Source organism: Somniosus microcephalus, chromosome 17 (genome assembly GCF_052327205.1).
Source record: "Somniosus microcephalus isolate GS21.2 chromosome 17, FLI_Smic_1.0, whole genome shotgun sequence".
NCBI classification, from domain to species: Eukaryota; Metazoa; Chordata; class Chondrichthyes; order Squaliformes; family Somniosidae; genus Somniosus; species Somniosus microcephalus.
This window is the reverse complement of record NC_141003.1, coordinates 48,547,568-48,608,515: the sequence shown is the minus strand read 5'-3', so window position 1 is coordinate 48,608,515 and position 60,948 is coordinate 48,547,568. Positions and strand designations below refer to the sequence as shown.

Here is a 60,948-nt window from a genome sequence, read left to right as displayed (position 1 = left end):
CTGCCTAAAGAGAGAGATGACATCGAGGAGGAAGCGGTTTAAAGAGCTCGATTGGCACAGTGCACACTTCCGCCACAACTGGTCTTTCTTGGGGGGGAGGGGCCCTTCGCGACCCGCTCTCATGGGGGGGAGGGGCCCTTCGCGACCCGCTCTCATGGTCATGGGCACCGCACGCCATATAAACCACGAATCGCCCCGCCGTCTTTTTTTTTTAAAAAAGGATGAAACGACACGTATGGAGGAACCCTCGCTCTGCTATTATTTAAAAACAAAGACTCTTTTCCCTCCTCCGCGGCTCGAGCTCCCAGTTACCAAGAAACCACGGGGTTTCCTTTCCCCCCTCTCGCGGAAACCCAGGGTTAACTGCGCGTGCGCGGGCGGTGGGGCCAGCAGGAGTTTGCGGCGACCCTTTTTTTTAACTCCTCCGCTGATTGGCGGTGACAGCTGCCGGCCGCTCAGCCAACGGCGATTGGCTGCCCAAGCCACGGGCGCGTGCTTGACGTCGACGCCTTGCGTCACCGAACACGGTGCATTGTTGTTGAAGAAGTGCAGAAAGGAAAATACACACACAGCAAAGACAGAGAGCGAGCGGGCGAGGGTGGGGATCGAATGTTGGCACGCTCCGTGGCAGTTGGCCACGAGCAGCAGCAGCAGCAGCAGCGAGGAGGGGCAGGCGGCGGCGCGCGAGCTCGAGGCTGAGCCGCCCCTCGAGCCGAGGCCGGGTTTGCAACGAAGTGTTTTTATTTGGATAATAAGTAGGGGAGGGGAAAAGAGAGAGAGGGGGGAAAAGAAAGCGTCTCGAGAGCGCGCGGACCGTTTCATGAACGTCTGGAGAAGCCGGAGCGGAGCCTGGGGCCTGCACGGAGAGGGCTCGCCGGTACAGCCCCGTGTTTGGTGACAACAGATTTTTAAAAAAAACACCCACTAGGCGGTAAGTTCGCCCGACGAGAGCAATCGGTGGCTGAGGCGACTGACTCGGAAGGAAGGTGTTTGGGTTTGTTGTGGGTGGTGGTTGGTTTGAGGGAGGGAAAGCCCCGCCAGTACCTTTTTTCGGCCCTTGTTTTGTTGGACGCCATTTTTTTTGTGAAGATTTATTTTACTTTGCCGGAGCCCTGTGGGTTCCGGGTGTGTGTGTGGGGCTTGCGCCGAGTTGAGGGCGGCTGCGGCTGCAGGCGCGCAGTTGGTGGGAGGAGCCGCGGCCGCTGCTATGGCTGGGCCTGTCGGTGGTGGTGGTGGCTGTTGAGGGAGGTCGGGCGAGCCGCCGCCGCTCATTCAAACAGGCCCGGGGAAATGCTGGGTGCAGTGACGTCACGGCCCCGGCCTCTGCACTCGGGCTGGGCTTGGGAGCCACTTCCGGGTTTGCAATCGCTCCCGCACAGGAGAGTAGTCGGCAGTCCTTTTTGGGGCCCAGTCACCCTCCCAAGTTCAAAAATTAAACTTCTGCGAGAATCCACGGCGGTGTGTGCGAGGCTGCACCCCCACCCATTTCCTACATCGTGTCGTGGAAATGAAATCGTTTGTGCTACTGACCGAATTCTGTTGCTGAAATGTGCGCTGGGAACTTGTTTCCTTAACTGGCCCATAAATCTTCAGGGCCTCTTTTTTTTCCCTTTACTAAGCAGAACTTTGTACTTGTATGCAAATGAAATTGTGCTGTGCAAAGCGTGTCAATTCCCCCCTGAATTATAGTCCTGTAATGGGAACAGGCCCCTTTCAAAAATCTCTCCACGTTAACAGCCACTGAATTTAACTTTTTAAAAAAAAAAAAAATTGTTGTCAGTTTGTGGAGGATATATATCCACGATTGTGGATGATTTCCTAATGTGAAATCATTCACAACCTTGGTATATGAATCATGTTCTATTTATGCTGCAGGCCTTTTTTTAATGAAGTGTTATTATGTTTTAGTCAGTACTGTAGATTATAACAACAATTTGTTGGCTAAACTTTTTTGAGGGAAGGCCGTTTGACTTCATCTATATGCACTTGATTTGGAAAGGAAACAGCATTTTTTCATATTTTTGGTCTGTTTCTGACAGTTGACATAATTTTTCTTCTTTGTTCTGATGCATAGATGAAATCAAATAAGTAAAATGTTGATTTCTGAAATCTTTAACAATGGTGTCACATTCCTTTTATTTGGCTTTATATATATGTTCTAGAATTTAAGACTGATCATAAGATTGTTCATTCTCATGTTACAGTTTCATAGAATGATAGAAATTTACAGCACAGAAGGAGGTCGGTGTAGGGACCGGGTGCTAGGGTTTGGATGATCAGCCATGATCTCGTTGAATGGCGGAGCAGGCTCGAATGGCCTACTCCTGCGCCTATCTTCTATGTCATTCGTCCCATCTTGTCCATGCCAGCCGGCAAAGAACTATCCACCCTAATCCTGCTTTACAACACTTGGTCCACAGCCTTGTAGGTTATGGCACTTCAAGAGCATATCCAAGTTCTTTTTAAATGTGATGAGGGTCTCTGCCTCTACCACCCTTTCAGGCAGTGAGTTCCTGACCCCCCCCCCCAGCACACTCCGTGTGAAAACATTTCTCCTCAAATCATTAGAAACATAGAAGATAGGAGCAGGAGTAGGCCATTTGGCCCCTCGAGCCTGCTCCGCCATTCAATGAGATCATGGCTGATCATCCAAACTCAGTACCCTGTCCCTGCTTTCTCCCCATATCCCTTGATCCCTTTAGCCTTAAGAAATATATCCAACTCCTTCTTGAATATATTTAATGAATTGGCTTCTACTGCTTTCTGTGGTAGAGAATTCCACAGGTTCACCACTCTCGGGGTGAAGAAATCCCTCCTCATTTCTGTCCTAAATGGCTTACCCCTTATCCTTAGACTATGACCCCTGGTTCTGGACTCTCCGGCCATTGGGAACATCCTTCCTGCATCTAGTCTGTCCAGGCCTGACAGAATTTTATAGGTTTCGATGAGATCCCCTCTCAATCTTCTAAACTCCAGTGAGTATAAGCCCAATCGACACAATCTCTCCTCATACGTCATTCCTGCCATCCCAGGTATCAGCCTGGTGAATCTTCGCTGCACTCCTTACATGGCAAGAACATCCTTCCTCAGATCCCCTCTCTTTGACCAATTACTTTAAATCTATGCCCCCTGGTTATTGACCCTTCTGCTAATGGAAATCGGTCCTTCCTATCAACTCTATCTAGGCCCCTCATAATTTTATACACCTCAATTAGGTCTCTCCTCGGCCTCCTTTGTTCCAAAGAAAACAACCCCAGCCTATCCAATCTTTCCACATAGCTAAAATTCCCCAGCCCAGGCAACGTCCTCGTAAGTATCGTCTGCACCCCATCTAGTGCAATCGCATCCTTCCTGTAATGTGACCAGAACTGCACGCAGTATTCTAGCTGTGGCCTAACTAGTGTTTTATACAGTTCAAGCATAACCTTCCTGCTCTTGTATTCCATGCCTCTGCTAATAAAGGCAAATATCCCGTATGCCTTAACCACCTGAACTACCTGTCCTGCTACCTTCAGGAATCTGTGGATATGCACTCCAAGGTCCCTCTGATCTTCTGCACTTCTCGGTGTCCTACCATTTATAGTGTATTCCCTTGCCTTGTTAGCCCTCCCCAAATGCATTACCTCACACTTCTCCAGATTGAATTCCATTTGCCACTGTTCTGCCCACCTGATCAGTCCATTGATATCTTCCTGCTGTAGCGGTTAATGTAGATCGCCACTAAATAAGAGAGTTTGACTTCGACGAACTATTAACAAGTTGTTTATTTACAGGAACAGACTAATTACATCAGGTAAGATGGCAGGTAAGATGGCTGACTAGGAGCACCGTGGTATAGGTCTTGTCCCAGCGGGGACTCCACGAGGAATGAGTTCGCAGTCCTGTGGAGAGTGTGACGACGTCATCACGCTCTGCTGTGTGTTCCCGCGCTTTGGGCGTCACGTGACCGCGTCGTGATGTCAGCACGTTCGCGTGCGCTTAGGCGGTCCCGTGACCTGCGCCGTTGCTTCGGTGCATCTCCCCGGTACGGAGGCTGGCCGTTGAGGCCGAGGTCGCGAAGCCAGGCTGTGCCGGTGCTTGCCGCGGGAGCGGGAGATCACGTCGCTCCCGTCGGCTGGCCGATGCGGCCGAAGTTGCGGCAGGCCGGGCTGTGCCAGCGGCCGTCATGGAAGGCCGAGTCGGGCCGGCTGCCGGCGCGCGTGCGTCACGTGATGCGTGACGTCAGCGCGTTAGGTCGCCTCTTAAAGGGGCAACGGCCCAACAGGTAAGTTATACATACATAAGTAAGTTAAGTACATACAGTTAGGTAAGTTAAAGGGAATTATGTGTCTCGATGTAAGGGACAACCAGTGGTACCACCACACTGCAGCTTTTGCAAACCATGTCCTGGACTCGGAAGCCCTTTATGTTGAGTAATGTCTGGAACATACACTTCTAACCAGGGTGTTGTGATGCCATGATAATTTGTTCGCTTCAGTTATATTTACAGTAACAGTTTCTAAAGTATAAAAAAATTAAAAAAATTCTTATTGCTTGACCTGTCCATCAGCATGGACTTACGGACTGTGAGGGAGAGCTTGGATCAGTTGTGTCCTAACAGGATAAAATTCACTATGTTGTCATTGCCACTAAAGATCCTCATTTTTTGTCTCTCTAATTCTGTTGTTTTTTCAAGTCCAAGCTCAATTGGAAAAATCCCTAGAGTTAGAGAAAGCATCTGTCTATCCATAAAAGGAACCTTGAATGTTTGATAACTCCAGCAGGTGCCCTTAGTTAGAGGGAACTACAAATGTGAAAGGCTTCCTACCAAATACATTGGGTGGAGTTTATTCACATCTGAAGATTCAGTGCAGTAGAACGGTGCTGAGCTAATGCAGGCAAACAACTGCAACCATTTTTAGGTGTCTTTAGTGCTGGCTTCTGCTGCTCAAAGTGTTCTAGTTCCAAATAAGCAGAGCTAAAAATCTGTGTTTCATGCAAATCTACAAAGTAAACTGCTGGAACTTTTGTAGAAACTGCCCTCTTTGGGGCCAGAGAATTAGATGCAAGCTTTTGGAACCATACGAGTCCAAATTGTAACCCAAACATGAGGGTTAAGATTCCTCTTCCTTTCCCCCACCCCCCAAAAAAAATCAAAAGCTCAGCATTCAATCTGCTGCTTTATTGTAGAAAGTACATCTCCTTTGAAGCTAAGGGAGGTTTGATACCAGAAATTAAAAACATCTAGGTGATGAGACAGAAGAAAAAGCTACCTGTCTCTCTCTTTCCTTCCCAGTAGTGACCATCTTCAAGTATTGTTGATGTCTGTGATGGGTAACTGTACTGGACAGTTTTTAGAGCTCTTTCTTTGTCAGATGCAGTAATATGGCAGACTGCCCCAAAAAATATCCTCCACAAAGCTTCAGTAGTAGTTAGAATCCTCATCAATGCTTTTGTCTTCTAGACCTGGCTGGCCTCCCATCCTCCACAAAATTTAGCTTATCCAAAACTCTGCTTTCCATACCCTATCCTGCTCGCTCATCAGCCCAGTGACCTAAACACATGGATGGTTTCAGCTGCAGATGGGCTAAGGTAGGGTGAATGCAGGCAATGTTAGAGGTGGAAGTAGGCAGTCTGTGTGGCGGAGCAGATACTGGGTTGGAAGGTTGACGAGGATGCCATGGTTGGATACGGTCTAATTCAGCCTGAGTCCGGGGGGGTGGTTGAGTCGGTGACAAGGGTACAAAGTTTGTAGCAGGAACTGAAGATGTTGGTTTCGGTTTTCCCATCGTGCAGTTGAGATTCACCCAAGTCTGGATGTCAGGCTTCAGTTTTACAGTACAGTAGTGGAGGGATTGAGAGGTGGGAGAGCTGGGTGCTATCAGTATACATGTGGAACTGACCCCATGTCTGTATGATATTGCTAAAGTTCCCACCTCTTATAGTGGGCACGTTGATATGTGATTTGCCCGCTATGAGAAGTGGGCAGTAAAACTGCATCTTTGCTACTGGTTATTACAATGACAACACTGCTAGCTGTAGGGCAGCACTGAGTGCTATGTATATTTTGGGAAGCAGGAGGGCTGCAAGAGAAAATTCATGCCTGCACGAGGGTTAAACAGCCCATCCTGTAGCATCTCTTAAGAATGGTCTAGTGACTTCTCCTCTGAGGTAAAGTGTCTGTGGGCTGCAAGGCTTTACTGCACCAAAGGGCTCAAGTGGTGTCATATGCAGCAGGATGTTATCCAAAACCTTTCATGGAATGATTGTTTTGATACTCACGGTCCAGGTATGTTATTTGGTATATGTCTGATCCATCGCTCCCTGAAATAGCCGGTCCTCTGCCTCCCCTCTGTATTCAACACTAACTACAAATAAAAGGTATACTAAAGTAACCAAAAATTAACATTGACTTATTTAACAGTGGGTATGATCTTCCCAAATTCTGTGAATATAGTTTGATTCCATGTACAAGGCTCTTTTGGCGATAGCATGGTTAGAACATCATTTGGTTTGAATTGATTTGTGCCTATCTTATCCTCATTGAATACGTGAGATTTCTATTGGCTCAGAACTGAGGAGGCAGTTCACGAAAGGTCTTAAGAGACAGGGATAGGAAAGTAATTGATTAAAGTCTACTAAAGATCTTAAAAACAATTTAAGTGGGTGGTCTTTTGTTCCCCCCCCCCCCCCCTATAGGATGATAGAAATATTTTATGTAGTTTTGAGCCTGGTCATTGAATGAGAAAAAGCATTTCTGTGTAAAATGCTGACTCTTCCTCCTCCCCGCGCCGCCCCCCCCCCCCCCCCCCCAAAGACCCTTTCCATGGCATTGCAAGTTGCTTGCAACTGAATTTGGGCAATCTTTGAAATTATTATTGAACCTCAGTCCTGGTGCAATAATTTAATAAATATGTTTAGTGTAATGTAACTTAGAAAAAATAACCTGGAACTTCCCTTGATGGCTCAGTTGGCAAAGTGAGTTATACTAGTCAGTAATTCCAATTTTGATTCTTGCTCTGTGGTGAGTTAGTCAATCTCATCTGGGGCAGTAATTGGGCACTATAGTGCGCCTATGTAAGAAGGGGGAAATTGATGAGTGTTCCCATTCCTAATCATCTTCCAGTGATCCCTGCTGGAAAGTCCGTATGTATTGGTTTGGTGAGGATAGAATCGAGCTTAACTGTGATGACGTTCTCAGTTGATGAATCTGCTGACGCCCACTGTCAGCTTGCATATGAAGACTTGGAAGTTACTACAGGCCTGTGGTACCACATTCTAGCACCAGTCAACTCTTCAGGAAAGGCACTGAGGCAAAATTGGCAAAAAAAACAATGTAATTTGAAAAGCTATCTATTAAGTATCACTTTCAAGTGATTAATGCAGAAATCAAGCAATCTTCATCCAAACTCTGAACATCTTTGGGTAGATACATTGTAAATTTTGGAAGAAACATTCATTCACACTAAGTACTTCTGTTGCCACAGTAATATTTTCACTGTAGTATAGATTGCTACAGGAATTAAATTATAAAATTTGTATAATACAATGCAAGAAAGAAAGCAACACTTCATCTTTGAGATTTGGAAACTTACTGAATATCATTTAAACAATTATTGATTAAAAATGATCTTCAAATATAATAAATGGTTGAACTTCAGAATCTGCAGGTAGTTAAAGCCATTAAAATAGCATTTTCAGTTTTATAAATAGGGACATAAAGTACAAGAGTTAATACAATGTAAGAATTTATATGAACCATTGGTTAGGCCAGTTATAGTACCTGTGCAGTTTTGGCCACATTATAGAAAGGACAGTAAAGCCATAGAGAGTGTACAGTGTAGATTCACCAGGATGATGTCTGGGCTGGGAAACTGTAGTGATGAGGAGGTACTGGGACTATATTCACAGAAGCAGAAAAGGCTAAGAGGAGACTTGAGTTTTTAAAATTATGAAAGGGTTTATGACAGACCTCTGGTTGGGGAGTCAGTGATGAGGGGTCATCAATTCAGAATTGCTACCAAGAGAATAAGGGGAGAGGTTAGAAGAAATTAATTTACTCAAGGGTTGTTGGAGCATTAAATGCTTTACCATAGAAGTAGTTGAGGCAGAGTTATTGCATCTTTTAAGGGAAAATTGGCTAAATAATTGAAGCTGCGGGCTTCTGGGAAGAGCATAGGGCAATGGGATTAGTTTTAGCTTGTTTTAGTAAAGAAGAAACAGAAAAAATGGGTTGTATGGCCGCCTTCTGTGCTGTATTGTTCTATGGGCTCACGTTTGATTCCTGATCTATGCAGTTAATGTGATTTCAGCTTGGCTTCAGTGCCCCTGGGATAGGAATGGCAAACACCAGTCCTGACCATGATCCAGTAACCCTTGCTGACGAGCACATTTGTAGACTTCAGTTGAGGGTAGATTTTAGCTGAGCTGCAATGTTCTCCAATTGGAAGCCTGTAACCACTTGCTATTTGGGCTTGCATATAAAGAATTGCCATGCTGTCAAGTTACTAGAGTTCCAAACACACATGGAGCTGTGTCACACCATGAGTGTCTACCTTTGGGAGAGGAGAAAAAGTGCAGAAAATTGGGGCTTGAGGAAGAATATGTCTCATTTGAACTGAAGTGGGAAAAGTTATGCAAAGGTGTTGGATTTGGTCTATTCTAACTTCTGAATAGTTCTTGCAATGTTTTGTAACTTTTTAACATCAATAACTGTTTTTGACTTTTTGATGAACTTTTTTTCAACAGACTTCCTTATTAACGATGAGAAGGAAAGGAAGGTGCCATCGAGGGACAGCAAGGCGTCCAGCTTCACCTTGCAAGCTGAAACATTCGCCAAGCCGTGAAATGCTGACGTATGCTCAAGCACAGCGAATGGTTGAAATGGAGATTGAGGGCCGGCTGCACAGGATCAGTATTCATGATCCTTTGGAGATCATTTCAGAAGATGACTTAACTGCCCAAGAAATTGTTGAATGTAACAGCAACAAGGAAAACAGTGAACGTCCACCTGTTTTCATAAAGACTAAAAGGTACAAATCTAATAAAGTGAAAAAGAAGGATATCACTATTCAGAGTACACACGGAGCTCCAATACAGGTGAATGCATTGCCAGAACCCAGGTTTAGAATAGTAGATTATGAACCACCTCCTGCTCCTCGTCGGCCTTCATCTTATTACAGGCTCATTGAGAAATCCCCAGAGGAGCTCAATAATGAAGTTGAGTACGATATGGATGAGGAAGATTATGCATGGTTGGAAATGATTAATGAAAGGCGTAAAAGTGATGGTTTGAGTGCAGTTTCACAGAATGTGTTTGAGTTCCTTATGGATAAACTAGAGAAGGAATCTTACTTTGAAAATTCTAATCAAGGTGATCCTCAGTCTATAATTGATGAAGATGCTGTTTGTTGTATTTGCATGGATGGAGAATGTCAAAACAGTAATGTAATATTGTTTTGCGACATGTGTAACTTAGCAGTGCATCAGGAATGCTATGGGGTTCCTTATATACCCGAAGGACAGTGGTTGTGCCGTCGTTGTTTGCAATCCCCTTCTCGAACTGTTGATTGTATCCTGTGCCCAAATAAGGGTGGCGCTTTCAAGAAGACAGATGATGGTCAGTGGGGACATGTTGTATGTGCACTGTGGGTTCCTGAAGTTGGATTTGCTAACACTGTATTCATAGAGCCTATTGATGGTGTCAAGAACATTCCAGCAGCCAGGTGGAAATTGACATGCTACCTCTGCAAACAGAAAGGGCTCGGTGCTTGCATCCAGTGCCATAAGGCAAATTGTTATACAGCATTCCATGTAACTTGTGCTCAACAAGCGGGTCTGTACATGAAAATGGAGCCTGTTAAAGAAACTGCATCCAATGGAACAACAACGTTCAATGTGAAAAAGACTGCTTTCTGTGCTGTGCACACTCCTCCAGGGTGCGTGAGAAGGCCACTAAACATTTACGAGCCAGCTGAAGTGAAAAATGGCATATGTAGAAAAGATTCACCTAACAAGGCAACTAAAACAAAGTGTAAGGCGAGGCAGAAGACAAAGAAGGCTAGGAAACTCTTAGTTGAAAAATGTACTGCTGTGCCTGTAATATCTGTCCCATGCATTCAGCCTGATAGGTGAGTGTTTTCACAACTTGTTAAATAATCACCTGGTTTTCATTTGGAAGTTTTGTGATAATTTGTAGACTATTAAATAAACCTAATGAAAAGTGAAAAGAAAATGTAATATCTATCTAAAAATTATGCTTCTATGTCCTTGTGTTTTTTGTTGTAGAGCCCCTTAAGTCAAACCGATTGGGAATCCTGATCACTTCCAACCTTTTTTGCTCGGCCAATTGAAGCTATGCTGCTACAGTTCAATCCGATCCTACAGCCAATTCTCTGATGCCATTTCTGAACCAATCACATTCCATCAAAAAAAATCTGTGGCATGCAGCCACCCATCCAATATATAAACTTTTAGCACAATTCAATAATACTTCATAGAAAACATTTTAATTGCCCTATGCCACCTTGAAATCTTTTCTTCTCTTCCCAACCCACACCACACACAATCAATAGCCTTGAATCTGTGTACATCCTCATCTGGTAGCAGATAACACCACGGCCACTGGCTAGGCTGCTCCTCACTTTCACTCCTGCAGCTCTCATTGCAGGAAGAGAGACGTACAGAAATCAGAGGGAGAGTGACAAATCGATTCAGAGAGCAAGGGGAAAGGAACGACATTAGGAGAGAGCAACAGAAACATAAAGTATAATGGAGAGAAAGCCTGATGGAAGCAGAGAGAGAAAAGGGACAAATAACACACCTAAGATCAAACCAGCTCTCGGGAGAAACTCCCAAACTTCTTGCTCGGCCTAGTATATTGAGCGCCTCCAACATGCACAAGCTGCAGTGCAGTGCCGTGTTCCTCTGACACCCAAATGTTTGCCATCCAAAAGGCGCAAAACTTTCCATCAGCAGAGCCTTGTAGGCCTAAAGCCCATTTTCCGAGCGCTCCTAGTCTTCCTTCACTCTGAGTAACCATTACAAGACCTCGCTGACATAGTGGCAGCATCAGCTCAGTGAAGGTAATCTACACAGCTCTATGCCCCAAATTACTCATGAGTAATGTGATGGGAGATCTACTAGTATTTATTGTGAATAATTGGATCTTTGTGTGCCTGTCTCAAACTGGACAGAAAAATAACAGGCTGAAAACAACGCAAGTTCCCTTCCTCCCCTCCACCCCGCCCCACCCAACGCGCACGCAAAAATAATTTAAATAAGCAGTACGGAAATTGCTAGTGCTTGAAGGAGAAGGAATGTCTTAAGTGGAGTACCTTTTATAGAAGAGATGATAAACATATCATTTACTTGACAGTTTTCCTGTTCATGACAACCTAAAGCAGTGCTTTTTCCCCCTGCTAGTCTGCTCTGAAGTCATCAATTATATACCCAGCTGACCGCAATATTTCTCCAGGTCAAACAGTCCAGATCCGTTCTTGGACCAGTTTGAACTTGTACCTCCCTTGTTTGTAATGGGAGTCACTGTAGAACATTTCTGACATCAACTGGAGTGACACCTTGGTGAGGAAACCCTGCTCATGACTCTCCGTGATAACAGGAATTGACGTTTTCAAAACAAATCAAATAAACTTGCATTGATATCATTTGATTAAGTACAGTCCTTAAGCTTTCCTCTTTAAGCTAAATTTCCATGTCTGTCAACAATAACTTGCAAACATCCCAAGGCACTTCCAGGAGTGTAATCAGATGCAATTTGATACCAAATCAAAGGAGGAGACATTAGGACAGGTGAGCACAAGCTTCGTCAGAGGTGGGTTTTAAGGAGGGCTTTAAAGGAGGGAGATGTTTAGGGTGGAAATTTCAAATCTTGTAGTCTGGATGGCTGAAGGCATGGCCGCCAATGGTGTGGTGCAGGAAATGGGGGGGGGGGTGCACAAAAGACCAGAGTTTGGAGGAAGGTTGTAGGGCTGGAGGAGGTTACAGAGATAGGGAGGGGTGAAGCCTTGGAAGGATTTGAACACGAGAATGAGAATTTTATAATCGAGGTGCTGGTGGACCAGAAGTCAATGTAGGTCGGCAAGCACAGGGGTGATGGTGAATGGGTCTTTATATGAACTTCTTAGGAGCACATGGCAGCAGAGTTGCTGTACTGTGACTTACTTGGTGAGTTGAGTACAGGGGTTATTTGGTTTGACAAACTGGAGAGTCCAGTGAAAATAGCAGGCAAGTTTTTCTCACTCCATATTACAAAATTTTCAAGAAATGGATGTTATAAAGGTATAGCTAATCAATAGAGAACATGGGCATAAGGGAGTATGCAAAAAAAAAAAAAAATTCCCTTTAGAGTATTGATGTGCCTTGCCCCTCCCATCTCTGTAACCTCCTCCAGCGCTACATTCCCCCCTTGCCCCACCATTGACTTGATACCTGTGTCTTTAGCCACTTAGGTCCCACATTTTAGAAACCTCTCCACCTCCCTTGCCTAATTTCAGACCCTCTTTAAAATTCACCTTTTTTGACTGGGCTTTTGATCATCTTTCTTAATATCATTTTTGATTTTGCACCCTTTATATTTTTCCGCCGCCTCTGTGAAGCTCCTTGGGTCACTTATCTACGTTAAAAGTGCTGTGTAAATGTAAGCTGCTGCATGTTACATGTGTATAATTTGGGGGATCAAAACACTGACCGTTTCAGAAATAAACCATAGTCACATCCTAACGCTTTGTTTATGGAGGTGGGGAAGGCCACCTCCAAATGGATAAATCCCCAGGCCCGGATGAAATGTATCCCAGGCTGCTGTGTGAGGCAAAGGAGGAGATTGCGGGGGCTCTAACACATATATTCAGGACCTCTCTGGCCACAGGGGATGTGCCAGAGGACTGGAGAACCGCTAATGTAGTACCATTATTCAAGAAGGGTAGTAGGGAAAAACCGGGGAACTACAGGCCAGTGAGCCTAACATCAGTGGTAGGAAAATTATTGGAAAAAATCCTGAGGGACAAAATTTGTCTCCACTTGGAGAGGCAAGGATTAATCAGGGATAGTCAACATGGCTTTGTCAAGGGAAGATCATGTCTGACTAATTTGATTGAATTTTTTGAGGGGGTGACTAGGTGCGTGGATGAGGGTAACGCAGTGGATGTGGTATACATGGATTTCAGTAAGGCCTTCGATAAAGTCCCGCACAGGAGACTGGTCAAGAAGGTAAGAGCCCATGGAATCCAGGGTGCCTTGGCACATTGGATACAAAACTGGCTTAGTGGCAGAAGGCAGAGGGTGATGGTCGAAGGTTGTTTTTGTGACTGGAAGCCTGTGGCCAGTGGGGTACCACAGGGATCGGTGCTGGGTCCCTTGCTGTTTGTGGTCTACATTAATGACTTGGATATGAATGTAAAGGGTATGATCAGTAAGTTCGCGGATGATACAAAAATTGGTAGGGTGGTAAATAGCGAGGAGGGTAGCCTCAGTCTGCAGGACGATATAGATGGGTTGGTCAGATGGGCGGAACAGTGGCAAATGGAATTTAACCCGGAAAAGTGCGAGGTGATGCACTTTGGGGGGACTAACAAGGCAAAGGAATACACAATGAATGGAAAGACCCTAGGCAAGACGGAGGGTCAGAGGGATCTGGGTGTGCAAGTACACAGATCCCTGAAGGCGGCGGAACAGGTGGATAAGGTGGTAAAAAAGGCATATGGGATACTTGCCTTCATTAGCCGAGGCATTGAATATAAGAGCAAGGAGGTTATGATGGAGCTGTATAAAACACTGGTTAGGCCACAGCTGGAATACTGTGTGCAGTTCTGGTCGCCACACTACAGGAAGGATGTGATCGCGTTAGAGAGGGTGCAGAGGAGGTTCACCAGGATGTTACCAGGGCTGGAGCGCTTCAGCTATGAAGAGAGACTGGGCAGATTGGGTTTGTTTTCCTTGGAGCAGAGGAGGCTGAGGGGGGACATGATTGAGGTGTACAAAATTATGAGGGGCATAGATAGGATGGCTGCTGAGGAGCTTTTTCCCTTAGTAGAGGGGTCAATAACTAGGGGGCATAGATTCAAGGTAAAGGGCGGGAGGTTTAGAGGGGATTTGAGAAAGAACTTTTTCACCCAGAGGGTGGTTGGAGTCTGGAACTCACTGCCTGAAAGGGTTGTGGAGGCAGAAACCCTCAACATTTAAGAAGCATTTGGATGTGCACTTGACATGCCATAGCATACAAGGCTACGGGCCAAATGCTGGAATATGGGATTAGATTAGACAGGGCTTGATGGCCGGCGCGGACACGATGGGCCGAAGGGCCTCTATCCGTGCTGTATTACTCTATGACATAATCACAGCAGAGGTCTTGAAGGTATATTTCTTGTATTTTTTTTCCCCTATTTTATATGCAGTTGAATAATTGAAATTGAAATACCATTGCAATTTTTAAAAAACTATTAACCAAAAGTATGGGTGGGGAGGGGAAATTAGGGAAAAGTGCATCGATATTTCCTATCTAGCTAATTTTGCTGTTCATTAAAACATTTCTTCTGACCCAGATAAATATAGTATACTGTTCAGTTCCCAGTAATAATTGCAAATAAGTCATGGATTACTAGGTCTACTCGTGACAAAAGTCACATGCAAATGTTTTTTATACTTAAAAATATTTTTGTACCGTCTGTATAATTACATTTACCAAGATGTAAAGTAAGACGTATAACACTTGTAAATGCCTCGCTGGACTAACTAAAACTCTGGCCTGGACTTCCGTAGAAAGTTTTGGCATAACTACAATGTAAGAGCCGAGTTGTGCCTTTTTATTCCCCAATGAAATTCACTCGTTGCTGAATTATACCAAAACATTGCTACGTGTGATTATCCTCGATCATTTGCACTGTTACTGAAACGTCGCTTGGCTCAATAACCTCCATGCAAAATTTATTTTTCTCCTGAGACCTACACAGTTTTCAATATCTTTTGAATGCTCCTTTATGACAACAGAATCTGTTACCTTAAAAAGAGAACACCTTCCGCAATTGCATTTTCTTAAACGTGCTGAGTGTGCATAAGGTATTGTTTGATGACTTCAAACTTAATTTTCATAACATTAAGATAAACAGGGACTTGAAGATGCCACATGTTCCACACCTTCCTCTGGCCTTGATTGCTTATGTTGATTTCTGCTGGTTTGTACTGCAATTCTCTGGAAATTTGGGCACAAGTTCCTGTAGGTAAGATTGGCATAGAAACCAGCATAAATTTTGACAATTTCTGCACAAGTGGGGTCCAGGAAATTCTGAGCCTCTGCACATGCACAAACCTTTTAATTTTTCATGCTATTTTTATCCTGTAATTTGTGATTAACTAACTGGAATTTTCTTCCTATTTTCTCCCTCTCATTTGGTATTTATATAATAAAGAAAAGAAAGACTTGCATTTATATAGCGCCATTCACGACCTCAGGATGTCCTGAAGTGCTTTACAGCCAGTGAAGTACTTTTGAAGTGCAGTCATTGTTGTAATGTAAGAATCATAACAGCCAATTTGCACATGGCAAGGTCCCACAAACAGCAATGAGATGATGACCAGATAATCTGTTTAGGTGTTGGTTGAGGGATAAATATTGGCCAGGGCACCAGGAAGAATTCCCCAGCTCCTCTTCGAATAGTGCCATGGCATCTTTTATGTCCACCTGAGAGGACAGATGGGGCCTCGGTTTAATGTCTTATCCGGAAGGCGGGACCTCCAACTAATGTTTAATTTCTTGTTTCTTCTATACATATCTTGTCTGGTTCATTTGTCAGTGTATTGGTTTTAGTTTAATTTTTTGCTGAGACTGTCTTTTATGACTCATGAAAGAAAAGCTTACCTGAGTGTAATGAGGTTTCATCTGCTGAGCATGTAGCTTAATTGGGCACTGAACCGTCTACTGTGTTTATCTGGGGCAGAATAAATACTATTGACTGGACAGTTTGACTATTGTAATGAACAGCAAAATTAGCTGGATGGCAAATATTGAAGCATTTCCCACCCCCCACCCTCATACAGGAAACTTTGTTCTATCCGGCACCGACGGGACCGAGCTGTTGCCGATCTATCAAAACTGCTGGACATACCAGCGTTAATGTTGAAGCATACGGAGATTTGCAGCTCCGTATCTGGCAACAAACACTGTTGCTTAGCAACAGCTTCTAAACAGTCGGCCGTTCCTTAGAAGCGTCTCTGTAGCTTAGCAACAGCTTCAGAGAGACTTTGCAGAGCCTGACCTTTTGGGGGGGAAAAAAGCCACGAGAAGAAAAAAAACCTAACAAAACGGCTCCTGATTTCTGCCAGTAGATCGAGGTTTCCGGACATACAACCTCCGGATAAACCAAAGCTTCCTGTACTTCATTTAATAGTAAAAGAAAATTCCAGTGGGATTTCAAGGTGCAATTATTCAATGGCACATAAAATAGAGGTAAAACAGTAGAGACACTATACCTTCAAAACCTCTGCCATGCTTCCATCAGATGGTCATCTCCACCTCTAAATAAAGCCTCATGTATGCTAAGTTCTTGTTTAATTTGGCAGGAGTTGTATGCTCTTGTCACTGGGTAAGTTGTCCTGATTTTCAATATACTGTTCTTGCTTTTTTAGAAATATTTTGTGCCCAGTTTTATTCCCTCCTCTTAAACTGTACCGCAGCAAGCAGGTAATTTGTTCATCAGGTGACAGTCCCCCCTCCAATACTTCAGCAAAAGGGCAGGGTGGATTGACAATCTGTTTGGTCCATGAGGACATCGCCACCCTATATTAAGCTGATCTACCCATGTGAATTTCCAGCGTAATAATGATCATGAAAAGGAATTTTGGCAAATGTTTCCCCTCCTTAGTTAGAGGTTATTAAGGCCAATTGTAGTATCTGTATTTGTGCCCCCAGTAACGACTGAGATCAGCCAGCTCAGCACAGGTCAAGAATCAAACTGGGATGTTCCTTGTTTGTGTGACTTGGTCATTCACTGGATACCCTCACTGGGTTAGTGGAAAGCCAGTGATTTTTTTTTTAGAAGCTTGGTGGGTATGAGGATGATTGAAACTTATTTTCAGTGCATTATGGCTCTATTTAGTCACTGACTCCCTTTTCTTGGCCACTGCATATTTACCATGCATTCCAAAGCCAGCCTCCGAGACCTTGACTCAGGCAAATTTCCTACATTACAACAGTGACTACACTTCAAAAATACCTCATTGGCTGTAAAGTGCTTTGGGCTGTCCTGAGGTCATGAAAGGCAGTATATAAATGCAAGTCTTTCTTTCAAACATTATGTTGACATTGTTCAGTGCTTATGCCCCATTTCAAGATCTGTAGCATTCATTGCAGGTATTTCTAACAACAAAATCTGATGACTTCATAATTGAGCTGTTAAAAGTTCTATATTGTATAGTCATTTTATCTAGATGTTACTCCATTTAAAAATGTTTTTAATGAGCAGGTTTCATTAGGTTACTGCAACATAAATGTGTGTTGGTTTAGCATTGACATCTGCAGTTGCTTTGCTGTTTTGACAAGCTCCAATAGAGCAATGAGCAATTATGTAGTTGCAATAATAACTTGCATTTATATAGTGCCTTTAATGTGGAAAACATCCCAAGGTGCTTCACGGGTGTAAAAAAAAAAAAAAAAAAAAAAAATTTGATGCTGAGCATTGACCAAAACTTGGTCAGAGGTGGGTGTTAAGGAGGGTCTTGAAGGAGGAGAGGGCATGCATGGTGAGGGATAGAATATAGACAGATGAGCTGCAGTTTTTAGAGGGTGGAGGATGAGGCCAAGCATTGGAGTAATCCGGTCTGGAGGTGAGGGATGAGGGTTTCAGCAGTAGATGAGCTGACGTTGGGGAGGAGGCTGTTGATGTTCGAGTGGAAGTAGGCAGTCTTTGTGATGGAGAGGATTTGGGGTTGGGAGCTCAGCTCATGGTTTAATAGGACTTTGAGGTTGCGAACAGTCTGGTTGAGCCTGAGACAGAGCTGGGTAATGGGTGTGGAGTTGGTGGCAAGAGTACTGGGTTTGTGCTGCGGACCAAAGATGATGGTTTCGATATTCTGAATGTTTAACTGGAGGAAATTAGGGCTCATCCATGACTGGATGTCAGATAAGTAATCTCATATAGTACATAAGCCTATGCTCTAGATGTAGTCAAACTGGTTATAAGTAAATTTTAACTGATTATACTGGGACCTTAGTAAATCTTTCTAATTAGCTGGTGTTTAGCAGTCACATCTGTGGTGCATTATTGAGCAGTATTTTCCTATGCAAATCTGTTCGTGTTATGTGGTCAAGTTGCTTTACTGCATACATCTGAACATGTTGAATATTGCAGAATGTTGTGTGCTTTTATATGCTAATTGAGTTCCCAGTATTGTGCTGTGTCTGGACCTGGGTTATAGAGTAAGAAGAAATTATATTGCACAGTCTAGTTTAAAGTAGGGCTCTTAAGGGAAACGAGTACGTGTGCAATAACATTCAAATGATATTCGAGTTAAATGTAACCTGCAAAGCATTTTTTAAATTTCTACCTCCTTTCATCCTCGCCCCTTGCTCATATTCACATTTTCCTTCTTGGTTCTATTAATAAATTTATCAGTCGTGCGCAGTATATTTTTATTTTAGCTAGTAAGAAATCAGATTTGTAGTGTAAAAGATTTACCAAAATGATCACCATAGTCTCCAATATTTTCCTCTTAGTTTTAACAGATCCATAAACATTTACAAATTTGTTTTGCCCGCACAGAATAAAATACTGGGGAATGCGCTCTGAGCAAAAATAATCTAAAATAATGGGCAGGGAGAAAATTGGGTGCAATATTAAACAAAACCTCTTCACCACTTGGTCTTAGTTTCCGAAGACATCTTAGTGATTGCTATAATGTTGGAAGTGACTACTTTAAAACCAGTTATTTTCTTTGCAGGCTAAGTAAAATAATGAGTCAGGTGTCAGTGCCACGAAAAAAACAGTTTATACAGAGGTTGTATGTTTACTGGACACTTAAACGACAATCAAGAAATGGTGTACCGCTACTACGACGTTTACAGTCACACTTGCAGACTCAGAGAAATGCACAACAGGTATTGATTATGCATTGCTTTAATTTTTCCTCACTATTGAGACTTGTCAAACAGACTGTTTTTGTAAAAAAGTAGTTACATCTGATTTGGGATGGTAGCTGATCTAGAAAGTTGAACTTTTTTGTTTCCTGTTTTGGCTCACTGTCACAGATCCATTTTGGGTTTAAACTGCAAAGATATTCAGTATTCCAACATAGGCTGTATATTCCAATATTGAAATATATGATTTTTAAAAGATGTGGTTGCTTTGGCACGCTGTATTTGAAGCGCCAGTGTGCTACACCGTAGAGTGATAAATGACAGATTTATCTTGTTCTGCCTATCCTGCTGAGTTCCTAATCTCTGCCTCCAGGCCAAGTATTGCTCCACAGCAAAGGAAAATTTCAGTGAGAGCTGTTCTGTCGCACTTGAAAACCTTGTGATCAGTTAATAGTGATATTGGTAAAGGCCCAGGATCAAGTCACTTATCTTTCCAGGGACAGTTTCTGCCTGAGCCTAGGCACCTGTTGCACATGGGTGGGGTAGAAAAAGATACCAATAAGCTTTTTTTAAAATATTGGGTAAAGTAGAAATATCTTGTATTACTTTTTAGCTTCAGTATGTGAACAATGAAATCCATTTTACAGTATTACTATTTATAAAAAAAAAAAAAAAAAAAAAAAATTAGTATCACAGCTTAATACAGGAAACTCTCATTTAAATGGCACCTAAATATCTGGAATTCTCTAACCAGCAAAATTCTCACTCCGAAAACAACACCTCAATAACCGGCAATATTGCTGAGTCCAAGTCTCCCGCGGTGGCCGAGTTAGTCAGTGGGGGTAGTTCTCCAAACTGCCACTTCTCGGCTTCTTGGTGCTGTCGGAAGTCGGAACACCTCAATACCCCTGTAACAGGAGTCTGACTCTCCCGTGCTGCCGGTAGTCTCCTCTGATCCGCCATTTTACAGGGGTACTGTGTGTCTCCCCCCACGCTGCTGGTAGCCATTGCATTGCATTACCCTCAACTGGCAGTACTGTACTTAATCAAGCATCTTCCACCATCCATTTAACACCACATTCTGTAGGTGAGTACCCAATTACTGTATACTGCACATTTCTTGATTTAAAAAAAAAAAAAAAAAAAAAAATTTTCTTTGTTAAAAATAGCCTCGGTAGATAACCCTCTTCGTCATCCGGAATTTTTGATCAACCGGCAACGTGCCGGTCCTGGATACCAAAGAGTTTCCTGTATAAGCATTCTGATGTTTTTTTTTAAATGCTTCAAACATTGATGTGTTTTAAACTTTTTCACTTGTTATAAAAGCCATTGGTTGCTAGCACCAATTTTGTGTTATGAATCTTCACACAAGTGAAATGTCAGTAATCCTACTGTTCAGAGATGCAGTATTCTTGGTGGAACATGCCAACGGAGAGAGTCGTCTTTCAAATATGATGTACTTGTGTTTGTCCATGCTTGAGAGAATTACATTTTTTTCATACAGGTGAAAGAAGTGCCTGTTATTCACCATCATTGAGGAGATATTGGGGGCTGAAATTGGTTTTGGAAGGTAGCAGTTCCAAGAATTAATTCAGAAAAAATTATGCTGTGATCACTGAGCAAAATACAGATTCCCCTTCAAGTACTTTCATCTTCATAGACTACAGTTACATAACATTGTCCTATCCTTACCCCCTCTTTTTATAAAAAAAAAACTAAATATTTTTGTTTCATCCATGTTAACAAAAAATGGGATTTAAATTTGAACAACTTGCACTTTTATAATGCCTTTCACGTAACAAAACATCCCACGGCACTGGAGCTCCAACATACTGTTAAGACTGATCGGATGTGGTTTTGGTTTAGTGATTTGAGCAAATAAGTTCCAATCTTCTTGTGCATCATAAGAGGTATTGGGTAGAAGCAAGCCTGCCCCTCCTCCAACCCACTGATCATCCCGACCTCCTTGTGTACCTGTTCACATCCTGTTGCAGGATGAGGTACTCGTATGTCCTTATGACGGAGGAAATTTGAAAAATATGGTAAGATCTGGGGGGTGTGGGGGTAGGAGGATCTAAATAAAACAAATTTGTTTAATGTAGGTTAATGTCCCAAGGTGCTTCACAGAAGCTTAATCAGACAAAAATTGATACTGAGCCAAATGAGATATTAGATGGAGTGATGGAAAGCTTGGTCAAAGAGGTAGGCTTTAAGATGGGTCTTAAAGGAGTGGAGAGGTTTAGGGAGGGAATTCCAGAGCTTGCAGCCTAGTTGGCTGAAGGCACAGCCCCAATAGAGGAGGGGATGGAGGGTGAAGGGGATGGTTAAGAGGCCAGAGTTGGAGGAGCGCAGAGTTCTTGGTGGGGGAGGATGGGTGGGATAAGTTGTAGGGCTAGAGAAGGTAACAGATGGGGAGATTTGAACGCAATGAGAATTTTAAATTTGAGATTCTTGTGAACTGGGTGCCAATGTAGATCAGTAAGCACAGGGTGGTGCGGGTTAGGATACGGGCAGCAGAGTTTTTTAGTGAGCTAAAGTTTATGGAGGGTGAGATGGGAAGCTGGCCTGGAGAGTATTGGAATAGTCCAATCTGGAGTTGACAAAACCATGGCTGAAGGTTTCAGCAGCAGACTGACTGAGGCAATGGTGGAGATGGACGATGAGGGAGGCAGAAGTGAGTGGTCTTTGTGATGGAGAGTATATAGAAGCTCAGCTCGGTAAAATAGGACACTTGAGTTGTCTAACTGTCTGGTTCAGCCTGAGACGGGGTGTGGAGGGTGATGGGAGAAAGAGAACGTTTCTTTGCTCTTCCCAATGTTTAATTGGAGGAAATTGTGGCTCATCCAGGACTGCAATTCAGATAAGCAGGATGATCGAGGCAGTGGAGGGGGTTGAGAGAGGCAGTGGTGGGGTAGAGCTGGGTATCGTAAGTGTACATGTGGAACATGACGGCAAGTCTTCGGATGATGCCACCAAGGGGCAGCATGTAGATAAGAAATAGGAGGGAGCCAAGAATAGGGACTTGGGGGACTGGGGTAACAGTGCGGGGGCACTAAAAATCCATTGTCTGAGATTTTCTGGCTACGATTGGCTAGGTAAGAGTGGAACCAGGTGAGGACAGTTGTATTCAGCTAGACAATAGAGGAAGATGGCGTGGTCGACCATGTCAAAGGCTGCAGACAGGTCAAGAAGGATGAGGATTGAGAGTGCACGATGCTCATAGTCACACAGGATGTGTTAGTTGTGACTATGATTAGGGCTGTTTCAGTGCTGTGGCAGGGCAGAAAGATGATTGGAGAGGTTCAACCATGAAGTTGCGGGAAAGATGGGCACAATTTGGGAGGCGACAACACGTTCAAGAAAAAAGAAAGACTTGCATTTATATAGCACCTTTCGTGCCCTCATGACGTCTCAAAGCACTTTTCGGCCAATGAAGTACTTTTGAAGTCTAGTCACTGTTGTAATGTAGGAAACGTGGCAACCAATTGCGCACTGCAAGCTCCCACAAACAGCAATGTGATAATGACCAGATAATCTGTTTTAGTGATGCTGATTGAGGAATAAATATTGGCCAGGACACCAGGGAGAACACCCCTGCTCTTCTTCAAAATAATGCCTTGGGTCTTTTATGTCCACCTGAGAGCGCAGATGTTTAACGTCTCATCTGAAAAACTGCACCTCCGACAGTGCAGCACTCCCTCAGCATTGCACTGGAGTGTCGGCCTAGATTTTTGTGCTCGAGTCTCTGGAGTGGAACGTGAACCACAGCCTTCTGACTCAGGCGAGGGTGCTACCACGGCTGGCACTTTGGAGAGGAAAGGGAGGTTGGAGAAGGTGCTGTAGCCTGCAAGGGCAGAGAGGACAAGGGTGAATTTGTTGAGAAGTGGGCGATGACAGCAGATTTGAAATGGAGGGGGCAGTATCCGAGGAGAGAGAATCGTTTACAGTATCAGCTAGCATGTGGGCTAGGAAGGGAAGCTGGGTTGTCAACAATTTAATATGAATAGGCTTGAAATATCAGGAGGTGGGTAGTGTGTATGAGATGAGCTCGGAGGGGATGAGGGGGAGAGAGTAGGTGATGGTGGAGGGGGCAGAAGAGCGGGTTTAAGGTTGCAGCTGGTAATGGAGAAAAGAAGTGGGGGGGGGGAGATGGTTGGTTGTTACCTTTGCATTCCAGTATGATCCTAAAGTAGTGACCAGTTTTGGCAGAGGAAAGCTGGGCCTGATGGAGTTTGATGTGGTTCTGGCAATGAATCACTAAACCTGTTGTGCACCATAGATATTCAATGTGTAACTCTTGGACTGAAAGGAACTAAAATGGGGACCATACCAGGGGGAACAACCAGAGAGAGTAGGGGGTTTACTGGGAACAAGGGCATCAAAGGTGAAAGAGTGATTGAGCAAATCGACAGCTGCAGAAGTATTGTGAAAATGGGTGAGAGTTTATATGGAGGGAGAGGTTAAGGGAGGACTGCAAGGCTGTAAACCCAGAGGAGATGGGGCAAGGTGAGTTGAGATGGAGGTTAAAACTGGGGAGTTGCTCCGTGCAAAGGCTGAGGGGGGAAAAGGGGAGATACTCAGGTGGGGTTTGGGTGGGTGGTTGAGAATGTATTTTAAAAGAAAGGAGAGACTGGTGAAACGAGGGGAGTTGCTTGTGCCAGGGAGTAGGGGAGAAAAGCCCAAGATTAGATTTGGTGATCGAGCCATAATGCCGCCACGTCTGTTTGTGCAGGCAGGTGGTGGCGTATAGCCAGGCGGGAGCCTTCAGTAAGGGGCAAGGTGTCATCACCCGTGAGCCAAATTTCTGTCAAGGCCATGATGTCAATGCAATCATCCACAATCCTGTCATGGATGCCAAGGTCCTTGTTGGCAAATGAATGGACATTCTGGAGGGAGATGCGGAGAGGGGTGGTGATTATTATTGATCATCTGGCAGAGTTCAAGGGGTTAGCAGTGGGAGGGCTGATCAAGGTGGGAAGGACGTTGGCAAAATTAGCTGGGTAGGAAGCTTGGCTAAAGAGGAGGATGGGGCACTTGAGGTTGCCACTGGTAAGGAGGCAGTGGCAAGTGCCTCGATGGGCCCTTTACAGAATGCCCAGAGAGACCGAGGAAGCTGTGCGCTTTCAAGAGGGAATCAAACCTGGGACGGCTGTAGGAAAGTAGCGGCATGGTGAAGGGTTGGGGGAGGGATGTTGAGGGGGTTGCAAAGTATCCGAGAGGGGAGAAATGGATGGAGGCATGACGGGGTAACGGGAAAGGGAGGAGACAGGAGAGAAGGGTCCCAAAGAGGAGAAAGCAAAAGGGAGATAGATGTAATAGGCTGGGGTCTGGAGCATTAACCAAACGGTGACCAGGGCATTGATTGCCAACTCACTGAGCTACTATTGGTTTTTAGTTAATACTGGACACTATACATAAATAAAACTTAATCTTGCAGTTAGATTTCATCCAAATATTCCTTGCTCAAGTTTTACTTATGCTCTCGGCACAAAACTAAATTCTGAAGATGGATTTTTGTGACTATTGAGCTGTGGAGTACTTCTGCAGTGAGCCATGGAGCTAACAACTATAAGAAGTATTCTTTCCAGGAGGAAACAAATATTGTGATGGAGGAGATTGTAGATTTTGTTGAAAGCCCTCCCTCACCTATACTTACTTTTGTTAAAGAAAGGACTTCATATGTGGGAACTAAGGGTGAGCTAGTAAGGAAGTTATGATTTTCATATATTGAAATCTACTGTTGCCATAGTTATTGGTGTCACTTTTTTTTAGAGAAAATTCTTCTCTGAATTCTTAACTTTTTCCCCTTTTCTCCTTCCTCCTGGATTGTAAAAGAAAAACGATGAACAGAAAAATGGCTTGAAAGAGCAGCTGAAGTACTGGCAGAGGCTACGCCATGACCTAGAAAGAGCACGTTTACTGGTTGAACTTATTCGTAAACGTGAAAAACTAAAACGTGAACAGGTATTGTTTAGTATCCGTTCTTGTCAAATTCATAGAATCGTTTTCATTTAAAGAGTGCTACTCCAATTTATTTTCTGTGATTTGTTATAGCTGTGGATGATTTCTTTTAAATGTGTAATTAAATATTGGCAGGTCAAAGTTCAGCAGGTTGCTATGGAGCTCCAGCTGACACCATTGACTGTTATGTTGCGTTCAATTTTGGAGCAGCTTCAGGAAAAGGACACAGCACATATATTTGCTCAGCCAGTGAGCTTAGAAGAGGTAACAATCTCCCTATTTTGGTTACAAAAGTCTAATCTTTGTATTGGCCAGAATCACATTATTTCCATTTAAGCACTCTGACTGTATTCTCTATGTTCAGATACAGAAACATGCAGCACGAGCAAAGTCCACCTCTTTAAGTGGTGCAGCAGCCTTTAAATGGTGTCACTCCTGCCCTCTTTTTCCCCCCCCTCCAAATGGGTGAGCTGTCAATACCAGCTCAAGTAGTTCTGACCACTTGCCCATCTTATGGAGTTGAGGTGCAAACCTGAAAATCATTGCACAGGCTTTGGGGACATCCTGCCGGCTTTGTGTCCATTTCTGGGTGTAAGTTGAACCTCTTCTCCTCCCCACCCCTCCCAATGAGTTTGTGTTACCTGATTACTTTTATATGTTTCAACAATTTGTTGAGTGGTTATTTTGCCATGATTCCTACAAGTGGCAAGAGGAAAGAAACTAAAGGTAATAGTATAATTGTAATTTTTGTGTTTGTAGAGAATTCTATCAACAAAGAAATGGAGTATTTCAAATGTGCTGGGGTTTTAATTGACGTCACTAGACTATATGTTTATACCTCCATCTCCAGGCTGACTCTCTTCATGGGGAGTGTAGGACAGTGACGCAGATACTGTTTATGCAGAATCTGTTCACTTTTTTTTACCCCCCGCTCCCCCATCCCAAAGAATAAGGATTGACCAAGCCTTGACTCAATACCTTGCACGCTGGTGATGGGAGAGCAATGTCCTACTTCTCACAGCATTCACCATATTTGATGGTAATAATAAATGTGTTCTTGACCAGATTGCAAGGCAACTGGGTTCAGAGGAAGTGGACCACATAGTAGTCCTCCTGGCTCTATCTTTCTAGAAAACCTACAAATTTTGAGCCTCATGCTGCTTGTATCTTCTAAAATTAAGAAAAGCCCATCATTAACTTAAACTCATTTTTATCTTTCAGGTTCCAGACTATTTAGATCATATAGCACACCCTATGGACTTCTCCACAATGAGAGAAAGGATAGAAGATCATGGTTATAATAATCTGGATGAGTTTGACGCTGATGTCAACCTCATTATAGATAACTCTATGAAATATAATGCAAAGGACACAATATTTTACCGAGCAGCTGTGCGATTGAGAGATCAGGGAGGCGTCATACTAAGACAGGCTCGCCGTGAAGCTGACCGAATTGGTTATGACTATGAAACTATAATGCATTTGCCTGAACCACCAAAGAGTGAAACAACTAAGCCTTTGACATGGGAAGAAGGTATTTATTTTTATTTCTACTTCCTAGGAATACATTGATCCACTGCTACAATACTTTGTCTATTATTTTGTATGATGACCAAGAAAACAAAGTTTTCCAACTTGTGTTGGGTGCAGCATGTAGAATTATGGATATTATTCCATGTACTTTTTTTCTGCTTGGGCAACTAGCTCCTGGCATTTGATAGGTAATCTTGTTCCTTGGTCAACAGCTGATTTTCCCGGGAGATGTGTGATCACAATTTCTCTGGGGGAGAAATTCTATTTGTGCTGAAAACGGGTGTAGTGGCCGATCCGCACGCTCGATGATGCCGGTGAGAGGCATGGGCCAAATTAGTGCTCGTGTCTCCTTTGATTATGATTGGTGAACGGCTAGCGCTACAGAGAGCTGTTTATTGGCAGCTCACTGATTGCGAGGGTGGGGGTTGAGTGAGAGAACCGGGCAAAAAGTGAGGTCTTTTAAAGGCAATCTGCACCTCTTAAAGAGGAGATGGACTTTGGCTCTTTTTACTCATAACTCAGTCATTGCTGTAAAGTGAAGATGGTGGCTCTTTGCAGCTGCCTGTGACCTGCTGCTCTTTCTCCTCATCTTCCAGCCCCAATGGCGGACTGAGCAGCACATCCATGTCAGCAGAGTAATTTTGTGCACAAGCCCCAGGGCAGATACTTTCCTGCCACTCCAAACAAAAACCAGAAAGTCCACAAGCACTAACCAATGACCTACCTGAATGCAAGATCCCAATAAATAACGCTGGTGCAGCCTCCTTTCCACCAAGGATTGGTGGGTGGGTTTTAGAATGAACACAGCTGTACTCCCAAAGTTCAATTTGGCAGAGGGGTTCTGAACCATCAGCAGGACCCTGATTTACATATATGCACCGTTTTTTTTTAACCCCCCCATGCCCAACAAGAACAAAGCGTGCTGTGGGTTAAAATTAGGGCAGAGTACTTGTCTCGCCATTCCCACCGCAGGCAGACAGAGGCCTTGAATATTGAAAAGTGGGGGTCATTCAGATACTGATGTCAATTTAACCCCAGGCCGGGCATGCTGAACATGCCGAGGAAAGCTAGTGTCCAATGGATCAGGGCCAGAAGAGGTTTAAAAAAAAAAAAAAGCAAAATACTGCAGTTGCTGGAAATCTGAAATTAAAACACAAAATGCTGGAAATACTCAGTAGGTCAGGCAGCACGCATGGAGAGAGAAACAGAGTTAATGTTTCAGGTCGATGACCTTTTGTCAGAACTGGGAAAAAAAATTCCAGTTCTGACGAATGGTCATCGACCTGAAACGTGAACTCTGTTTCTCTCCACGCGTGCTGCCTGACCACCTGAGTATTCCTAGCATTTTCTGTTTTTATGCCAGAAGAGGTCATTTTTTAAAAAACATTTTATTGGATTGTGGAGCAGGAGGTACCAATTTGTGTTTTCGCTGGGTCTAGAACACCAGGGGCTGGATTTTATCAGTGGAGGCGAGACTCCCACTTTTGGGGTTGTAGTCCTGTCTCCATCGAGTTGTGGCCAACCCACTCGATTTTCCCTTGATTGACCTTGTTGAGCCTGCCCAGCGGGCCAATTAAGGGCCACCCGGCAACAGGTGACGTCACAGATTGACATTTCATTTGTCAAGAGCTTTTGACAGATGAAATATCAGCGTTTGACAGCTCTTCGAAGCTGTCAAACACTGACAATCTGTACTCTTAAGTTAATTCCTTCCTCCCAGGCTGATTTAGAGATCTCTCCAGAACAGAAAGCTGAATGCTGCAGATTTTGACAGCTTGCAGCCATTCTGCTTTCTGTGCCGGTGAGATGAGGGACTCCGAGACCTGAAGGAAGGAAGCCTGCATTAGTAAGTAAAGGTATGTAAAACTTATTTAAACACTTTACACGCACCAAACACACTTACCTCTGCACTCATCACTCACCTGAACACCAGACATAGAAACATAGAAGATAGGAGCAGGAGTAGGCCATTCGGCCCTTCGAGCCTGCTCCGCCATTCAATGAGATCATGGCTGATCATCCAAATTCAGTACCCTGTCCCTGCCTTCTCCCCATATCCCCTGATCCCTTTAGCCTTAAGAAATATATCCAACTCTTTTTTTTGAATAGATTTAATGAACTGGCCTCCACCGCCCTCTGTGGCAGAGAATTCCACAGGTTCACCACTCTGGGTGAAGAAATTCCTCCTCATTTCAGTCCTAAATGGCTTACCCCTTATTCTTAGACTATGACCCCTGGTTCTGGACTCCCCGGCCATCATAAACATCCTTCCTGCATCTAGTCTGTCCAGGCCTGACAGAATTTTATAGGTTTCGATGAGATCCCCATCTCAATCTTCTAAACTCCAGTGAGTATAAGCCCAATCGACACAATCTCTCCTCATACGTCATTCCTGCCATCCCAGGTATCAGCCTGGTGAATCTTTGCTGCACTCCTTCCATGGCAAGAACGTCCTTCCTCAGGCAAGGCGACCAAAACTGCACACAATACTCAAGGTGCGGTCTCACCAAGGCCCTGGACAACTGTAGCAAGACATCCTTTTTCCTGTACTCGAACCCTCTTGCTACGAAGGCCAACATACCATTTGCCGCCTTAACCGCCTGCTGCACCTGCATGCTTACCTTCAGCGACTGGTGCACAAGAACACCCAGGTCTCTTTGCACTTCCCCTTCTCCCAATCTATTGCCATTCAAATAATAATCTGCCTTCCTGTTTTTGCCACCAAAGTGGATAACCTCGCATTTATCCACATTATTGGGCAGAAACATGGCAAATGCACTATCACCCAACCTGTCCAAATCGTGCTGGAGTTTCACGACATCCTCCTCACAGCTTACCCTCCCACCCAGCTTTGTGTCGTCTGCAAATTTGGAGATATTACATCCAATTCCCTCGTCCAGATCATTAATATATATTGTGAACAGCTGGGGTCCTAGGACTGATCCTTGCGGTACCCCACTAGTCACTGCCTGCCACTCGGAAAACGACCCGTTTATTCCAACTCTTTGCTTTCTGTCCGCCAACCAGTTCTCTATCCAAGTCAATACCTTGCCCCCAATCCCATGTGCCTTAATTTTGCACGCTAATCTCTTATGTGGGACCTTATCGAAAGCCTTCTGAAAGTCCAAATACACCACATCCACTGGTTCTCCCTTATCTATTTTACCAGTTACATCCTCAAAAAATTCCAGTAGATTAGTCAAGCATGATTTACCTTTTGTAAATCCATGTTGACTTTGTCCGATCCTGTCACTGCTTTCCAAGTGCTCTGCTATTACATCTTTTATAATAGATTCTAGCATTTTCCCACTACCGATGTCAGGCTTACCGGTCTATAATTCCCTGCTTTTTCTCTACCACCTTTTTTGAATAGTGGGGTAACATTAGCTACCCTCCAATCCATGGGTACTGTTCGAGTCTATCGAGTTCTGGAAGATGACCAGCAATGCATCTACTATTTCTAGGGCCACTTCCTTAAGTACCCTGGGATGTAGATTATCAGGCCCTGGGGATTTATTGGCCTTCAGTCCCATCAATTTTCCTAACACCATTTCCCTACAAATAAAGATTTCTTTCAGTTCCACCCTTTCATCAGACCCTATGTTCCCCAGCATCTCTGGGAGGTTATTTGTGTCCTCCTTTGTGAAGACAGAACCAAAGTATGAATTTAGTTGGTCTGCCATTTCTTTGTTTCCCATTTATAAATTCCCCTGATTCTGACTGCAAGGGACCTACGCTTGACTTCACCAATCTTTTTCTCTTCACATATCTATAAAAGCTTTTACAGTCAGTTTTTATGTTCCCTGAAAGCTTACACTCATTCTATTTTCCCTTTCTTAATTAATCCCTTTGTCCTCCTTTGTTGAATCCTAAACTGCTCCCAATCCTCAGGATTATTGCTTTTTCTGGCCAATTTATATGTCGTCTCCTTGGATCTTATGCTATCCCTAATTTCCCTTGTTAGCCACGGTTGAGTCACCTTTTTTGTTTTATTTTTATGCCAAACTGGGATGAACAAATTCTGTAGCTCATCCATTCGGTCTTTGAATGTTTGCCATTGCCTATCCACCGTCAACCCTTTGAGTGCCATTCCCCAATCAATCCGACCCAACTCGCTCCTCAGACCATTGTAGTTTCCTTTATTTAAATTGAGGACCCTTGTCTCTGAGTCAACTACTTCATTCTCCATCTTAATTAAGAATTTGATCATATTATGATTGCTCCGACCCAAGGGGCCTCGTACAACAAGATTGCTAATTAATCCTTTCTCGTTACATAATACCCAGTCTAAGATGGCCTGATCTCTGGTTGGTTCCTCGACATATTGGTCCAGGAAACCATCCCGTAAACACTCCAGGAATTCCTCCTCCACAGTATTGTTACTAATTTGGTTGGCCCAATCTATATGTAGATTAAAGTCACCCATGATGACTGCTGTGCCCTTATTGCACGCTTCTTTAATTTCCCTTTTAATGCCATCCCCAACCTCCGCCTTACTGTTGGGAGGTCTATATACCACTCCCACTAATGTTTTTTTCCCCTTAGTATTTCTCAATTCTACCCATACAGATTCCACATCATCAGAGCTAATATCCTTCATTACAATTGTATTAATCCCTTCTCTAACCAGTAATGCTACCCCACCTCCCTTTCCTTTTTGCCTATCTTTCCTGAATATCGAATACCCCTGGATGTTGAGTTCCCAGTCTTGGCCATCCTTGAGCCACGTTTCCGTAATCCCAACCAAATCATATTCGTTTACCTCTATTTGCGCAGCCAATTCGTCCACCTTATTACAAATGCTCCTCGCGTTAAGACACAAAGCCTTTAGGCTTGTTTTTTTAACGCTCTTCGACCTATTAGAATTATTATTTACTGTGGCCACGTTTGATTTAAACCGTTGATTTCTCTGCCACTTTTGTTTTTCTTCTTCCTATCTTTTGCTTTTATCCCTGTTTCCCTTTCCTCTGTCTCCCTGCTCAGGTTCCCAAGCCCCTGCCATTTTAGTTTAAACCCCCCCGAACAGTGCTAGCAAACCTCCCCGCAAGGATATTTGTCCCGCTCTGGTTCAGGTGCAACCCGTCCGACTTGTACAAGTCCCACCTTCCCCAGAAGCAGGCCCAGTGATCCAGGAAACTAAAGCCCTCCCTCCTGCACCAACTCTTTAGCCACGCATTCATCAGCTCTATCCTCCTATTCCTATACTCACTAGCACGTGGCACCGGGAGTAATCCAGAGATTACAACCTTTGAGGTCCTGCTCTTTAATCTGCTACCTAGCTCCCTAAATTCTTGCTGCAGGACCTCATCCCTCTTCCTACCCATGTCATTGGTCCCAATGTAAACCACGACCTCTGACTGTTCACCCTCCCCCTTCAGAATGCCCTGCAGCCGTTCAGTGACATCCTTGACCCTGGCACCAGGGAGGCAACAAACCATCCTGGAGTCACGTCTACGGCCACAGAAACGCCTATCTGTTCCCCTTACAATAGAATCCCCTACCACTATTGCTCTCCCACTCTCTTTCCTCCCTTCCTGAGCAGCAGAAGCACCCCTGGTGCCAGGAAGTTGGCTGCTGCTGCCTTCCTCTGGTAAGTCATCCCCCTCAACAGTATCCAAATCGGTATACCTGTTTGAGAGGGGGATGGCCACAGGGGTCCTCTGCACTACCTGCCTGCCTCTACTGCTCTGCCTGATGGTCACCCATTTCCCTTCTGCCTGTGCAGCCCTTACCTGCGGTGTGACCACCTCATCAAACGTGTTATCCACGACCCTCTCAGCATCGTGAATGCTCCAAAGCCCATCCATCCGCAGCTCCAGCGCCGCAATGCTCAAACCCTCCAAGTTATTCAGCCCGACGGCCCGCCTCGCTAACTTGGCGTGGTTTGGAGCCGTCGGGAAGCCCACACTTCAGGGATAAAAATAGGGATTAGGCTAAAAACTGCCTGTTAACAGGCAGTTAATTTGCACTAATCCCCTTCCTGCCTCGGGGAGGCGGCTCCCAGCACAGGTTGGGTAACCACCTCCTGGGAAACGGGCATGGGGGTGGGATGGGTTCGTGCCCCCCGATTTCGCGATTTTAACACCCCACACGCCTCCATTCCCGCCTCCACGGCCCTGGGAAATTCTAGCCCCAGGTGTCCGCATGTAAAATGGATTAGCATGCATTGGCTGCTAAGTTCAACCACTGTCCATTCAACCCTAGAGCCTCTTTAAAATCTAGCTGAAACTGAATTAAATATTTCTGTAAATTAAGGCTCCGAAGTGAAATAAGAGAGCAGGCTCAAATCACATACTACAGGAAACCTTCTGGTATCCGGCACGGACGGGACCGACGTGGTGCCGGTTCATCAAAAATTCCGGATAACCGAACGCTATAGTAAAAGATACGGAGCTCAGAGCTCCGTATAAAGCAACAAACACTGTTGCTTAGCAACAGCTTCAGAACAACGTCCACAAGTTGCAAGCGTCTCTGTAGCTTAGCAACAACTGCAGCCACACGCTTGCACAGCAACAAATGGACTAATAAAAGTTACCTGAACCTACTCCTGAATTTTGCCGGTTAACCGATATTTCCGGTTATTTAGGGGCCGGTTAATCGAAAGTTTCCTGTAATGATATAAAGCCACAGCACAGAACTACCCATAGTTTGGCGCATAAACCACAAGGATGGCTTCTGTGAGAATGAAAATGTCAGTTTGTAAAAATGCACCCATCTGAGATTAAAGCTGAAAGCAGACCTTTGGAGCAGTGTGGAGAGGTTTACACTATATCTAGCATAAGTAACCTAGAACTAAGAGGCTTGACGCTGCTACAGAAGGCAAAATGAAGGGAGAACATTTTCTCTTTGTCCTAAGCTCACGGTCTTCACAATGAGGACAATTCACTCCTCATCCATAATCTGTTTTTAAAAATTTTAGGTACCAGCAAAAGTTGGTTTATTTGCATTTAAAAACATAAATAGGAGCAGGAGTAGGCCATTTGGCCCTTCGAGCCTGCTCCGTCATTCAATAAGATCATGGCTGATCTTTCACCTCAAACTTTACCTTCCCACACTATCTCCATATCCCTTGATTCCCTTAGTATCCAAAAATCTATTGATTTCTATCTTGAATATACTCAACGACTGAGCATCCACAGATCTCTGGGGAGAATTCTAAAAATTCACAACCCTTTGAGTGAAGAAATTTCTCCTCATCTCAGTCCTAAATGGCTGACCCCTTTTTATTCTGAGATACTGACCCCTAGCTTTTGACTCCCTAGCCAGGGGGAACATCCTCCCTGCATCTATCCTGTCAAGTCCCTTAAGAATTCTACATGTTTCAATGAGATCACATCTCCTTTGTTACAATCCTCAGTCTATGCTAATATATTACCCTCAATTTCATGAGCCCTAATTTTGTGTAATAACCTCGTGTGTAATAACCTTATCGAATGCTTTTTGAAAATCGGAATACACTTCATCAAAAAAAACTCTTAACTGATTTGTCAAATAAGATTTCCCTTTCATAAATCTGCATTGACTCTGCCCAATCATATCATTTTCTAAATGCCCTGCTGCCACGTCCCTGTAATAGATTCTAGCATTTTCCCTACTACTGATGTCAGGCTAACTGGTCTATAGTTCCCTGTTTCCTCCCTTCCCTCCTTTCAGGAGTACGAACGTAGAAACAAATCTAAGCATTTTGCTCTCGATGCAACTCATTTAAAAAAAATTAACTCCTTTTCTTGGCATTTCCACAGGGGGTTTCCTGATTGTTTGTCTGCCATATGTGCAGCAGAAACCCTGGATAAATGGCATGGTTCTTCATACTGTATCTCTGGGGATTCTGATGAAATTACAGCGCACAATTGGGAGAAGCCCCACAAAAATTCCAGGCACTTTTTACTTGCAATGGGAAACGGTTTTTGATTTTGCTAGTCCAGGTTAAATGTAGCAGCGTCTAATCTTGCATGTGGGTAATTTGTTTGGAATAATATTGGAAGTCATGAATAGTTTTGATAGAGTAAATAAGGAGAAAACTGTTTCTAGTGACAGGGTGATAACCAGAAGATACAGATTTAAGGTGATTGGCAAAAAAAAACCAGAGACAAGATGTAAGGAAGAATTTTCTTTACACAGCAAGTTGTTGTAATCTGCAATGCACAGTCTGAAAGCGTGGTGGAAGCAGATTCCATAGTAACTTTCAAAAAGGAATTGGATAAATACTTGAAGGGAAAACATTTACAGGGCTATGGGAAGAGCAGGGAATTGGGATTAATTGGATAGCTCTACCTAAGAGTAAAGAGCTGGCACTGGATGATGGGTCGAATGGCCTCCTTCTGTATCATTCTATGATTCTGTGAAACCAGTTATAATAAATCCATAATAAAGCAAAGTTCTGGCTAAGTAGCTTCAAGATAGGATGTGATGGTTTATACATCCTGTACTTTATTTGAAATTATAGACATAAATTTTCATGGTGATTCTGTCCAGCTGGTAGTATCTCACCAGTATTGAGGGTTGACATTTTTCAAATATTATAACTTTGGGAGTCATGAGATCCAAATGCTTATGTTTAGTAAATTAAATAAAAATGTGCATGTTTGTGTGCTGTTGTCTTGATCAAAATGAAAGTATATGAAATAAAGAATTGGTTACAATTATGAAAAAAAAGTTAAGATATCAATGTTGGTCTATTGATGCCAGCCTTTAATTAGATTTCATGGGGTAGAGTTTCAATTTTAGGTGCAATTGGGAAATTGCGCCCAAAACGCACTTGAAATTGCACTGGTTAGGTTACAGTTCAAGTTTCTGCAAAAATTCATTTGCATAATCACAAATCTAAAATCTTCCATTGACCAGCGCAATCAGGCAACGTAATAGAATGTATTTTTTTCCCCCCCTTTCCATTAAAATATATTCCTTGATGTATTTAAGTGTGGTAACCTAGTGCAGTTTTATTAATACAGCTGAAAATGAGTTTATTACTAAAAATAAACATTGTTAATAAGGGTGTCGCGCAATGTTCCCTGTAATTTTGTTTGGCACAGTGTGGCCCCTTTAAAATACATGCATGGTTTTTGCATTAAAAAGCTGGCTGCACGGGGTCCCTGGAGCTAGGGAATGTTGGTCTCCAGTCCTCCACCTGAGTAATCTGGTTTAAAATTACTTTTATAAAAAAAAAACACTACTGAACCATTTAACAGTTTCATTGGTGTACACTAGTCAGTTTCTAGGTAAATTAAATAAAGCTTTTAAAACGTGCCTACTAGTACCCGTGCATCTAAGAAAATGAGTGCAATTTGAAGAGCCTTCTAGAAGCTGCAGAATCTCAAATTCGAATTGTGGTGGGTGGACTGTTTTGTGGGCGGGGCCTGATCCAGGCGACCTGAATCTTAAACCAGTGTAAAAGATTGCAGAAAACATGAACATTAGTGTTTTTGAGCATAACTCACTTGCGTTTTAAATTCCACGATCTCTTGCGCTGGCTCAGCCGATTGCACTGGGTGCAAAACCATTGGAAACTCTACCCCCACATTTGTAAGTGTCATGGTGGTTATTTTTATGGTAATTTTAGGAAGCCTGTAACTCTTGACTTAAAATAGAAATCTGTTAATTGATCCTTTGCTTCCTTGCAGTGGATAGGTTACTGGTACCTGCAAATAGAGAGCACATGTCCTTGGAACTGCAGCTCAAGGAGTTGCTGGACAAACTGGACATGACATGTGCAGTGAAATCCTGTGGTGCCAGATCTAGACGTGCCAAGTTACTGCGAAAAGAAATTAATAACATCCGCTTAAAATTAAGCCAACAGAAGGCTCAGAGTGAACATACAGAGACTCCAAACAGTGTAGTTGAAGATGGGACAAAATCAGAACAAGATGGTGAGAAATAGTGAATTTCATTATTGAATACATTTGATGTAATTGCCTTTTACCCTTTTCAGGTGACATGATTGACAGATGCCACCTTTATGCTTAAAATGAAACATTACCACATGGGATGAGAAAGAACCCTCCTATAAGACAAACAGCTGGAATTGTCAGACTGAATCCTCCATTAGAGGAGCTGTTCTCTGTTTACCTTGTACAAAAGCTCCACAGAAAGCAGTCACACAAGTGCTAATGTCAGCACCCAGGAGTGCTAAAGGATATTTATGACTAGCACAAAAGCAAAATACTGCGGATGCTGGAAATCTGAAATAAAAACAGAAAATGCTTGGAAATACTCAGCCGGTCAGGCAGCATCTATGGAGAGAGAAACGGAGTTAACGTTGCGGGTCGATGACCCTTCGTTAAAACGGGAAAAAATTAGAGATGTAACAGGTTTTAAACAAATAGCTGGAATTATCAGACTGTATCCTCCATTAGAGGAGCCATTCTCAGTTTACCTTCTACAAGAGCTCCACAGAAAGTAGTCACAAGTGCTGAAGTCAGCACCCAGGACTGCTGAAGGATATTTATGCCCAAGCACAAAAGCAGATGCCTAAAATTTACCTTTTATGCCCAGTTAGCACCAAAATTCGGCATGTTTCTATTCTGCAGTTTAAATTTTAGTTGTGTTTAGGCATTTCAAATCCAGGAGGTGAATTAACTACAGATTTATACAGAATAAAATAACCTTTTAATTGTGCCAGGTTTTCTTGAACCATCCTTTTTTGTGACTATTTTGTGAAGGTATTGTTTTGCATATGTGAATACTAGTTAACCAGATATCTGATACAAATTTTGTATGGCAGAAGAGTAGGGGAGGACAAACTTTTTCGGGCAGTATTGTTAAACCAATTATACTGTTGTTAAAGATTTTGTAAATTATTGTGTATATACTGTTTCAGGAGATTCAAAGTCTTCAGTGCCACCTACTCTTGAGCCATCTGATTCTTTGCCTCTGCTGCCATCTTCAGAGACTCCATCAGAACCACCTACCCTCAAGCCAATAGAACCTAGCACTGACCAGAGTAGAATACACAAAAGAGTTAAGTTTGACAGTGAAGTGAGTAACCCTTCCCTGCACAATGTGACAATGAATGGACATGCTCCAGATGACCTGAGTAATGGTGATGTCAGTAACTCAAAAACTACTGTAGTTGATTTGTCAGCTGATATTGGCAGACGTACCTCTGTTCTTTTCCGAAAACCCAAAATTGTGAGCCCTCAGAAACAAGCAAAAAATGCAGAAACTCAACCACTTCAAGGGCAGCTGGGAACAAAAACCTTCTTATCCGTGGTAATTCCCAGACTGGAGACACTGTTGCAGCCAAGAAAGAGGTCACGTAGCTTGTGTGGTGACTCTGAAGGAGATGGTGAAAAATTGCCCCTCAAAAAACCTGACCTAGGTAAATATCTGAAAATCTTTTAAGAATTCTTGCTATTTGATTATTTCAATCTAAGACTAAGGCTTTTTGTGACATTACAGTATATACATGCAACTATTGCCTAAACTTCTTGTACTTTTAGAAAAAGCAGCCTCTTGACCATCAAAAATATTTCTATTGCCCCCCCTAAGGACCAACTATTTGTAATGTCTGCCCAGGAATAGGCAAAGATCCTTGGGGCCCAACAAGTATTTCCACCTGCTGCCCTTCTAACTATATGCCTTAATTCCTTCTCTTTCCAAAAGCCCATTTCGTTGCCTTTGGATCCCACTTATACTATTCAGATGTGGTGTAATTCCAGCTGAACACAGCGAAGATGCGCTGAAACAGAGGCCCAAGAACTGTCCTAAATTTGTTCTTGGGCCTCATCATAATTCATGTGAGCTGCGGGCGCAAATGAGGTGCCTCGACGCAGCTCATCTGTTGTGGCCTTGCCAATTTTGCTTCGAGCTGAGGCCCACACTTAAGTCTGTGGGCGGGAGGCCAGCTGGGAGGGGTTTGAGGATGGTGCCGACAGTGGCCCGATTGACCAGTACACACTGTACGCCAGCTGGGGCCAAACCAGTGCTTTGTACAAGCTTCATGTCACTTCCTAAGACTTGTTTGCTTTATTTACTGCTGTTACACGTGGTCCAATTAGTTTTAGTGAGCTAGCCATGATCCTGCACATTGTAGTGATAGTTTTTCTGCGTATACATCGGTGCAACAAGGTCCATATCGTGCAAACGAATGTGGTTTAACTTGTATTACATTGCTTATTCCCCTTCCCCAATCTCATTAATTTGCAGTTCCCTACATTAAACAGTATATCTGTCTCTTGTCAGCCCAATTTCCAAATTTGTTCAAAACCTTTCTCAGTTTCTTAAAAGAAAATCAATCTTATATGAAGCAATCAATAATTTATACTGCACTAACTGGATACCAAATCTTTGGTCAGTGTTCAAGTAAGATCTCTCTATTGAGTTAATTTGACAGATTACTGGGTCTCTTATTGTTGGATCAAACAAAATTTCAATCCAGGAATTGATATGAAAGCTTTTCAAGGTATTCAATTAAATGTTTTTAATTTTATGGTTAATTGCATTTTAATTTTCTAGCATTATCTAATGGATTTGGTAATGAGGAAAAAACAGAAACCACACAAACCAATCCAGTTGATCATCAGCGTCGTCGTTGTGCTTCAGAATCGAGTATATGCACCAGTGTCAGTGTGGTTTCCAACCATGCAAGGTAAGTATATTATAACATGAACCTCCTTCGATGCTGAATTTAAAGTAAAAATGTCGTGTTTCTTTGATTTAAATCAGTTTAGTCTTTTGTTTTGAGAAACTGGATGTTTTACCTTTTCATGCAGCACATTTGCTTAAGGGCTGTGATATATAATTTGTGAGGAAGTGTTCCAAAGATACAGAATCAAAAATCATTATTATACATAATATATGAACTGTGTGAATACAATATCCCAGCCCTTAAGCGAATATGCCAACAGTGCCATCGATAGCAGCAGGGAGGCCTGAAAGCTGGTCGGATTAAGGGAGTAGTGAATTATTTTGATACTTTGTAGGAGGAAAATAAAATATTAATAAATAAAAGCAGAAATTGTTACCTTTAAAAATTCCAACAAAACCTACCGGAGGAGAAATTACTTTCGGAAGAACTATTGTGGCATCTGAATTGATTGGAAAATTCAAAAAATTTGGCTCAGCCACCCAGTGTGGCAAGTTTATATAGGGAAATTATATTCAAAATGTAGACATAATTTTTTTTAAATTATTTTTTCTCAGGATGTGGGTGTCACCGGTAAGGCTGCATTTTTGCCCACCCTTAGTTGTTGCCGAGAAGGTGGGTGGTGAGCCGCCTTAAAAAAATATATATTTTCATCCTCGCACACCAGAAGTCTCGGGTGCAAAACTACACTTGTTTTTATATATTTTTTAAAAAAGTAAGAAAGCCAGTCACTTAATGCTGGGCACTTCTGACATGGAGCCTTGCAAATATTTTCCAACTTACACAGTTCCCTCATTATTATTAAACACTGATTAACCTGAGGCTTTTTTTACTTAACAATTTAGACTCTGTGGCCTCAAGGGTACAGTGCAACCTGAGCTGCAGAATAATTTATTGTGCATTATACGGTAAATACTCCTGTCCCCGAGTATCATTTGACTTGCCATGAGCAACACCTGGCAGACCTTTTTTTTAAAAAAAAAAAAAAAAAAAATTGGATGACAATTTTCTATTTTTTTTTAAACAATAGCGGCTCTGGATTTGTTTCTCAATCTTATTTGTGTCTTTAAAAACAAAAATTCCTGGCCATTAGCCTAACGTATTGGGCAAAACAAATTGCCTTTCATTTTAAGCAAGGAGATTGCCAATGCACATGGCCTGCACCAAGTACTTTCATTCCTTCTGTGTAATAAATCTGTCTCCTTTAAAATTATTGCAGCACTTTTTTCATTAGAACAATGCAGCAAGGATATTTTGATGTTTGATTCAGTGTTGAGGTTGTCTATAGCTTGTGTGTTAACATTAAATACTGACTTTTCAGGATTTTAGTACTGTATTTACTGGTGTATTTTTTTAAATTTTGCTCCTTGCAGCTTTAGTTGGAGGAAATGGGAACATTTTCATTATTTTTCTATTTTGTTTCACTAATGTTTACAAACCTGAAGAATGATCAGCATTTTAAAATATCACATTCTTATCATTTTAAGGTCTAGCAAACTTGCGATGGAAAAAAATAATTGTGATTTGATTTTTTTTCTGACAGCACAATAAGCCATCCAAAGTGTGGCAAAGGAAAGCCAGCATTAGCTCGAAGAAACCCCTCCCAAGACAGAAATGAGTTGATTGCTTGCATTGAAAATGGCAACTTTGCCAAAGCAGCTAGAATAGCAGCAGGTAAATGATCTAGAGCTATGCTAAAGACCTTTTCACCTTTCAAACACACATTAATTATACTTCTGATAGGTCAGTTAATTTTATATATTTTGTGGTTTATTGGATAAATTATTAGTGGATGCTGACTACTTTATCTAGACTAGAATTTAGTTTCCTCATAGGGAAAGTAATTGTATTTTCTGAACTTAAAAAAAAGTTAAGAAGTAATTGAAAAGTGTTCTCTACATTAAATACTTAGGCCTAGAAATTCGGTGGGCTGTGCCACCAGTTAGCGCCCAAAGAGGGCACTTAATGGGTTTAGCGCCACTGGCCATGCCTCCCGCGAAATTTAGCGGGGCGCTAATGGCGGCATTAGCCTGTAGCGCTGCGCCACCACCGATGACGTCATCGGTGTGCGCAGCGCCCCGCTACCGCCCCGATCGCGATATTTGGTCACGCCCACCGCTGTAACGCCGGTCGCAATTTGCGATTGGTTCAGGGGGGCCTACCTGCGGCGGTAGTCGCGCTAAAGGGGAGGCGCGGGGTGGCCATTTTTTTTCGCTGGCCGCCTGCCAGCACCACCTCGCGCCGGCCTCCTGAGCCCCCCCCCCCCCCGGGCCAGTGCCGGCTGTGTCCCAAGAGCCTGGCACTTCTCCTCGGTGCCGGGCTCTTTTGCCGGCATTCGCGATCTCTGATCGTGCTGGTGCAGGCCCCTCCCCTTTAAGAAGGGGAGGAAGGCCTGCAGTACCACAGCGTCCCGTGCTGTGGCATGGTGCGCTGCGATATTCAGTTGCAGCGCCCCAAGAGGGAAGCGGGGTGCCTCGAGCAGCGCCCCGCTTCCATTTGGGGCGCTGAAACTGAATTTCCGGCTGGCGCAAGTGGCTCCATCCGGAGCGGTAATTCCGGCGCCCAGGCGAGCTTGGGGCGCCACCGAATTTCTAGGCCTTAAAGTTTTGCTTGTACCATTACAATAATTAGTACTGAGAAATGGATACTTGCTCAGCAATGTCACTTCAGGTTTTCATGCATTAAAAATCAATTTGGTCATGTCTGATATGACTATCGGTCTTAAAGTTTAATATTTAATTGGCTGAAAAGTTGGTCCTCAGCCAATGAATCCCTACTCTTTTTGGAGGTTGACCCCCGCCTCCAAAATGGATGGTGGAAATCACAGAATCATAGAATAATACAGTACAGAAGGAGGCTATTTGACCTATCGTGCTTGTGTCGACTCTTTGGTAGAACTATCCAATTACAGGAAACTTTGTGCTATCCGGCACCGACGGGACCGAGCTGTTGCCGTTCCCTCAAAACTGCCGGACACTCCAGCGCTAATGTTGAAACATACGGAGATTTTCAGCTCCGTGTGCATCAACAAACCCTGTTGCTTAGCAACAGCTTCTAAACAGTCGGCTAGCGTCTCTGGAGCGTCTCTAGCTGAAGCTGTTGCTTAGCTACAGACCTTGCAGAGCTTGACTGTTGAGAAAAAAGCAACGAAAAGAAAAAAAACGGCTCCTGATTTTTGCCGGTGGCTCGAGCTTGCTGTACATTTAGCCTCCGGATAACACAAAGTTTCCTGTAATCCCACTCCCCTGGATGTGAAAGAACGTAAGTAAAATGTTTGTTATTTAGAGCTAGAAAAGGGGCTAGTTCTTTTAAACACTCCAGTCTGTCATTTCCTGGGTCTGCCAGCAAGAAATATTAAATTTTCACCTAAATACACCGTCACTAGAATTTGATATGTTTGGTCCTGAATCCTGTCTGACAGTTGTGAGCAGCAAGTTTTTGTTGTTGAAGAAATGCATGGTTTTAGTTATTACAGAATGTTTTTTTTTCTAGAAGTTGGCCAAAACAGTATGTGGACTTCTACAGATTCCAGTTCTACCTTGGAGCCCTTAAAGTTGATTTGGGCAAAGTGTAGTGGTTATCCATCATATCCAGCATTGGTGAGTTAAACTGCATGGTCAAATTTATTATGGCAAAGTAGTAAAAATAAAACCAAAAATGTTTTAGTTTGCTTCAGGAATGGCATTTCAGTATACTGTGTACAGATTCCAATGCAGCATGTCAGAATAGTGGGACATAGGTTCAGGATACAATGGCCCTGAATTTGCGGTCAGAGGCGTACCTCCGGAGTACGCCTCCAACCCGCGGAATATTTCTGTACTTTCTGTAGCTGTGGAGGCAGGAGGTGCGTTCCTTTCTCTGGCCTACGTAAAGGTCCACGGATCCCAGGAGCGCACGCGGTTCGCAAATGTCCCTGGGATCACGTGGGCCCGGTCAACTAATCAAAAAGGAGCATTCCTATGATGCTTATGGGGATTCCCTATAAGCATAATCGAAATCCCCAAATAAATAAGAATTCACACCCCATAAATAAAAATAAATGTTCCCATGTTCAAAATTAATTAAAAGACCCTTTAAGCATTTAAAATAAAATGTTAATATTTTTAAAGGGCCAAAATTTACCTAAGCTAATTTTAAATGTATGTGTAGGTTTTAATCACCTTACACTGGTAAAAGAAGACCTTGCACCTGCTTTTAACAGACATAAGGGTTTCGTGGGCATTTACTGGGCAGTAGCTGAGCAAATTGCCCAACTCTGTGCCAGTGAAAGTGTTTTTGCAGTAGATACAATCGATCTGTCAGTGTGAAACTTGACATCAAGTTCTGGGTTTTCGCACTTGCGGGGCCTTTCAGAAGGCTTCTGACTGCATACGCTGTCGAAACCACTCTAATTTCAGGCCCAATTTTTTTTTTTTTTTTTTTTAACACAGTATATCTTAGTGCCTCCCAGCCACAGCACAACAAATTAAATGCTTAATACTTCCCACATAGAGATAGGACTGTCTTGCACCTCCTATTTGATAATTATGGAACACAGAGGCTTGGCAGTCGGTTATTTGCTCACCCTTTCAGCTGGACATGCCATGTGGCAAATAAGACCATAGGGAAAAGGAAAGCAATTTTTTAATGAAAAATCAACACATTGATAGTGATATGAATTTAAACATTAAACCACATGTATTGGTAATATGTTTATGAATAATACCATGTGATATAAGTTTATCTTTCATTAATCTCAACTGCAACAACTGAGATTGGAGTTTTATTAATGGTCTGAAGGTTCAATAGCTTGTATTGTGAAGTATATCAAAAGAATATTAACTGCTCAGGGCTGAGTTTCCTGGGACATGGCTTTGTAATCTAGAAGTGTTGCTGTTGTGTGTATTAAATTTCTGTTTTTGTATTCACAAAGCGATAGGTTTTAGCTTGGCACATTTTTGGAAGCAGCTTAGAATCATTACATATTCAGAGATATTCGAAGTTGAACAAGTAACACAAAAGTAGACTGAACTGGGCATTCTACCCAATCTAAGATTGTGATCTCGGATCTGTTTGTAATGTGATCTGTATGTACACGTTTTAGTGCTCAATAAAGATTTTATTGTAGAAGTTTGAATTTCTAGCAATGTGCGAACCTTTGGAGCACGCTGTGATGCTGCAAAAAGCAGTTGGATGTGAAACCCAATTTTCTGAAAATCAACTTTTAATTGACTGAAAATCAGTTCCAAAGTTTTTCAGCCAATCTCAAGACTGACCATCCAAATTTGTTCTAGTTGCATTGTTGAAGGGACCAGGTTAAACCTTGAATTTAAAAGCAGTGTTCGATGTTTCAACTGCACAGGTTTTCTGACGGGCTTTGTCCCAGGGTTAAAATTCCATGGGCTTTCTTGTTACAATTTGACTTCTAATATTGATTCATGGTATGATTGGAAATAAATTTGTAGTTTGTTTTATTAAAGAAAAAACTAATTTTCCCCTTTTTTTCATTAGGTAATTGATCCAAAGATGCCTCGAAGTGGTTTTCGCCACAATGGAGTGCCTATACCTGTACCCCCTCTAGATGTGCTGAAAGTGGGAGAGCAAATGCAAAGGAGGGCTGGGGAGAAACTTTACCTTGTCCTGTTCTTTGATAACAAACGAAGCTGGTAAGTGCATAGTCACTGGGAGTCTTTTGTAATAAAACTTTAACTTTAGTATTGCCTGTAGGTTAGATTTATAAAAGCTTTTTGCTTGCATTGGTGTTTTAAATTTTCAGCCACACCATTAGAGGTGGCACTTATAGAACAGGATAAATTGAGTGTCTGAAGTGATTAATCCGGTGCTGCATTTTGCACACTGCAAAAACAATATGTATGTTGCTTAGTAATGGAGAAATCTGATATTGTCATCATCCTCCTCTTAAACAATATACAGGAAACTCTCAATTTACCAGCACCTAAATAACCGGAAATCTCTGTTAACCAGCAAAATTCAGGAGTAGGTTCAGGTAAGTTTTACTTCATATTAGTGGCAGTTCCTGGATGTGTGGCTGTGTAACTGGGGTTCCTGCACTTGTTGCTAAGCAACAGGGACGCTTGGTCTGTGGCCGGAGTTCCTGCACATGTTGCTAAGCAACAGGGAAGCCTGGATTTGTTGCCGTGTACGGAGCTCTCGTACCTTTTAACTATACCTCTCTGTAATCCGGACTTTTTGATGAACAGGCACCACGTCGGTGCCGGATAAGAGTTTCCTGTATTAGAAACTAAATGGAGCCTCAGTCAGTTTTTCTCCTCCAGTAACTGTTTCTCTTTGTCTATACTGGTGTGAGTTGAGTTAAGTTTTGTTCATTGTAGTACAAGTACTTGGAAAAGAAAGACCTTGCATTTATATAACACTTTTCATGACCTCAAGGTATCCCAAAGCCCTTGCAGCCAATTAAGTACTTTGAAGCATAGGAAACACGACAACCAATTTGCACGCAGCAAGGTCTCACAGACAGACAGTAGTGAGATGATCTGTTCTTGAGTGATGTTGGTTGAGGGATAAATACTGGCCAGGGCACTGGGGAAAAACGCCACTGCTCTTTGAAATAGTGTCATGGGTTCTTTTACATCCACCTGAGAGGGCAGACAGGGCCTCGGTTTAACGTCTCCCCTGAAAGATTGCACCTCCAACAGTGTCCCTTGGTACTGCACTGAACTGTAAGCCTAAATGTTGTACTCAAATCCCTGGAGTGGGACTTGAGCCCACAACCTTCTGATTCCGAGGCAAGAGTGCTACCACTGAGTCACAGCTGACACCTGAGGCAAAATTGGCACTACAGAAATGTTAAAGATGAGTGCTACTAAGTTAGCTTTCCAGTTATGCAGTGAAATGCACAGAAGCAGAGCTGAGGCCCCAGAGCAAGGAGCAGGCTTGTGTTTGGAAACTGAGCAGATCTTTACAGGAAACTCTCTTTTTATACTGGACCGGCATGGTGCCGGTTGATCAAAAGTCCGGATTAGAGAGGTATACTTACTAAGATACGAGAGCCTCGTACATGGCCACAGATCCAGGCATCTCTGTTGCATGGCAACAGGTGTAGGAACCCCGGTTACATGGCCACAGATCCAGGAACCCCGGTTACACGGCCACTAATATGAAGTAAAATTTACCTGAACCTACTCCTGAATTTTGCCGGTTAAGAGATTTCCGGTTATTTAGGTGCCGGTAAAAAGAGCGTTTCCTGTATTTTATTTGTTGAAGTGTGGCATGCTGTGTATACAGGACTTTGTTATATACACACTAGCAATTAAAAATCACTCGTGGCAAATAAAACTTCCAAAAGTTGAGAAATTTGAAAGCTGGAAGTTTTTAGTCACTCATCTGTGGTAAAATAATTTTCATTCTTTTAAGTAGTCTACCATTCTACTACAGCCTAATTGATTCCCAAATTTTTGTATAATGTTCACTTGATAAACTAAATTTTAAAATATGGGTCACGGATACCTGTAATGTAATTTACTAACCAATAATTGTTAAATATTCACGTAGCTTTAGTACTCCACTTCAGCAGCTGCAAGTTGTGCATTTCACATCACATAACTACAAAAGTCAGTAGGGGGGGGGGGCAAACTTTTACACAGGATGGCACATTATTGGTCAACCTCCATAAACTGAGAAATCCCTTGAGTATCAACCTGTCTTTCTAAATTTCTGTAGATTTAATTTGCCATGCTGAATCTTATATAAGATTTTTATTTAATTAACGTTCACAAAAGTGCTTAAACTGTGAATTAATATAAAAATTGAATAACATTATTTGTACTAAACTATGAAGTCCAGAATATTAAAAATGTGTACTGTAGTCAATTGCAAAAATAAATTGAATTTCCAAAGGCATTATAAACTGCAAGAACAAACCTTCATTTCATGAAAGTCAACTAATCCCAAAATGTTGTTTCTATAGCTTAACTTCATTCCATCTTTGTATGAAGTGTTTTTTTGTGTTGAGTAGCTATTATGTAAGTTTTGTCATCACTGGAAAATGTTCAAACTATGGTAGTATTCTCCGATGAGTGCCTGTATTACTGTGTACAACAGCAGTTATGCTCATTCCTCTGGTAATGGGAAAAGGCAGTGCTGCTGTGATACCAGGAAATTGCATAACCATTTTGTATTGTTTAGTGCTCACCTGATAGCTCTGCATGTAAATGCACTTTATGAAGGAGTTCTGAGCACACCGATCACTCCTTGGTCTGTTTTGTGGAAGCTGATCTCAACAGGGACAACAGTGAGGGACTATAATTAGCCTCGTAAGGGAAACATTAGTACGGGTTTATAGAGTTATACAGCACAGAAAGAGGCCCTTCGGCCCATCATGTCTGCACCGGCCATCAATCCCTATCTATTCTAATCCCATTTTCCAGCACTTGGTCCGTAGCCTTGTATGCTATGGCGTTTCAAGTGCTCATCCACCCTTTCAGGCAGTGAGTTCCAGATTCCAACCACCCTTTGGATGAAAAAGTTTTTCCTCCAATCCCCTCTAAACCTCCTGCCTCTTATCTAGAAACTATACCCCCTAGTTATTGACCCCTCTATTAAGGGGAAAAGTTCCTTTTCTGTCTACCCTATCTATACCCCTCATAATTTTGTACACCTCAATCAGGTCCCCCCCTCAGCCTTCTCTGCTCTAAGGAAAACAGCCCCAGCCTGTTCAGTCTCTCTTCATAGCTGAAGCACTCCAGCCCAGGTAACATCCTGGTGAATCTCCTCTGCACCCTCTCCAATGCAATCGCATCCTTCCTATAGTGTGGCGACCAGAACTGCACACAGTATTCCAGCTGTGGCCTAACTAGCATTTTGTACAGCTCCATCATAAACTCCTTGCTCTTGCCTTCATTAGCCGAGGCATAGAATATAAGTATCCCATATGCCTTCTTAACCACCTTTATCTACCTGTCCTGCCTTCAGGGATCTATGTACATGCACACCAAGGTCCCTCTGATCCTCTGTCCTTCCTAGGGTCCTACCATTCATTGTGTATTTGCTTGCCTTGTTAGTCCTCCCAAAATGCATCACTTCACACTTTTCAGGGTTAAATTCCATTTGCCACTGTTCTGCCCATCTGACCAACCCGTCTATATCGTCCTGTAGCCTGAGGCTTCCCTCCTCGCTATTTACCACTCCACCAATTTTCGTATCATCTGCGAACTTACTGACCATACCTCCTACATTCATATCTGAATCATTAATGTACACTACAAACAGCAAGGGACCCAGCACCGATCCCTGCGGTACACCACTGGACACAGTCCAGTCACAAAAACAACCTTCGACCATCACCCTCTGCCTCCTGCCACTAAGCCAATTTTGGATCCATTGTGCTAAATTGCCCTAGATCCCATGGGCTCTTACCTTCTTGACCAGTCTCCCATGCGGGACTTTGTCAAAAGCCTTACTGAAGTCCATGTAGATTACATCAACTGCACTACCCTCATCCACACACCTAGTCACCCCCTCTCTCAATTCAATCAAATTGGTTAGACATGATCTCCCCCTGACAAAGCCATGCTGACTATCCTTGATTAATCCTTGCCTCTCCAAGTGGATACTAATTCTGTCCCTCAGAATTTTTTCCAATAATTTCCCTACCACTGATGCTAGACTCACTGGCCTGTAATTCCCTGGTTTATCCCTACTACCCTTCTTGAATAATGGTACTATGTTATCTGTCCTCCAATCCTCTGGCACCTCCCCTGTGGCCAGAGGTTCTGAGAATTTGTGTCAGAGCCCCTGCAATCTCCTCCCTTGCCTCATGCAGCAGCCTAGGATGCATCTCGTCTGGGCCTGGGGATTTGTCCACTTTTAAGCCTGCTAAAACCGCTAGTACCTCCTCCCTCTGAATGCTAATTTGTTCAAGTATATCACAATCCCCCTGCCTGATTTCTATGCCTACATCGTCCTTCTCCATAGTGAACACAGATGCAAAATATTCATTTAAAACCTCACCTACATCTTCTGGCTCTACACACATTGCCATTAATATGCCCTACTTGTTCCCTGGTTATCCTCTTGCCCTTAATATACTTATAAAACACCTTGGGATTTCCTTTATTTTGCCCGCCAGTGTTTTTTCATGCCCCCTCTTCGCTCTCCTAATTTCTTTTTTAAGTACCCCCTGCACTTTCTATACTCCTCTAGGTCTTCCACTGTTTTTAGTCCTTTGTATCTGCCAAAAGCCTCCCCTTTTTTTCCTAATCCATTCTTGTATATCCCTTGACATCCTGGGTTCCCTGGGCTTGTTGGTCCCACCCTTGACCTTTACGGGAACATTTGGCGTTGTACTCTCTTTCCTTTCTGAGAGACTCCCACTGCTCTGATGTGGATTTTCCTACAAGTAGCTGATCCCAGTCCACTTTGGCCAGATCCTGCCGTATCATATTAAAATCGGCCTTCCCCCAATTTAGAACCTTTATTTCCAGTCCATCTTTGTCCTTTTCCATGACTACCTTAAATCTCACCGAATTATGGTCACTGTCACCAAAATGCTCTCCTACTGACGCTTCTACCACTTGCCCGGCTACATTCCCTAGAATTAGGTCCAGTACCGCTCCCTCTCTTGTAGGACTTTCTACATGCTGGCTCAAAAAGCTCTCCTGGATGCACTTTAAGAATTCCGCACCCTCTAAGCCTTTCGCACTCTGACTATCCCAGTTAAATGTAAGAAGTCACACACAACACCAGGTTATAGTCCAACAGCTTTATTTGAAATCACACTCTTTCGGAGCACTGCTCCTTCGTCAGGTGAAGTGGAGAAATGCATAAAGACACAGCTTATATAGTCAGAGAACCATGTCAGATGTTTACAGGTAATATTTCCAACTGCCATTTATCACACCTCGGCAGAGAGATAATCACAGCAATCAAAGGTGTGAATGGTGTCCAAACAGGTCAGTCAGGAAAACATTACATCGAAGAACAGTGAGGTGGGGTCAATTATTGCAGATGCTGGGGTCTGTATGAAAAACAAAAAAAGACAAAAAACTTTTTTTTTGCTGGAAATCACAGCAGGTCCGGCCACATCTGTGTAGAGAGAACAAGCCAATGTCGACTCGAGTCTGGATGACCCTGCGTCAGGTGGGGTTACATGTAGCGTGACATGAACCCAAGATCTCGGTTGAGGCCGTCCTCATGGGTGCAGAACTTGGCTATCAGTTTCTGCTCGACGATTTTGCGTTGTCGTGTGTCTCGAAGGCCGCCTTTGGAGAATGCTTACCCGAAGATCGGAGGCTGAATGTCCTTGACTGCTGAAGTGTTCCCCGACTGGGAGGGAACACTCCTGCCTGGCGATTGTTGCGCGGTGTCCGTTCATCCGTTGTCGCAGTGTCTGCATGGTCTCGCCGATGTACCATGCTCCGGGGCATCCTTTCCTGCAACGTATGAGGTAGACAACGTTGGCCGAGTCACATGAGTATGTACCATGTACCTAGTGGGTGGTGTCCTCACGTGTGATGATGGTATCTGTGTTGATGATCTGGCATGTCTTGCAGAGGTTGCTGTGGCAGGGTTGGGTGGTGTTGTGGTTGCTGTTCTCCTGAAAGCTGGGTAATTTGCTGCGAACGATAGTCTGAGGTTAGGCGGCTGTTGAAAGCGAGTAGTGGAGGCGTGGGGATGGCCTTAGCGAGGTTGTTTGTCTTCTGAGGAGGTCTATGCGATTTTTCGCTGTGGCCCGTCGGAACTGTCAATCGACGAGTCGAGCATCATATCCCGTTCTTACAAGGGCGTCTTTGTGTCTGTAGGTGTCCATCGCGTTCCTCCTTGTCTGAGCAGATCCTGTGTATTCGCAGGGCTTGTCCATAGGGGATGGCTTCTTTAACGTGGTTAGGGTGGAAGCTGGAGAAGTGAAGCATCTTGGGATTTGTGGAAGAATTCCCGGAGCCTCATTCTCCTGATGAATTCCTATGTCTGCCGCGAGACCGATGGGGTCCATTTTGGTGGTGGGGCAGAACGGGCGCCCCACCACCAAAGACGGACACCTCAGTACTTCACTCTACCGCAAGCCCACGGACAGTTCCGACAGGCCACAGCGAAAAATCACATAGACCTCCTCAGAAGACAAACACGGGACACAACCAACAGAGTACCCTTCGTCATCCAGTACTTCCCCGGAGCGGAGAAACTGCGCCATGTTCTTCGCAGCCTTCAACATGTCATCGATGACGACGAACACCTCGCTAAGGCCACCCCCACGCCTCCACTACTCGCTTTCAAACAGCCGCCTAACCTCAAACAGACTATCGTTCGCAGCAAATTACCCAGCTTTCAGGAGAACAGCGACCACGACACCGCACAACCCTGCCACAGCAACCTCTGCAAGACATGCCAGATCATCAACACAGATACCATCATCACACGTGAGGACACCACCCACCAGGTACATGGTACATACTCATGTGACTCGGCCAACGTTGTCTACCTCATACGTTGCAGGAAAGGATGCCGCGGGGCATGGTACATCGGCGAGACCATGCAGACACTGCGACAACGGATGAACGGACACCGCGCAACAATCACCAGGCAGAAGTGTTCCCTCCCAGTCGGGGAACACTTCAGCAGTCAAGGACATTCAGCCTCCGATCTTCGGGTAAGCATTCTCCAAGGCGGCCTTCGAGACACACGACAACGCAAAATCGTCGAGCAGAAACTGATAGCCAAGTTCTGCACCCATGAGGACGGCCTCAACCGGGATCTTGGGTTCATGTCACGCTACATGTAACCCCACCTGACGCAGGGTCATCCAGACTCGAGTCGACATTGGCTTGTTCTCTCTACACAGATGCTGCCGGACCTGCTGTGATTTCCAGCAAAAAAAATGTTTTTTGTTTTTCATACAGACCCCAACATCTGCAATAATTGACCCCTTGTGACCCCATCTCATTGTTCTTTGATGTAATGTTTTCCTGACTGACCTGTTTGGACACCATTCACACCTTTGATTGCTGTGATTATCTCTCTGCCGAGGTGTGATAAATGGCAGTTGGAAATATTACCTGTAAACATCTGACATGATTCTCTGACTATATAAGTTGTGTCTTTATGCATCTCTCCACTTCACCTGATGAAGGAGCAGTGCTCCGAAAGCTTGTGATTTCAAATAAAGCTGTTGGAATATAACTTGGTGTTGTGTGACTTCTTACATTTGTCCACCCCAGTCCAACTCCGGCATCTCCACACCATATCCCAGTTAATATTGGGGAAGTTGAAATCCCCTACTATTGTTGCCCTATTATTTCTACACTTTTTTGAGATTTGCCTACATATCTGTTCTTCTATCTCCCCCTGACTGTTTGGGGGCCTATAGTACACTCCCAGCAAAGTGCTTGCCTCCTTTTTGTTTTTAAGTTCTACCCATATGGCCTCATTAGAGGAACCTAAAATATCACCCCTCCTTACTGTAGTAATTGACTCCTTTGATTAATATTTCGACCCCCCCTCTTTTACACCCCCCCCCCCCCCTCTGTCTCACCTGAAGATTCTATACCCTGGAATATTGAGCTGCTAGTCCTGCCCCTCCCTCAACCATGTCTCTCTGATAGCAACAATATCATACTCCCATGTAATAACAGAAAAAGCTGGAAAAGCTCAGCAGGCCAGGCAACATCCGTGGAGAGAGAAACGGTTAACGTTTCAGGTCGCAACCCTTCTTCAGAACTGAGTATTTTGCTATCCTACTCCCATGTGTTCATCAACACCTTCAATTCATCTGCCTTACTCGTAAGACTCCTTGCATTAAAATAAATGCCATCCAGCCTTGCCATACTCCTTTGTGCCGTTACATATTTGCTGTGCCTTCCAGACTGACTTGTTTTTTCCTCTATTTGGCTGTGCATCACCCCCAACTATAGCTCCACTCTGTATCCCATCCCCCTGCCAAGTTAGTTTAAACACTCTCTCTCTTTCTCCCCCCCCCCCCCCGCCCCCAGTTTAAGCTCCTGATTGCTGTCCAACTTTTTTTATTCGCTCATGGGATCTGGGCATCGCTGGCAAGGCCAGCATTTATTGCACATCCCTAGTTGCCCTTGAGAAGGTGGTGGTGAGCTGCCGCCTTGAACCACTGCAGTCCCTGTGGTGAAGGTACTCCCACAGTGCTGTTAGGTAGGGAGTTCAGGATTTCGACCCAGTGATGATGAAGGATCGGCAATATACTTCTAAGTCAGGATGGTGTGTGACTTGGAGGGGAACTTGGAGGTGGTGTTCCCATGTGCCTGCTGCCCTTGTCCTTCTAGGTGGAAGAGGTTGTGGGTTTGGGAGGTGCTGCCAAAGAAGCCTTGGTGAGTTGCTGTAGTGCATCTTGTAGATGGCACACACTGCAGCCATGGTACGCCAGTGGTGGAGGGAGTGAATGTTTAAGGTGGTGGATGGGGTGCCAATCAAGCGGGTTGCTTTGTCCTGGATGATGTCGAGCTTCTTGAGTGTTGTTGGAGCTGCATTCATCCAAGCAAGTGAAGAGTATTCCATCACACTCCTTACTTGTGCCTTGTAGATGGTGGAAAGGCTTTGGGGAGTCAGGAGGTGAGACACTCTCCAATGTCCTTGTTAGAAATTATGTATGTAGGGACTTAGGGTAAAGAAGGCTCAGATTTGGCTGTTATGCCCCCACCCCAACCTCAGTCAGAAAACCGGTTGGCATTGTCCAGGCTCCCACATGAAGACAGGCTGCTTCGTGAATTGGCTTTTTACAACAATCTGACAGCTTTGTGGTCACTTTTACTGATGTCAGCTTTTTATTTGCAGATTTTTGAAACTGAAATCAGACTGCCATGGTGGGATTTGAACTCGCTTTATCTGGATTATTTGTCCAGTAACATAACCACTAGACAAATAGGATTCTAGCATTAGTCACCATATTTTTTGAAGAGGGGAAAAAAATTGAATAAAAATACTATATTTGAACTACCCTATGTGTCGCAATTAAAGTGTTGCCATTGACATTGATAAACTATAACTTGTAATTTACAAGATCATCACATAACCTTGATTAAATTTCAGTATCTTCCTCTCAACTATCTAAAAATGTTATATTTTCCAAATGGCAAATTAGATTAACAAATTTAAAAGCATTTGAATATTTTTGCTTTTTTAATTGTTTTTAGAAACTCTCTTTCTCACCATTATTTTAACCTGAAAGATCTGCTCACTAGTTTAGTTTTATTTTATTCCAACCGTGACATTATAGCTGACCTATTTGTTAACCAACTGAAATGGTAAATACATTATTAAAAAAACTTTTTTACTCAACAGGCAGTGGCTTCCAAAATCCAAAATGGTTCCACTTGGTATTGATGAAACCATAGACAAAATAAAAATGATGGAAGGTCGAACTTCTTCCATTCGGAAATCTGTTCGCATTGCTTTCGATCGGGCAATGCTCCATCAAAGCAGAGTCCAAGGTGAACAAACCAGTGACTTTAGTGACATTGATTGAAAATGTGTCAAGCATGGGAGATCTACCCATCTGGCTTGTAGTTAAAACCAAGAAAGCTTTACAGAACCATTTCTCAATTCTTAAAGAATGTACTTTACTTTCCACTGTTGTCTCAATCATTGTTCCAGTAGTTGTGCTTAGAGAAACGATGGCACCTGCTGATTCACTGCCAGCTGTAATTATGTTTTTCTTACATCATTTTCTTTCTTGTAAACGCACAAACTTTCCACTAATTTTTTTGACAGGATTAACTTGTTCATAGTGTTTATAGGTTTCAGGGGAAAAGCTGTAAATACTTGTACATTGCTCCACACCCTAAATTATTCTGTTGGTCAAAATTGGTTACTATCTGTTTCTGGTACTTTTTTATATAATCTGAATGTTCTGTAACTTATTAAATAAACAGAAAAAACTTGTTGATGTAACCAAGTACCACGTAGCAGGTAATTTTGGTGCAGAATATGCTGAAAAGTTTAATGGTCAAAATCAAGATAACTTTAAATGGTGTGCAATAGAGCAGTAAAATGAGCTTTTGTATTTCTCTTACCAAAAGAAACTTTGATTCTCCACTTTGTTATAAATTTTAGGTTGTGTTGTGTTTCATAATATTAAAAATCGAACACATGCTTGTTTATCAGAATAAGGTTTCCCTTTAGTGTACCTTTATCACTCTAGGTTTTATTCAAAAACTCCCTTAAGTTCCCTTTTCAACAATAATTTTAACTGGTGCTAATTATAATTGTAATGTCAACCAAAGCATGTGAAAAGACTATAGTAATCCCCATCTTACCCAGAAAGCAAAATACCTTTTACTTCCACATTTTTAAAAATCATATACATTATACTATCAAAAACCATGTGATGCATTTATGACATCTGATCAGTTTGACTGAGAAGCAAAACAAAGACACTTCCCATTCGAATCCTGTTCTGTGGATAGGTTAGTTTAAAGAGTGTGTCCTATTCCTGTGGTAGGTGGGGGAGAGTTTATTTTTCCTCCTGCCCAGTCTGGCTGGAGTCTTGACCTTGAACTTGCTAGCTTAGTGCAATATTAAATGAACACCTTGCCTTCTGTATCGCTGCTTGAAGTTTGATTCAATTCATGGTGCTGAAAAGATGACTTACCAAAATGTAGCATTATCCTTAAATAGCATTTAATATTTCTAAAATACTTAGTGAAGGTATGTTAAAAGGGAAACTGGTGTGCAGGTTTGATTTGGGGTATTTATGAAATGCAGCTGTTTTCCCCAGGATTGTCATTTACTGCCCAGAATACCTGATATGCTGGCAAACTTGTTGTACTAAGTGGTTTTGTAGCCTGTGTATAATTGTATATGAATTCACTTCAAACTTGTAACTTTTTTTACTTTGTTGGAGGGGTGTTTTAATATTACATTTCTTTTCTGCTGTGATTTACTATGGGACCTGTACACAATTTTTAAAAAAGAATTTGTGCCTGCATTGTGTTTTTTTAATTTATTGTAGAAAGTGTACAGATTTGCTTTGTAGTAACTTTTATAAGCAACTGAACTGGTTTGAAACTGAAATTTGTAAAGTGTTATAACTATAGAACAAATGTTTGGTTGACCACAGGCACATCAGTTTAAAACTGTTTGGGAAGGAATAAATGTGATGCAATTTGTTTGTTGCATATTCCCTAAATTCCCTGATACTTTCATAACTTTTTGTGTCTTCAGTGATTGTTGTGGTGTATGGGGTATTTGTAACAACGGGGAAGCTGTCTAGCAGTCAAATTTTTGAATACATTTTGTATGGTGAAATGTGTGTTTATAATTGAATTAGTATATTCATTTTTTATAGATAAAAGTTGTATAAACATTTTCTTTTGGACAAAAAATGAGGGTAGGACAGGTTACAAGTACTGTGGTTTTAATCTTATGATTTAAAAGTAAAAGCACATTTGGATTCTGTGAGCCATAAAATAATCCCTAGTGGCTGATGGAAGTAAAATAACTTTTTGTTGCTTGAATATCTCCAGACTAGCTAAATTAGGATCACAAGCTGAAACCATTGTCACTGTTGCAAAGTCTTAAGGATTCTCTAAGCTAAAGAAATGGATGGTATTGCTTACCAGAAAAAGCATTTATATAGTGGTCAGTGTCCTAACCAGAACATTATTTGTTAGTTCTAGTTGTAGGTTATGAAGATCTCTTGATAATTTACTGATAAGTGCACAGATCAGAGGGGTACTGGGACCTACACTGGTCAGGTAGGTCCTGTATTCAATCCATGATCCATACCGAGTTACCTGGTCTCTGTTGGGGTGGCACTCTCTCTCTTACTAAGAAGAAAATCAGCCATGGTTCACACTCCAGTTTGCTATCTAATGACACATGCTGAACGGGGTTGTGTGTGACTATCAGTGGGATTGGGCTTAGCTATGTTACCACTCACTCAACTGCTAGATAGACTGCTGATGCCCACTGCTAGGCTGATGCATAAAGAACGATTGCTTGGGTGAGGTACTGGAGGACTATTGGCACCCGTTGAACTGTATCCAGCAGCTGTGGACGAGCAGAGAGATTTGGGGACCGGTTCACAGGACATTAAAGGCAGAAACGCAGGCTGATAGAGCCATACAAAAAAGCTAAAAGAATTGAGGTATAGCATATAAAAGCTGAGAGGTAATTTTGCCAATTCTGATTTGATGTATTCCTGGATATTTGAACGTGACATTGATCACATGGCATTTGATCACATGATGCCACTCGTGATGCTTAATCCGATTTGGCTCCCGGTCTGGCAGCCCCTCTTCTAAAATTCTCCTCGTTTTTAAATCCCTCTATGGCCTCCTTATATGGCTCGGTGTCAAACTTTGTTTGATAACACTCCTGTGAAGTGCCTTGGGAAGTTTTACTACGTTAAACAAGATAAATGCAAGTTGTCTGATTGTGTGAGATTTGCCCACTGTTTGCTAATGTTGCTGCATTTACCTTAGTTGAGTGTCTCCTTTTCACCTTGCCCTGAATAAAATATTTGACTTTGTTTTGTAGTGAGATGAATTACAAAATTTATAAATCAAAAAACACAAAATGGAAAAATTTAAGGATAAGTAATGTTTAAATAAAAACTTGTGATGTATCTGAATATAAGTAACTTCTAACTAAAGTTTTCATAAATTTTACTACTTTTTACAATGCATAGCAAGTTATAAAAATAGTAAATTAATAATTCAGTTCACTAACCCCACCTGCAGGAAGGTGAGGCTCAGTCCTCTGGGAGAAGCACCAACGCTGCCAGTGATGAAACACATTATACAACAGTGCATAGCACAGGTTTGACATGAACTGTGCTATTCTTAGTGGCCTGGTTAGTCTACCCAGGGGCTGCAGCCTCTGGCTCCTCTCCATCCTTCCTTCAGTCACTGGCCACCAGGTCACATTTAAAGGATACATCGCCTGCTTCCCCTCCTCACCCTGCAAGCCCAATCACGAATGTTGCAGACTGGACTGGTAAGTAGACAGAGAAGAGTTAAATTTCCGCGTGGCTGGTTGTGTTCCACGTCGTAACTTTGTTGGAAGTGCGAGGTTATCGAGCTATGAAGAAATTCTGGGAGGTGGGAAATGGCTGAGACAGGCAGCTTCCTCAAGCAGGTATGATTTGGGGGGGAGGGTGTAATTGCAAGTCACGTCGCTAAGGTGCGCTAGCATAAAGTTCTGCGATCTGCGGGCGTAAAGTACTTCTGGGTTGCTAGCAGCAGTGCCCAGAAGAACAGCCAGCAATTCTGGGAGACTCTTGAGCAAATTAGGAGGGTTGGCAACCCTACCTGTAATCACTTTTCATCAGAAAGCTGTCTGGTACTATACATATCCATGTTTTAAGTCATTCACCACAGATGTCGATGTTCCTGCTTCTACTGTGTCTCTGCTTCCAGGAAGATGGCAGATGTCATCATTACTGTAATTTTACAAGGTGAGTCAGGACTGTAGCAAGTGGTCTTGCATTACCAATCTGCAGTGAATGTGTCAGTGGTATTGGACCAGGCCTGTTTCTGGGTCACTTATGGTTTATCACCTTCATATAGTGTGGTACTATATGCTGACATGCGAGTGAGGAAGATTGGAGTTTATACTACAAAAGAGAGCCTGTTTCTATGATGCATGTATTGGTCAAAGTTGTTCAAGGATAGTCATGAAAATGTTATGCACAGTACCTGACAAAGGGACGCATAGAGCAGAAGCCTTGTCCTACTGGGAAGGAGGAGAAAAATCAGCAGCTGAGTTGCCTCAATCAGAATATGAACACTCTCAAATATGGGTTAAGGTCAGCATTGTCTGAGGCCACACAGATGTCTCACTTCCCTCGTTGCATTTTAGAGGATGGCAGAAGCCTTGAGAAGAGTCATGCAGTAGTGGGCTTAATATAGCATCTCTGGTAACGAGGTGATCAGGGCTCAGACAATGTGAATTAGCTGCATAGCCACGACAGCCAGGGTACTGCTCATGCGCAAGACCATTTCTCCCAGGCCGCCAGCAGCAGCCGTGAGATCAGTCATTCCGGGAGACTCCCGAGCAAAGTGGGAGGGTTAGCAAACCCACTGCGAGATAATACTATATAGAATCTTGTGTCCTCAGTTGCAGTATTGGGCACCACACTACAGAAAAGATATTGAGGCTTTAGAGAGGGTACAATGCAGTGTTACTAGGATGCTGCCTGATATGAGGAAATACAAATAATGAAGACTGACTTGAAAAATTGGGGATTTTTGCAGTAGAACAACACATTATGGTGCGTTATGCTAGAATTGTTTAAAATGAAGGAACGGTAGATAGCAGACAGACTATTTCTGGTAGTTGAGGGATCTAGGATGAGGGGCTGTAGATACAAGATTAAATGAAAGTGCTGTAGAACAGACAGCAAGACAAACTTGCTGAGAGTAGGGAGGCTATGGAATTCACTTTGTGGGTTACTGGTTGAGGCAGAAATATCAGCATTCAAGATTAGATTGGATAAATGGATGAAAGAAAAGGATCAATAAATGAGAACAGGGTGGAGAAATGTGATTAGGACTATAAGCTCATCTGGAGAGTAAATGGTGACACAGATGGATTGGCCCAAATGGCTTCTTACCGTATTGTACCATCTGTAGGGAAGAAGCAGGAAATACATTGAACTTAAAATCTTTGTCATCTACAAATCCCTCCATAACCACCTCCAGCCTTCTGTGCTCTTGGTTTTCTGGTTGGACTTTTGTGCATTCACTTTCCCTCTACATTTGGTGGCAAGATCTTCAGCAATAACTGTCCTACTCCCTTCCTAAATCCATCCTCTTCTTGCTATACCTCCAAAAGCCTTGAGGAAGCCCATCTCTTTAACAAATCCTTTGGTCACCTCTCTTAACTATCAAAGGCTTAGCATCCATCCATCCCTTCCTTCGTGAAGTGCTTTGGAGTGTCTTATCTACATTAAAAGCACTATATGTAAGTTTTAAGCTTTCAAAGTAAGGGGCTAAAAATTCAAGTGTGACACGAAAGCTGCCAGTGCCAACGCAGCCATTGGTTAACTTCTGCTGAAAATGGTGGCACTGGTAGGACTGAAATTGGCGCTGGGAATGCATTATTAGCCCAGTGCTAAACTCACCGTGTAGCACCCTCCTGGTGGCATTTGTCTCGGCAGCAGGCCTCAATGGGGCATCCATAAGCAGCGTTGCAACTTCGAACAGCCTCAAAGCGAGGCTGTGATTTTTGCAAAGCATTGTGGGATCTTAAAAGGATTGTCGTTTTCTTAAAAGGGTGATGCCTTCTGAAATGATAAAAATACAAATGTAAAAATATGCAGTTTTCAGCCCTTGCAGTTCAACTGCCTTTTGAAAAAAAAATTAAGATTTCCCAAATGGGAGTCTTCAGCTCTTCAAGCTGAATTTTCTTCTGTACCCAAAAAAAAAAAAATATATATATATATATATATATAATCAGCACGAACACAAATAGCTCGGCAAGCCAGGGAAGGGGTACATAGGCTCTCGCACACAGCACTCCAGCTTGGTGCAGGGGTTCAACAGTGCAAGAGAGGTCCTCTACCCACAGGGGCCAGGAGACCCTCCAGCAAGAAGGATGTGGGACTACATCACCGAGGCTCTCGCTGCCAGCAGTGTCGCCCCCGCCCCCCCCCCCCCCCCCCCCCCCAAAGCACCTGGCTCCAGTGCCCAAGAGCTTCAGGTCAGACAGCATCTCGACCTGAGATGTGAACTCTGTTTCTCTGCATCTTTCTGCTTTGTTTTTTAAAAATTTGTTCATGGGATGTGGCATTACTGGCAAGGCCAGCATTTCTTGCCCATTCTTAATTACCCTTGAGAAGGTGGTGAGCCACCTTCTTGTTGAGATTAGACTATCTCTGGTCTTT

The 60,948-nt window shown here is 43.1% G+C and overlaps 1 protein-coding gene across 4 annotated transcripts; it reads left to right on the top strand.

The window, feature by feature from the left end:
* The first annotated feature begins 244 nt into the window (after positions 1-244).
* brd1a (bromodomain containing 1a) lies at positions 245-57,591 on the top strand. Of its 4 annotated transcripts, XM_086010307.1 has the most exons (15): positions 245-931; positions 5,444-5,571; positions 8,728-10,109; positions 18,928-19,084; positions 24,899-25,027; positions 25,160-25,288; positions 26,246-26,558; positions 36,178-36,423; positions 37,374-37,874; positions 39,011-39,143; positions 40,684-40,814; positions 42,633-42,739; positions 44,631-44,785; positions 45,054-45,126; positions 54,402-54,475. In XM_086010307.1, exons 2-14 carry the CDS (start codon positions 5,542-5,544, stop codon positions 45,118-45,120), a joined length of 3,480 nt encoding a protein of 1,159 aa, XP_085866433.1. In that variant the 5' UTR covers positions 245-931; positions 5,444-5,541; the 3' UTR covers positions 45,121-45,126; positions 54,402-54,475. The 4 variants fall into 4 exon arrangements, with proteins under 4 accessions (XP_085866433.1, XP_085866434.1, XP_085866431.1 ...); XM_086010308.1 differs by lacking the exon at positions 45,054-45,126 and having other exon boundaries at positions 246-931; positions 8,728-9,011; positions 54,402-57,591; XM_086010305.1 differs by lacking the exon at positions 45,054-45,126 and having other exon boundaries at positions 246-931; positions 54,402-57,591.
* The last annotated feature ends 3,357 nt before the right edge of the window (positions 57,592-60,948 follow it).

Bases quoted from the DNA above. Each gene is read 5' to 3' on its own strand.
- brd1a (XM_086010305.1), top strand. From the start codon at position 5,542: ATGGATGGTTTCAGCTGCAGATGGGCTAAG. The intron at 19,085-24,898 runs GTATTGATTATG...GGATTGTAAAAG, and splicing joins CTCAGAGAAATGCACAACAG to AAAAACGATGAACAGAAAAA. The intron at 42,740-44,630 runs GTGAGTTAAACT...TTTTTTCATTAG, and splicing joins ATCCATCATATCCAGCATTG to GTAATTGATCCAAAGATGCC.